The 60,948-nt window shown below is 46.2% G+C and overlaps 2 protein-coding genes across 3 annotated transcripts in view; one reads left to right on the forward strand and one right to left on the reverse strand.

Moving 5' to 3' along the window:
* Ush2a (usherin) overlaps nucleotides 1-13,888 on the forward strand; it is a 666,448-nt gene extending 652,560 nt beyond the window's left edge. Inside the window, exons 68-71 of the mRNA NM_001302219.1 lie at nucleotides 1,404-1,487; nucleotides 4,902-5,146; nucleotides 11,763-11,984; nucleotides 13,702-13,888. Coding sequence (NP_001289148.1) covers nucleotides 1,404-1,487; nucleotides 4,902-5,146; nucleotides 11,763-11,984; nucleotides 13,702-13,791 — 641 coding nt within the window. The 3' untranslated portion in view covers nucleotides 13,792-13,888. The remainder of the gene's footprint in view (nucleotides 1-1,403; nucleotides 1,488-4,901; nucleotides 5,147-11,762; nucleotides 11,985-13,701) is intronic.
* A 6,257-nt stretch (nucleotides 13,889-20,145) lies between these two features.
* Nucleotides 20,146-58,727, reverse strand: Kctd3 (potassium channel tetramerization domain containing 3). Of its 2 annotated transcripts, NM_001107199.1 has the most exons (18): nucleotides 58,374-58,667; nucleotides 53,040-53,093; nucleotides 52,626-52,671; nucleotides 51,549-51,622; nucleotides 48,927-48,985; nucleotides 48,641-48,721; nucleotides 48,054-48,194; nucleotides 47,376-47,466; nucleotides 43,270-43,460; nucleotides 38,751-38,866; nucleotides 34,507-34,594; nucleotides 34,309-34,425; nucleotides 32,484-32,654; nucleotides 29,619-29,774; nucleotides 25,569-25,665; nucleotides 23,219-23,403; nucleotides 23,001-23,139; nucleotides 20,148-21,735 (listed from the first exon to the last, which is right to left on the reverse strand). In NM_001107199.1, the coding sequence occupies exons 1-18, from the start codon at nucleotides 58,454-58,456 to the stop codon at nucleotides 21,174-21,176; spliced, it is 2,451 nt and encodes an 816-aa protein (NP_001100669.1). In that variant the 5' UTR covers nucleotides 58,457-58,667; the 3' UTR covers nucleotides 20,148-21,173. The 2 variants fall into 2 exon arrangements, with proteins under 2 accessions (XP_038946754.1, NP_001100669.1); XM_039090826.2 differs by lacking the exons at nucleotides 34,507-34,594; nucleotides 43,270-43,460 and having other exon boundaries at nucleotides 20,146-21,735; nucleotides 58,374-58,727.
* Between the last annotated feature and the right edge of the window lie 2,221 nt (nucleotides 58,728-60,948).

Here is a 60,948-nt window from a genome sequence, read left to right on the forward strand (position 1 = left end):
CCCTACCAGAACCTTCCTTGCCTTCCAGGACTACCCATCCTCCTTTCTAGCTGTATTTATTCCTCTGTCTTGGTTTTCATTTGGAAACAAGACTCCACAAGGTACTCCAGGTTTTCAAGTCACCTGCATGGTCACAGGGCCAGAGGAGACTAAACCGTCTGAAACATGCATTGGATTTAGACCGTAAATCAACCCTGGAGTGTTTGGGTCCTTGAATGGCCTCTTTGTTGAAGCTGAAGGATGACTCCCTTGCTGCATTTGTAGAGTTTTAGCCCAAGTGAGATACACACACACACACACACACACACACACACACACACACACACACTGTCACGGCTGTTGGTCACCCAGGGCAGCTTGCTGTAGAGGGAAGATGGCCTGACAGTTGGCGGATCTGGGTTCTACCTGAGTGAGCCTCCAACCATCTGTGTGACCTTGCAAGAGGCACAGGGTCCTGGCAAAAGAAAAATCGAAATGGGAATTTGGATCACATGGTTTGGATCAGTCTCCTTCTGAGCTCTCTCCAGTCAAGAATGGAATTCCTGAAAGTCTTAAAAGGAAAAGGTGTTGATCCAGTGCAGAGCAGGCTCTGCTTCCGTGTGGTCCAGGTCCTCTGCCAGCATTGCCCTGCCACTCTGGGTAGACGCTCTGGTCTCTCCCCACCCTTATGGAAATGCTACCATCAGCCCCTCTGCTGACTGACTCTTTAATTAGAACTTTGCAAATTAGATGTCAGTCAGCTTTTCCTCGCCATGCCTAAGACAAGCTTACGAAGAGAAGAGATTTATTCTGACTCACAAGGGCTCTCGTTTGTGATCCGCTGGCCACAGCTTTGGGCCTGTGGTGTGGTAACACATGGTAGAGCTTCTTCAAGGTCTCCCTCCCTCCCAGCAACATCACTTCAGGGAAAAAAGAATCACTACCGTGACATAGTTTGCCTTTGCAGAACCTTTTGCATCTAAACCGTCTTAGTTTCCCTTCTGGTGCGTCCCTGACACAGGGAGTTAAAGGGGAGAGGGATTGTGTTAGCTCACAATTCCAGGTTACAGTCCGTCGCTGTGGGAAAGTCAAGGCGGCAGAAACATGAAATGGCTGGTCCCATTCAGCCAGTCGAGAGCAGAGAGAAGGAATGAATGTGTGCACGGATGGCACACGGGACCCACTCTACTGTCCAGTAAGGTCCAGGAACCCCAAACCAGGAAAAGGAAATGGTACCACCCACTTTTAGGCTGGGGTCACCCACATCAACTAACAGTCATGACAACCCCTCACAGAACTGACCACCACGGGTAACGCTAACAGTCAGTTCGCTCTGGGGTGTTAGTTTCATGGCTCTTTCCAGACGACGCCCCTGTTAGCTGGTGGTAAACACTGGACACTTACCCGGTCTTTCTTTTGTCTAGCTTTCTTCTTCCAGGTCACCTGCACGACAGACATTGGAAGTGTTAAGACTCCATTGGTCCAGTATGATGCCACTACTGGATTTGGTAAATGTCTCTCTTGTCTCATGTTTAATGTCGCAGCTACTCACTGTCCTCAAGAGTCAGGCAAATGTCTGTGCCTAAACACTGCTAATACATAACTGGTAGACTTTATGGAAGAAAATGGTGTGTCACAAACAGAGAATGAAGGAAGGAAAGAAGGAAACAAACTTTACGGGTCCTAATGAGACGTCTGCTAGCTAAGGAATTAGGGTTACTCTCAAAAGCCAAGTCACTGAATTGTCAGTATGGCCAACACCAGAGAGACCTGATTAAACTTCCCTTCTGAACAAATATTTTATCTAAATAATTTTATAACTTCCTCTACAGAATGGTGGCAGTGAGAGTCCAGGGAAGGTAAGAAGGTGGGAGACAGTAGGTGGCCAATTCAGTTCCCGATGGGCCAAATGATGTTCTGGGGTCAGAGCCTAAAGTGAACTGGGGACCTTTCTATCCGTATCCTTCATGGGTGCTGATGGCTTACAGGCTAGGGAGATGGCTCAGCGAGGGAAACCCTCACCACACATTCATGAAGACCTGAGTCTGAATCCCCAGGACCCACTTAAAGGCAGGGATGGCGTCACAGTCTGTAATGGCAGTGCTTCTGAAGCAAAATGGGAAGTGGGGACAGGAGAGTCCCTAGACGCTCAGAGGCCAGCTAGCCTAGCACACCGTTAGCAACAGGAGCCCACGTATCAAATAAGGAGGAAGGCAAGGACTGTCACCCAAGGTTGGCCTCTGAATGTTTCTCCCCAACCCTCCTCCCCTCTTGTTTCAGTCAGCAGATATTCTTTCCCCATACTGTGCATATTTGGGCATGCTGTAGATCCCAGAGCTAACATGGCCCTTCCCATGTAACTAATCCCATTGTACTCAGAGCTGTGAGACAGAGAAGTCTTCATTGGATAAACTTCAAGAAATCCAGGTTCCCAGTTGGGTAGTCCAGGAATCCTCTGCAAACCTGTGTAGATGCTCAGTCACTCAAACGTGGTCTTCTACCCATGCCTGGCCGGGACGTTTCCTTCAGTGTGTTTCTCTGCTTTACGTGCGAATAAGAACCAGCTCTGAGTGCTCCTTAGTTACATAGATCCTCAGGTCCCTGACATATATACGTGTGGGAGGGGACAGAGGACTGTGGTCTTTGAAGTAAGTCCTGTCCCCTGATTCTGATGCTGGGCCCCAGCACCCCGTGGGGACTGATTCGTATTCCACATCAGTTCAGAGTCAGACTCCTTTGACTGTGGTTAGTCAGCGTTTTCTTTGTAGCCAGCTTCCAAACACAGGAATTCACCCCAACTCTGATCCTGGCATTTGATCAACAAGGCTAGGCCCCCAAACTAAAATTAAACTCTGAAAGGAAAATGGAAGGCTAGACAGAGTCCCGTTTCAGCCTTTATCACGGGGCAGGGACTTTCCAGTCAGCTCTTGAGACAAATGGAGCTTCTCACAGTAGGGAAAGCAGGGCTGAAGGTAGCCCTTGTGTCTGGAGGAGGTCTCTTGGCAGAGCAGAGAGGGGAATTCAGTGGACTGCTGGTTCTGAGATGCGCTGCCCAGCATACAACTCTAGTCACTTTTAATTTTCATGCTGTAATTTCTAAAGAGTCCCTGTTCTGTTGCCTGAAGGCAGCCTCCAAGCGGGAAAGAAACAGACAGAGTCTCCCGCTGCTGAGTTTTCCCCTTTGGAGGCTCCCTCCAGGCACCCTGCCCTTCCTTCCCTGTGTACCCCTGAGCAAAGAGCACATGGAGCCAATTGGATGTCCCTGGGGTCCCAGCCCTGTGCCACGCACACGGAAAAACTTAACTCCTTTCTCCTGCAAAGCCAAGGTTCAGTTTTCAAACACCGTACGGTTTCTCACCGTGAAAGCGCTTCCAGCCTGCTGGAGATTTGTCTTCAACCCTTTGTTTCAGAAGAGAGGAAGAAGAGGCCCAGGGCATCAGTGACTTTTCAAACCATGTCACCCTTGGGTTCACAAAGGTGTACCCTCCACTCGGGGTGTGAACTTCGTTTAAGTCCCCTCCTAGCATTCTCCCTGAGGACGTGTATGCAAAGCCCTGGCACAGCTTCCCTGCCCTCTGACTCTGACCTGCTCAAAGCTGGGAGGAGTCCAGAGAGCAGAGAGCACAGGGCTTTCAGTGCCATCAGCTTCTCCTCTGCCTCTGGTCTTTGGCTTTCATTAGGCAGGGCTTTGGTTCTCGGCTTCAGGCCAGCCCAGGCAGTGGCTGCACCATAGTTATGAATCTCTGAAGCTATTCTCAGCGAAAGAACGACAGCTGATGTAAGACCCTCCTCACCAGTTAGCCAACCAATGGCATGATTCTATTCATATACTGACATATACTGTTCTTTAGGGAGCCCATGGCCCCTTCCCCCAACCCCGTGTCGCTCTTCTCTCCCCACATATAAGGTAATTCTACCCATCATATCTAGAAAGTCTCAGAGCTCACTGTGTTATCCAGCTTTTCTTCACTGTCACAAAAGATCTGAGAAAAACAACATAAGGAGAGGTTTATGTAGGCTCAGGGCTCCAGAGATTCAGTCCAAAGTACACCCTTCATGTCATGTCCTCAGTGACTTACTTCCTCCAACCAGGCTTCACTGTGTCTCAACAGCCCATCAAGGCACAACCTTGCCAGTGGATTTGCCCATTGGTGAGGTGAGAACCTTAATGATATAGTCATTGACCCGTCCCCAAACACTGCTGTCCTAGGGACCAAGCATCCCGCACAGATGCAACCTGGAACACTCACTGAACTTCGTTGAATGTTCATGTGAACTTTGTCTGCCCTACGCTTAGAGGATAACATCAACGTTAGCACACAGATCTAGGAGAGAGGCATAACTGGTCTTTTCCTCTATAGGAGCTCCCCCAGTATATACGAGATGACTTTTAGAACGTTGGCTAATTAACAGAGGCCAAGCGACAAGCCATGGGAAAACTAGTAGGAACATACTGTTGATATTCTCAATGGAAAAGATCTGATATCTCAAAATCCAGTCTGCACATACCCTCCGAGGAGTAGAGCTGTTGCCTGAGGTGAGGGAGCCTTGGGTCCCCTCAGTATGTCTTGGTGACTTGTGAGAGCTCACTGCTCAGGAAACACCATTGGTATACTTGGGTATACTCAGCACATGTCTTGGTGATTTGCTAGAGCCCACTCACCGCTCAGGACGTACCGCCAGGACGGGGAGGCCCTCTTCTAAAGATGGCTCTCTCCTGTCTACCAACCACTCTTTCTAAGGTCATGGTGGTCTGCAGTACTGAGAGCTGCTAACTGTCTCCCTGCAGCACCCCCAAGCCAGCACTCTTGCTCACATGCAATGATTAGATTGGAATCAATCACAGATTCTGCTTCTCAAATAACAGCACCCAAAACCACAAGGTTGCCTTCTGAAAGACTTTGTTTCCCTGGGTTTTGCAGGCCTGGTGCTGACAACTCCTGGAGGAAAGAAGGGAGCAGGCACCAAAAGCACAGAGTTCTACAGTGAGCTGTGGTTCATTATGGTAATGGCCATACTGGGCCTGATCTTGCTGGCCATTTTCCTGTCCTTAATTCTACAAAGAAAAATCCACAAGGAGCCATGTATCAGAGAGAGACCTCCCTTGGTACCTCTTCAGAAACGAATGGCTCCACTGAGCGTCCACCCACCAGGGGAAACCCATGTGGTATGTATGGAAAGACAGACTTTTCCTGGTGTGGCCAGGAAATGCTTTTATTCTTATGAATCCACTTATCACTCTCACGGCTGTTTGGAGAAGTATTTGTGCATAAAGTCATACTAGCAAACAGGTGATTTAACTTCCTTTCCAGTTTAGATATCCTTTAAACCTCTTTCTTGCCTAACTGCTCTTGCAAAGACTCTGGTACTGTGTTAACAGCAGTAAGGATGGGTAGGCATTACTGTCTTCTTTCAAAAAAGAGAAATACCTTTTCCTTTTGTGATTGCTTTTATTGCCTTTATTCTGCAGAGGCAGAATGTTCTTCTATTGATACAGTGTATCACATTTCTTGAGTTGTATATATTGAACCACCCTTGCATGCCTGGGACCATTTCCATTGATCATCACACATGTGTGTGAAGGAAAATACTATTTGAGGAGTCCATTTCTGATGATGACTTGGAAAGCAGTTAAAAATAAGTGTCTTGTGCACATCTGCACTTGCACGTAGGCTGGTTCAGGTCTCTGGTATATAAGCATCAACTTGAACTTCAATTACTAATATGTAATGAGAATGTTTGCTCCTGTGTTTATTGGGGATGAGTCTATAGCTGTGCTCTGTGTGTGTGTGTGTGTGTGTGTGTGTGTGTGTGTGTGTTAGTACTGTATGCTTTATTGTATTGGTTTCTATATTTGTCTGGTTTAGTATCAAGGTAATGTAAGCTTCATAAAGAGTTTGAAAGAATTCTGGTTATCTTGGATTTTGGAATAGTTTTTCAGTGTATAGAAACAGTTATCCCTTAAAAAGTTTCCAGTAAAGCCATCAAATCCCGGACATCTTTAGAGGGAAGATTAATGTTTTAAAGATTTTATCCTATTTTTAATTATGTTTCTGTATCTGTGTATAAATATATGTGTGTGAGTGCAGGTACCTGCAGAGGCCAGAAGGCATCAGATTCCCCTGGAGCTTGAGTTACAGGCAGTTGGGAGATGCTCTATATGAGAGCTAAGAACAAAACTTGGGTCCCCTTCAGGAGCTATGAACATTCTCAACAGCTGAGTCATCTTCCCAGCCCTGAGATGAAAGAATCTTAATTGTTTCAACACTATTTGCTGACTACTAGTCAGATTTTCTGTTCACTTTGATTCACCTTGGGGTATATTGTGTATGTTCAAAACTTACTGATTTCTTCTAGTTTTTCCAGCTTTTCATAGTTGTTCATAGCAGATTTTATGACTGAATTTCTCTGGGGGACCATTATTACCTCTTGGTTATTAGGAGTGTATTACTCAACTTATACATATTTGTTCACTTTCCTTTCCCCTTGTTCTTAGATTGCAGTTTGAAAATGTCATAGTTTAGAGTAGAATTCTGATATAGCAATCTTATTTCAATTGATTGAGTCTTTATTTGTTGCTTAATCGCTCTGTCCTCAAGACCCTGATGAGGGGAATCTGTGTGCTGCCGGTGGATGAGCTGTCCAGTACCTGTTGGGAATGTTAGCTTTGAAGTACGTTTCTGTGCAGGTGTCTTTGATGGTTTGTGTTTGCAAGATGTGCTCAGTGAGGAGATCTGGAAGTTGAAATACCCAGCTCCTACTGAATTAGTCTGTCCTTTACGTAAGAGCTAAATTTGCTTTGTATTGAGAAGCCATGTTAGGCACTGTCTGATATTGCTGTGAAGAAATACCATGACTAAGCTAACATATAAAATTTAAAGGTACTAAACTGGGGGCACAGTTAACAGTTTCAGAGGGTGTGTTAATGATCAGCATGTCAGGGAGCACAGCAGCAGACAGGAATAGCACCGGAACAATAGAAGAGACCTTATAAACTGAGACAACCATGGTGGTGGAGGGAGTAAACCTGGAATGGCTCAACCTTTTGAAACTTCAAAACCTCCATTAGCAAATCTCCTAATCCTTTCCCAAGAGTTCTACCAACTGGGAACCAAACATTCAAACATGAGGACCATTTTCATTCAGACCAGAACATGGACATATCTTTACAATTAGTGTGTCACTTCTTGAGCAGGTACTTTTCTATGATTATCTCTTTGTAAATACTTTATTTAAGATTTATTTTATCTGAAATGAATGTAGCTATTCCTGTCCCATTTTTTTTTTTAGCACCAGAGACTGAACCCAAGATCTTGCATATACCAGGAAAACACTCTGTCACTGAGCTACATATATCCTCCCCACCCCATTTTTTGGTTTTGAGATCAGATTTCCCTTAGTTGCTTAGGCTGGCCTTGAACTTATGATCCTCTTGCATCAACCTCCCCACTTACAGGAATTACAGACCTAAACTACTAAGCTCAGATAATTTTCTGTTCCCATTTGTGTGATATATATTTTTCCAAACTTTTATTTTAGTATACATGGTGTATCTTTATAGTGAAGCAATGAAGTGAATTTCTTGTAGGCAGCATATAGTTGTGTCTTAGAATTTTTGTTTGTGCTCTTGCTTTATGTACCCTGGGAGGCTAGAATGCCTTGCAACTCATAATCCTTCTGTCTCTGGTTCTTATCTACTTAAATTATAGTTGTATACCACTATATCTGACTTGAAATTAATTATTAATTTTACCAATCTATCATCTCTTGATTGGTGACTTTAATCCATTTATAGGCAAAGGTATTCTAACATCTTCTGTCATTTTGTATGCATTTATTTTTTTTTTGGTACTTTTTTTTTTTTTTTTTTGGAGCTGGGGACCGAACCCAGGGCCTTGCGCTTCCTAGGCAAGCGCTCTACCACTGAGCTAAATCTCCAACCCCCATCTTCTGTCATTTTGATAGCTGTATTTTGCTTTCCTCATATTTGTTTGATTTGGCAGCATCTAGTTTTAAATCTCTTTGGGGTGCTGTTCCTATGAGTCTTACACATTTGTGTTTTCACAACAGCAGTTACCATCCCCTCATTTCTAGGTAGAATGCCTCTGTTTCTTACTATTGGCAAATTCCTAAGTTCCTTTTTAGATAAGACAGGAAAGACTTTATTTTAAATATGCAATACCATTCTCTTCTAGTTATAAATTTTCTGTGAGCCCCTTAATGTTTTAAGAGTTCTTTGTCATACACACAATATTTACTAAAATATACTGTGGTTGAGAGCTATTCTGGATGAAGCTAGTTTGGGTTCTTTCATTGATATCCTTATCTTTTAAGATTTTGGTTTTTTAAAATGTATTATTATGTTCATATATTTATACAATATGTATTGATCATATCCATTTACCATTATCTCCCTCTAATTCCCCCACCATTATCCATCTTCTTCCAAACTCAAAATGCTTTTTAACAATTTGTTATTAATACCAATCTCCCAGTACAACTGAGACTGCTCATATGTTCATGGGTGTGCAGGGCTACCCCCTGGAGCATGGGAAACCTATCAGTGGCTACATCCCCAAAGAAAACCATGTTTCCCTCTCTTAGCAGCCACCAACTGCCAATAGCTCTTCTGACAGGAGTGGCACATGCTGGAATGTTGACTGGCTTAGTCTTGTGTGTATAGCCATAGCTGTTGTAAGTTGGTCTCTGCAACAGCCATGCCCAATCCATAGGTTACATACAGCTCTCCTTCCCACCCACCAGCCCTTGGGGAATTTTCAGCCATTATTTTATGAGAGAGTTTTGTCAGCACCTTTTTCTTCACTTTCTGTAATTCTCAAGATGCAAATATTAGGTCACTAAAGAGCCTTGTAAGTTTCATTGGCCCATTTTCATCCTCATGTGCTAGTATCAGTAACCTGTCTCCCAAGTTCTGAATTCTTTCTTTAGTTTGGTGTATGGTATTGTGGAAATTTTCCTTCAAAAATTTTTTTTCATTTCATCCATGAAAGGCTCTTGATTCTTTTCCTGACTTTTCTCAGTGAATCCCTCGCTCACCTTCCACACTATCCCATCATCCTTTGCACTGTTTGCCTGTATTTATATCTTAGTTTCCATAGGATCATGTTTATTGTTTCAGGAACTTTGCAGATTTCCTTCAAATTTGGATGTGTTCTTGGGGAATTCTTAATATGTCTACAGTAACATTTCTTCTTCTATTTCTATAAAGTCTTTTTTATAGGAAAAAGGTTGTTGTCTATATGAGACAACCAGATGACAGCTTAAAACAGTGTCTCTTCATCTTTGGCTCGTTATCAGGTGTGTCTGAAGTCCTAACAGTCTAGACTGCAGCAGTTCGTGGTGGTACTGATTTGTTTTGAGGTAGACATGGGCTTAGAAGGCCTGTGTCTGTAGGCCCAACAGACTCAGCTCCAGTAGCACTAGGGCAGTGAGCAGCTGCCAGTCTAGGTAGCATGGGTACAGAGAGAGGCATATTCTTTGGGGCAAGCACAGGAGATGTGGAGCATTGTGGCCCAGCAGTGATAGTTCTTGAGCCCACTTAGGATGGGCCTCTTTTCAGGTACCACGGATGTTAGCATCATGGGCCAATCAATTGTGGACCTTCCTCAGCCCTGTAGGCAAGGACGATGCAGAAGACAGGGAATAAGCACACATGGCACCATCAGATATGGCTCCAAGTCCATGGGCTGCGCTGTCCCTTCCCTAAGTTATCTAGAACACAGAGTTTCATTTAGGCTTGTGCTCTGCCATACCGACTCCTAGGGAGGACATGCAGACAACTTTCTCTTGGTCTCACAAGTCAAGTATGGGTGGTGCTAAGGCTTGTGGCTCTGTTCTCTAATGGCCCTACTGCTTCAGAGCCTGGATGGAGATGTCCCTAAAGGAAGAGCTGTTGCGGGGTAACACTTGTGAGGCTGATAGTTACCTTTCTGAATTTGATATACACAGACTCTTTCCCTGAACCCCAGAGCCAAGCTTGAGTGATCACCCTTTTCCACCTGTAGCCAGTCTTTAAATTACCAGCTAGGAGGGAGAGCTCCTATAGATCCTCTTATGCAGAGTTGACAAGGTTAGAGCCACTGGTTACTGTGTTCTGAAGCCAAAGGAGTTGCTCCCAAAGCACAGGTGAAACTGGTATGCTCCTACAATGGCTGCAGTCTCAAAGTTGCTAGATGGGAAAAAGTTGCTAGGGGAGCCCCCTAGATCACACGCAGTGGAAGGTAAGTGTTGGTGGGGGCCTGGGCCACTTGTGTTTCTGGACCTACTGGGTTTTCCTGGTACTTTCTGTCTGCTGTATCTATGGAGACATGAATAAAACCAGGGATTTTCAGCAGTGGCTACAGTCTGACTGCAGTGTAGAAAGACCCTTCCCACCCCACTCAATTTGTGAGCTTGTGGCCAACGCAGCTGCTGGACCCTGTGAGAACAATCGTCTGTCCAGAAAGGTAAAGACACATACTGGCCCAAGTATACATACTACCACTTGGATGAGGCCTATTGTTTGGCTTCTATGCCAAGATGTCATCAAGAGGGGGCTGTTAGGGCCTGGGTATGGTCTTGGGGAAGGTTTAAAGTAAGTGTCTTCCTTGGTTCATGGGAATCACTTCTCTGTTTTATTTTAATTTGTGCTGAGACTGAATGCAGCACCTTGCACATGCTAGGGAAGTATTCTGTCATTAAGCCACAGCCCTACCTAGGAGTTGCTTTTACAACAATCATCTCCCCACACCAGAGTTTGTGCTTCTAAGTTCTGTGAATGCCTCAGATTGCCTGTTTGATGGCAGCAGCATCTGGTCCCATCCCTGACAGGACCCCAGTGACAATGCTGTGCACTGCTCCCCTCTATGCTGTAGGTCACTTTCTGCTGACTGTTCCTCTTCGGGGTTCCTATCACTTCTGATGTCCAGAGTTCATCCTCTCGGCTCAAACTCTCTTCTGTCATAGAGCAGTGTGAAGGGTATTCCTCAGCCATCTTGGCTCTGAACCCCTGAACCAATGCTAAGCGAAGACTGATGCACCTGTTTGTTTTTCCTTCTCAGTTTGATTCTGTGGCTGATATATCTGATGTGTCCAGCAGTGTCACCCTAAAAAGTTACACCATGCATTTTGAGGTACCTCTGTGTGCTGCACGGATGCCAGCTTATCTCTTGCATGTTGTGTTGAGTGTCCAGTGAGAAGCAGAGGTGTTTTACTGATGGAACCATTAAATCAGAGACTCCGGATGTCTCAGTCAGCTGGGATTTACTGTAAGAGCACATCTTAGATTATAATTAAGGAGACACCGTGCCTTGCCGGTGATAATGACTGAGCTGGTGAGTACAGACCCTAGGTTCCTATAAGAAGGTAGATGCATGAATAAGAAGGGAGGGACCACTCCCCACACATATCGAGAACTCTGAAAATGAAATACGTACTGTTCATAGTGGACAGCCATGAACCAATACAGTTCACTTTAGATGAAGTGGAAGAGAAGCTCCATATCAAGGTAGAGGGTGAGAGCACCTTAATCCAGACCAACCCCTGGTTTCACTGCTTGGCAGGTCTGGTCCCATAGGAAGAAACAGCCACCAAGGCAGGACATGAATGCCCTAGAGACCGATAGCATTGCCACAAACACGGGAATCAAGGACACAGTATTCCAGGTGTTCAGTTGTAGAGTTGAAGTTCTATTTAGGAGGCTTGAGAAAGTCATCCCTGTATGAATCCCAGTTCCCAACCACACACCATCACCTGCCCATCTCTAACAGCGACTTCCTTTTCAGGGATTAGCCGACACCAGACTCCCTAGGTCTGGGACGCCTGTGAGTATTCGGAGCAGCCAAAGTGTGTCAGTACTGCGGATTCCAAGTCAAAGCCAACTGAGCCACGCCTACTCCCAGGGTTCTCTCCACCGCAGCGTCAGCCAGCTCATGGATAGTCCAGACAAGAAGGCCTTGACGGAGGACTCACTGTGGGAAACTATTATGGGCCACAGCAGTGGACTGGTGAGTGTGTCTGCCTCTTGTACACACACCTCTGCAGTGCACACCAACTGTGTTGTAAACTGGTTTAACAGTGTTGCTGTGTGGTATCAGGGTAGGAACTGCTGTTGACCTGTTGTGTGATAAAGAACTCAGCAAATACAGGGAAAAAAAAAAACAAAATTAGACCTAAACAAGGCATAAAACACACTTGATTTACTTTAAACCTCCAGAAAAACAAGATAAACATGTTACTATAGTCATTCATCCATTAGACAAGGATGCCAGTCTCAATGACAAGTTTCTTCTGTCTCAGCCTCCTACATGCTAGAATTGCAGGCATGTAGTACCATGTCCCTGCTTTAAAAAACAAACAGGACTGTAACCCAGGGTTGTGTGTGCTAGATAGGCACGTGACCACCTGAGACGTGTCACCAGCTCTCTGTCACCGTGAATCTAGTCCAGAGGTTCAGACTCTGGCTTGGAGGGGGTCACCTGTCACCAGCTTCAAGCTTTCCAGTGCCTGAGAAAATGGACCTGGTAGGATTTTTACCAATTACACTGCTTTTCATCCTAGACATCCGCTGGGCCGTGGGCTGGTAAGAGAAGACACTGAGGACAGGGCTTAGCTCTCTAGTGCCCGTTGCTTCAAGCACACGCACAGGACCCTCACCTTCCCCACGATTCGTGCACTTTCCCTTCACTGCCAAGTAGGCAACTCCATGACTTCCTTTGTGACTGAGGGCAAACAGTGCGGGTAAAGGGATCAGATCCCCTCTGCTGCCACCACTTGAGCTTTTTGTGCTTGCTCTGAAAGACTAAATATATAATGAAGCTAAAAATTATCTTCAGGGGCCCGGGTTGCAGCTCAGTTGGTAGAGTGCCCACCTAGCATGCATGAAACTCAATCCAGTCCCTACAACCTCACTACAGTGGCACTGTAGGGACACCTATAATACCAGCACCAGAAGGCGGAAACAGGAGACCTTGCCCAACACACCAGAAAACCCTTTGTGAAAATCGTGCTTGAACTTATTAAAGCTCACTCGATTATATACTCATTCCAGAGTTAATTAGGCTGAAACAAACAATTGCTAGATTATCTTTTTCAATCAAAACAAACTTATTTGATGTAACACATGAAGACTTACATTTCCCATAATCTTCATGCAGTCTAGGAAGGGCTGTTGGCATCGCTGCAGAACAAGCCTAGGGTCGGAGGTGTCTGGAACCTACCTGAGAACACACTAGTCATCTTTTTGTGGAATTGAGGTCATTGGCTTTACCTAACGGGTGTAGACAATGGCCATGTGTTTCTGCCTGGTGTTCAGAAGGGGTCAGTGGAAGCCTGTGGAGGTGCCAACACCTGGCAAGTTCCCGGCTCATTATGAAATCCTAACAGGGACCCTGCGGATAAACATAGTGCAGTGGAGGAAGCAACAGGGTGAACAGCATGTACTGCCTTTTATTCTTTCTTACCTAAATCTTTTAAGTGAAAAACCACCTATACATAGACTCAGGTTTTCCCAGTCTACAGATAACGGAGACTCATGGAGGCTAAGATATTAGCTGTGAGCTGGATTAGCACACGATCCCTTCAGTGATGGGAATTTAAAGGAAGAGCTGCCTTAAAGCACATCCTAGTGTTGACCCTGTCTTATATCACAGTGATGGCCTATGAATGAGGAGCAGAGGCTAATGACAGTTCTGTATCTAATGCAGTGGCTGGCTTGCTTTTCAGTGTGTGGATGAAGAGGAGCTTATGAACGCCATCAAGGGTTTCAGCTCCGTGACCAAGGAGCACACCGCCTTTACTGACACCCACCTGTAAACAACTGAGGTTAGAACATGGAACCCTGGGGTGCATGTTCTATACCCTCCTTTTTTGCCCAGTTATCACATGTGATAAAAGCTGAAAAACACTGAAACCAAGTGTTTAATTCTTCCTAATAGAGACCTAAAAATATTACTTTTCTGCTTGTCTCAGATAAGGAAATTGTATCCATGCTTGCACTGCCTTGCTGATTTTGTGGAAAGCAAAGTGTGCACTTTGCTGGGCTCTGCCTGTGACTCTGTTAAAGGAACATTCTTGTTCAAATCCAAGCAAGTCTGCTAAGAGGCTAGTCTTGCTCTTTCCAACCTGCTAGTTCTACCAGAGACGAGGAACTCTATAAGCAACAGCGACAGCGGCACTAGTGATCGCAGCTCGGCAAGCGCACAGGTTCTAGAGCTGTGGCGTCCACCACACCGGCGGGGTTCAGCTGTGCACAGCTCTCATAGCTGTCCCTAAGGACTAAGCAGCTCACACACTCACTGAAGTCAGTCGGTTATTACTGCTTGAACTGAGATCTTGTTTTAAAATGAAAACTTGTGAAATCATCGATTAGTACTTTTCATAAAATGTAAATGTGTTATTACTAGAAAACAAGAAAGCCCTCCTTCAGTCTTAAAGGTTCTAGGAAATTATTCTAAGTTTATGTGACAATATCTTGTGGACTGATGCCAAGTGACAGGTGGAAACTGCGTTAAGCGGGAGTAGTAACTCAGTTATTTGGCTGGAGATCCAATTCTTTACTCCCATGATCCAACTGTCTAAGGCTGGACTTTGGGGATGCTGGACTGTCGCCCAAATCTGTGACAGGACAGCTCATAGACACTCGCTGTTCTTAAATGTCACAGCACAGACCTGGATTAAACATATGTAAAGTAGCGGGTGTTCATAGTGCCTGTACAAATCATAGCACCACTTAACTGTCTTGCCAAAAGATGTACACCTTTGAATTGGAAGAGAACTGACCAGTCCAGTAGGTCTTATCTCACATCATCTTTAGGCCATAGCATCAGTGGGTCTGCCTCTCAAGACTACAGCTTTGAATTAAAGCGAGATCATGAGGTCCCACACCTGGGCAGCATTCTTCTGGTCAAGAACAGAATCATCAGTGAGAAACAGTTGTCTCAACAACAACTCTTAAGGACTTAGGCCCAGTCTAGGGAGCGTGATCCCGTGGGGTGCAAAGGAAACATTCCAATGATTTTATTCTTTGCTGAGAGTTCCCTGCTGTGTGTCTAGAGCCATGCAGGTGGCCAATATTAGTCACTCCTTTGTAATTGTCAAGGCAAGTTGAGGACCTGGTCCTCAGGGGTCACTGGGGCTTGACAGGAGCCTGCAGCTTCCTCTGGCCTTTCGTTTATATCTATGTACAGCTAAGACAAAGCCCTTGCTTGACCAAGGCTTCACATGAAGTATGGAGGAAATTTCCCTCTGTTGACACTCCTTTCTGTACACTGAACACTGGTTAGAGATGACTGGACACCCTCCCTGAACAAGAGACAGGTGATTCTGGGACCCAGTTGATCTTGAGGGGAAAGGGGGGGAATATTCTCCATTAACCCCTCAGAGCAAGTCAGTCTCCCAAGCATGGCTCCCAAACACTTAAAACTAGCAGTGATGTGACTGCTCTTCTAACACAGGGTAATGGACACATGAAGCCTGGAGTGGGTGGGGCGTATCAAACACTTGAACTTTGTTAGACCTGTGTTTCTGTCTTTAACCCAGTCCTTGTAATTGCTACCAAGTAGATCAGTAACTCTGGTTTAAGCAGATTGACCTTTATGTACCTTATACAGCTTGCCCCTGTAACTTACCTGTGTTTTCCAGCTTTCTTTCCCATTCTGGAAAAACACCCACCTTTCTTATGGAACTTAACAGTAGCAGGCTGACAGTCTGAACAAACCTACCTGAGGTCTTTCCAGGTCAGCGTGACTAACGTCACGGCTTATGTTAGGCATAGCGGATTGGCTTCAAAGCTCGTGTTGTGTAAAAACACTGCAATAAAAGAAAGTTGAATCCACACTGGCGCTGAGTTTCCTCTGAGAGTTTACTCCTCATTGGTTGCTTTATTTTCCTCACTATGTAAGTCAGTCATGAAGCTGCTACTCTGTTGCTGTAAAATTATAAAAAGTTGCTGTCTTTTATCCCACACTGGACCGGGCACTGGATCTGGCACCACAGTGCCCCAGGACATCTGTTTGATCTCTTCATCTCAGTCAGCAAAGCCTCTCACCCGCTTTGCTGCATCCCCTATCACACCACCGATGGCCTCTCTCTGAGCCTGGCAACAATCTCTCTCCACATCCAGTTCCCAAGGCAGGCTGACACCAGACAAACATGTCTCCAGCCACCACAGACTCTCTTGAATTCAATTAAATCGCCACATGAAAGAACACACAACACAATAACCTCGGATCCATCTGAAAATATCTAATTGCCCACCTAGACATACAAAGCCATCCCTTAAGAATATTCCTAACAACCTGTGAATGTGCAGAGAGGAATCTTAACGTCCGCCTCCATGTTCTCTCCACTGCTTCTCTCTCTCATCTCTCTCATTCCTGTCTCTTCCCCCGTCTCTAAGACTTTTCTCCCGCCCATCCTCCCTTCTCGTCCAACGACAGGCCTCGTTCTATCCTGTACCTGCCTTCACCTGTATAATGACATCGCCCTACACTACTCTTTGATTCTGTGGCCAGCCAGAGGGCCAGCCTGACTCAGGAATTGGGGCTGTGGAGAGCGATTGGAGACAAACACACTTGCATCTGAAACTCCAGAGCCAGCTCCTCAGGGCACTCAATGGCACAGGACAATCTGATGCCTGCCAGGCACTCGTGTTCTTCTATAAAACTGAAACCTGGTTTACAACAAGCAGACCTGCTCTTGAGTCCACTGACAACTGGCATGACCCAAAACACCTGTTGTTCTAACTAGTAAAGGCTGGTCCAGACGAGTCTCACCAGCCACTGGGTCATGCACTAGGGACAGGGATAGACAGACACAGAAAACAGGTTTCTTCCATTTTGGGGCTTTAAATTTTATACAACCCCAGTTAGTGCTGGAGTACCCATAATCAGGGAGGGTCAAGCTGATAGAAGTATCTGCCTTTCCCAGTGGTCTAACCTGAGACCCCTTCTGGTTAGTCTTGGGGGCCAACTGCTCGTAAGCCTGTACCCACCATCAGTTCTGGGTATTTGCAAATGGAGGCAGAAGAATTGAGAAACTCAATATCCTGTTTCTCTGTTGATTCTTCTAAAGACTAGGCTCCCTGAATAAAGGTGGGTGTGACTTCTCCATCGTCTCAGGCAAGGGACACATGCCAGGGTAAATTGGGGATAACTGGGGATATACCCAGCAAAAGATAGAGGATTTTGAGTGTCTTTAGAGTCTAGTCATGCCCAGTGCTAAAGCAGCTGAGTGCTGACAGTGGGGAACCAATTTGTCCCATCTGCACTGAGGCAGAGGGACAAAGACAGAGAGTCTTGGGTCAGGGTGGCCTTTTCTCTGCCCAAATCTCCCAGTCTGCACAGATGGGAGTCACTGGGCACAGACTGGGCCAAGAGTGAATCTCAGCACCTACCTGTGGCTTGGTCCCCTGCAGATCCCAGTTCCTCTTCAGCTCAGGTACTCAGTTCCATTTGCTCCCAAGGTATCTGATGCCTGATGGCACCATCCCTCAGAACACTTGGCTTGCCCTAAGACTTACTCTCCGTGTCTCAACGAGACACTTAAGCCACACACGTCCATGTGCACTGCTCTGCTCCTGTGGACATGATCCGGAAGCCCAAGGTCATTTCCAGTGACTAGTAGTTCACCTAAGAGCAGACCTGGGGGTGGAACCAGTGCAGGACAGAAAGAACAGGCAGGAAGACCAACGGAGCCTTCACCTCCCACCCGAGCACGATGGTCGTCTTCACCTCTGTTGCTAGCAGCAGCTTGTCCTGCACCAGGCCCTGCACTACAGCAAACTCATAGGAACTTCCCACCTACCTCCTGCCATCTTAGTCCCAGGGGCACATGACTGGGAAGGCTCTAAGAGAGCTTCCTTCAGGAACCAGGAAGTTCATAGAGCTATGCTGCTGAGATAGGGCCCACTCCGTTTCTTCCACAGACTGACTGTTGCTGGAAGCAAGCCCGGCGCCTTAAGTATATGCAATCCTACTACTGACGGATCCAGCTACTGATGCACCCTGCTACTGACGGATCCTGCTACTGACGAATCCAGCTACCGAAGCGCCCTGCTACTGACGCGTCCCAGCTACAGCCTCACAGCCTGCGCTCTTCCATTTGGGGAACCTCGAGAGCCCATTGTTTCTCAAGGACAGAAGGGAGGCTGGTCTGGAAAAGGTGTGTGTGTGCAGGGAGCATCTGTAAGGTTGCAGCTGTTACTGGCTAGATGGTGCAGCCACAGCAGGCAGACCCTGTTCCTGCCACCCCAGCCTTCTCCCACAGAGAACAGAGCGCAAGCTTAGCCACAGTGTCCAGGATGAACACTAAAGCCTACCTGGGGTATCAGCGTGCAATGAAGCTTTCTACAGAGACAGGCCGTCCCCTCCTTGTAACCTTGATTCACAGTTCAGGCCATCTCTACCTCAAACCCAAAGCAGGCGTGGCACCACTTCCTCAGCTCTGTGTCTAACACTCACGACTAAGTACTAGTGGCTCGAGAAGCAGGGAGCTGAACAAGTTTTTCCTTGCCCACATCCAGATGCCCGCACTCAGCTTAAGGTCTGAGGATGATCCCGAGTGACTTTCTCCACGCATACCCAGTGAGGACCCTGCCTTCTCCTGACACTCTGCATCAGGAATATGGTCAGGGATTGTCCCCTTGGGGTCCAGCGTGCTGTGCTTCTAAGCTAAGGCACGACAGCAGGCCCCGTCCCAGGTAAAGGTGCACACACTACCCGTTGCACCCCTGCTGGGTGGAGGTGAGAGCTAACATGGCTTCTGACCTTGCTAGTAGTGTTGCTGAGGGTCTCACTGCTGGGAGAGGGCCTTCTGAGTCGTCCAGGTTTTCAGTCAGGTAGTTTGCATAAACGCCATCTCAAAGCCTGGATAAGCCCCAGGAGATATAACAGGATGCTGGTCCTTGATTGGGTGGTGGGCACTGAGCTCCTCCCCAGGACTAGACAAGGAATTCAACATCTGGCCAAAACAGAAGAGCCTGAAAGCAAGAAGCCAAGAAAGCAAAAGGACCAGCTCGATCCCTAAGTCTGCGAGTCTGCTGACCGACTCCTCTTCTCCATCTGCGCTGTATACACAGCCATCCTATGCCTTCCCGTCGTTTTTCCGGTCAGTGTCTTCCGGAAACAAGAAGCCACTGTCTTGGGAAGACTCTTGTCTTTGGGACTGCCTGTGTTCCCCTAACTCTTCCTCAACACGCACTGCATAAAGACCTGCGTGCACAGGTCTGCCAGTGTGTGCTGTGCTACTGGAGCACTCATGCTGGCATCCACAGAAATACTGCAGCTGCTGAGAGAGGCGTAGGCGGGGCATGCATGAAAAGACGGGCGGGTACTTTAACGTGAGCTAGGTTTAATATGCTTAGAGAATATTCCAGCGTTCTTGAGTCATAAAGCGACAGCAGCTACTTAGGGAACCGGAATGTGATAAGTGTGGCCTGATCCAACACACACTAAAACCCACTGGGATACCCTTTCCAAATGACTCACTCAAACCAGGCCAGTTTAGAATGGGGCTGGGACAACTAGATTTAATGCCAGGCAATCATGATGAGAAAGCCAAGAAGGAAATTATACGTTTTTCAACCAGAAGATGTCAGTTCCTAAGCTGGCTGAGCCCCTGGCTAAGTTTTACCCTCTGCTCTCACCGCACTGAGATGAGACCAACACTTACCCCACTCAGTGTACAGAACACTGACAACCGAGTGCTTGGACCATTCCCATGAAATGGCCTCTCCCTCTCTGCAACAGTCACGGAGCGCACAGGTCTGTCACGGAGTGCACAGGTCTGTCACGGAGTGCACAGGTCTGTCACTACTGTTGCCTCACAACTTTGGCAATGTAGGCACAGCAACCAGAGAGAGACAAGTGGGATCCAGCTCTGCTGCAGACAGAAGACCCGAGGCTAGACCTGCAGAGGCTGCGGTCTGTGCTTTGGAAGTTACTCTTCCTGTGATGTGAGACACTGGCTCATGACACAGCCGAGGCTGGCCTTCGCCTGCCAGGGTGAGGCTAAGGTTCACACTACCTTTCTATAAAATTTTAGTGCCAACCAACTTTTCCTCTCATCCCTAGTGGTCTTCTGACGTAAGTAAGATGCTTCTTTTCACAAACACGTGCGGGTGGAGCTAACACAGGATAAGGTTGCCAAATAACTGAAAACACACTGCCCTAACCTTTCTCACTTGATTTAATCGACAAATAAATACAAGGGAATTTGTGTGAAACCACTGGCAATATAGTAAACTTTAAAGAATTTATTCTACTTTCATTATACTTCTGAGAATGGGGAATATACATCATCCACTTAGTAAATGCTCATGGGTTTAAACCTACATTTTCTCCATTTGCAGAAATATGTAAACCATTCTGATTAAATGAAAATTCTTTTGCTCCCAGAATTCAAAATAAAGCTAAACCAACATTTTTACATATATTACTTAACTCCAAATCCAGAATTCGAATCCTGTGAGACACTGCACACACAGTGGCTCCCAAAGTAGCTGAAGTAGCAAATGGGGAGATTCCCTGTGAACACCCAGACTTCCCCTCTGTCGTTATTATATTTACCAATCAAACACAGACGCTGTTCCCACTGGAAGGACTTCAGGGACCAAACACTGGGGACGCATGCTATATTGACTCCAACAACAAGAAGCAGAAAATGACCCACAATGAAATAAACCACCCGGAAGACGTAGTGCATAGTGGAGCCCGCGGACCAATGATAGTGTTCTGAGCTACTGAGACTTTTCACAGCATAGCACCTCATCATGTGGCTAGTAAACACTGCAATCACAAGGGCTGGAGCCCATGTTCCAAGACTATGAGATTAACCTTAGGGTACCACTGCAAGACAGGCCTGGGCAACGGCATCAGGAATACGGCCGCTGCCTCACATGCTCTAAGGTACTACTGTGGTGCTGGGACCAAACACCAGCAGGGAGGGCGGCAGGGCAAGACTCCTGCTCACACACTGCTGTCACACGTGCCTGCAGGACTAGAGCCACTTCCGAGCTGTGAGGACGGCATCACTGCACCGGGGAGTGGGCTCTGCTCCTGCTTCTACAGGCTCGGCCCAGAAAACACTAAACAGCCAACTGTGCCCTGTAGAGTTTTTGATGTAAAAGCCAATGACTGAAACCCAGGGAATGTTGTTTTTCACGTAGATTTAGAAGAACTGCCATGCACTGGGTGAGCTCACAAGCTGTACTCCTGGCCAGAGGAGTCGCTCTTTCTGTGCCGAGGTGACGGAGTGGTCTTAGTTGGAGACGGGGATGCTGTACCAGGGGAGTCGGTCCCTCCATCAGAGGTACTTGGTGAGGATGCCAGATAGGGAACTTTCTTTCTTCCAAGGAATCCCCCTGCTTCGAATCCTTTCTTCCGGAACTCCACTTTGGGCTCATTTTCATCCTCTGTTGACCTTTTCTTGGGCTCTGACAAACCTTCCGCTGGTCTGTGCACGTCTAAGCCCACATCGGGCTCCCTCACACATCTTCCCTCTGTCCCCGGGGACTTCCTCTCACACACAGCACACTCCCCTGCTGCTGCCCCTTTTGCCTCAGCCTGGGCTGGGCCCGTGTGACCATTCTCAGGGACAGCTCTCTCTACAGTTCGGTTGAGATTGAGAGTCTGCAAGTCCCTGTAGCTGTGGAAGCTCTCAGTCCTCCTTGCTCTGGCTAACAAAGGGCTCTCTCGGTAAGGCCGCGTGGCACCATAGGTTGCTGCTTCATGGATGGTTTCGTGGTGCTGGAGCTGAAGGCTGAAGGACAGATTTAAAAACGTCAGTTACGATTTCACTCCACGGTCTCAGGAGCCTATCTCAGCAGTTAAGCTGCCAACTAAAACGTACAAGGCACATGTTACTGTCCACACCTCTCTGTACACAAACGTACTTGTCAAGTAGATCATATCACACCAGTTACGAACCGAAGTAATAGCACACACATTCACAATCAAGCAAAGATCTGAATAGTAGGAAAGGAAGTCTCTAAAACCAATAAGGAATCAATGTACTTCAATATTTGGTCCTTGGATTCACAGAATTGGACATTTTTGTCATGATGGTTGGAAAAGGCCGAGTATCTCACTGTATATGAAACCAGATAGATGATTTAAGCACTTTTGGTTAGCGCTGCACCTGAATGGTAAGAACGAAAACTCCACAAAGTATACAACTGGTACCTGACCTGTGACCTTCCTAACTCAGGGCGGGCTACTGACCACCCAGCGGCACTGCAGTGCCTGGAATGCTGTGTCCCCAGTTGGTGAAGCAGTGTGTGAAGGTGTAGGCGGTGTGTTGTGCTGAGGGAAGCATGTCCCTGGGGCAGGCCTGGGGAATTTAAGGCCTGTACATTTCTAGTTCCTTCCGCTTCGGGCTTGTGGTTCAGGATGTGAGCCCTCAGCAGCCTGCTCCAGCTGCCATGCCCACCCCCATGTCCCTCTGTGAAGGACGCTTTGCCCTCTGGAAGCTTAAGCTCAAATAAATGTCTCTAAGTTACCATGGTTGTTGTGTTTTATCACAATAGAAAAATAACTAATGAATTTCTGAAATAAGTCAAAAGGCAGGGGTTGGGGATTTAGCTCAGTGATAGAGCGCTTGCCTAGCAAGCGCAAGGCCCTGGGTTTGGTCCCCAGCTCCGAAAAAAAAAAAAAGAAAAAAAAAAAAAAGGCAAAGGCAAAGGCAGGGGGTTACGAGGGTCAGACTCAGTGGTGAAAAGCACATGTGACATGTGTGAAATCTAGGTATCAACCACAGTACAGGCCAGACACACAAAATACCACAACACTTTTTTCCTTGCATATCACATATGTATGAAACTGTCAAAGAATAAACTCAATAAAAGTTTAGAATGTTTTCCTATGAAAAGATGTGCTATGCATATAGATAAAAATGTATATTTGAACAATTCAATGTCTACATATATGGTCCAGACTGTATTTGAAATCATGGCTTTCGCAACTGCGTGCTTGCAGCATGTATGTCAGCCAAATCTCCCAAGCGCAACCCATCTCCTCAGGACCCACCTGGAGCTGGACTCACGAAGGCGGCTGTGCTGGAGCACAGAGGTGGCAGGGCTGATGTTGGGCGTGGCGCAGCGGGACGTGCTCAGATCACACTGGTCCAGCAGCTTGAGCAGCTCTTCCTCAGTGGGGCCGCCTGCGTCTTAGAGAGAAACACCCATTCAAATGGGCAGGCAAAGGGTGGCTGTGTGGAACGCCGCTGCCGTCACCTGGTCACCTACCCTTGTCCTCGCTCTTGTTGACCATGTCCATGGCTGTGGTCAGGTCCCACATCTGGATGCTGCCGTTGGTGTGGCCAGTGAACAGGTAGCGCCTTGGCCGGGAGCCCATCCGGCTGGAGCCCTCGCACTCTCTCACAGTGAACGAGGAGATTGTAGTGCAGTCCACAGCCTGGATCTCACATATCCTGAAAGGAGGAGTGGTGCAGATCAAAGAAAACAATTACACACTCCACACAACTGAAACACTTCCATTTTCAAAGTCACACAAACAAAGAATATGCATCTAAAATGTTTAAAAATGGTCAAAGAAAGTTGACAGAAAAGTCAAGTCTTATTTCTCTGAATGAGAAAAACTTCTCACACATTAGTTTGTCCTCAACCGAAACAGAGAGGTGCTTTAGTCACAAAAGTCCTCTTGGGAATAATCAAGTCTTCAGAACGAAGATGTGAGAAAACAGAAAGGGAAAAGAGAGGGAGGGAGTTAAGATGAAAACAAAACACACCAATGTTAAAAAGAATCTCTATAGTAGTTTATGCGCAATATTTCCCAATGTCAATCCACAAAGGCTCCACATCCCTGAGTCAGAAGTAAAGCAGCAAGCAGGATAAGAGGTGTGACCAGAGTGAGAGGCCCAGCAGCGGGGAGGGGGAGGGGAAGGAGGAGGGGTAAGAGGGGCAGGGAAGGGAACAGAGGAAGCAGCCCAGTGGACAAGGCTGTGAAGCATCCTGTTAGCCACACAGACCACACATGCTGGGGTCATCTGATCTGGAATAAACTTACGATTTCACCACATGTGAGGTCTAAGTCTTTCTCCTACATTTCAGTTGTTATAACTTAAAAAAGATGTATTTGTATGTATGTGTGAATGCCTGTGTGTGCCTGGTGCCTCAGGAAGCCAGAGGTGGGTGTGAGCGCTGGGGTGAACCCTGGCTTTCTGCAGAAGCGGCAGCAACCTCCCCAGCACCCAGTCTGAACCAACAACTGTTCCTGTTCATTCTTTTTCATTATTATTCATATAAGAATTAATATTTCTTTATATTTGTAAGGTGACTTAGTTTTTTAAAAAACTATTACTTCTGATTTATTTGTAAAATAAATCAACTGAATTCTACAAAGCAACTTCTGCGTGTTTCTTTTGTTACTGCAGTTTCCCTCTAGATCATAAAACCCATCACATGCAGAAAGCTTTCTGAAATACACAAAAGGGGATATTAATGAGGAACACTTCTGACACATGGCACGTCAAACAGAGAACAAGTCCAGCTTAATAAACCTTCTGCTTTCAGTAAAACTAATCATGGTACAAAGTCTAAATTCATTTTCTTAAAAAACATACAAACAAGTCTGTGGACACATTAGCCATTTTCTAGAATTCATTCATGAATTACTAATGACTATATGCTATCTCTGAAGGAAATAAAACCTATCATCACTCAGTTTATTCATTAAAACACCATGTACCCAGAGACATGCCAAACAGTTAAACAGGTAGCTTTAAACACCTCAAAAGCACGAGCGGCGTTTAAAAGGAAGCCTTCAGTTCAACAGCTGCTTCTAGAGATTTTACCGCTCGTTTGCCTGGCATGCAGAAAAAACAAAGCAAAAAACAAAAACAGTAAAACTGGAGAAAATTGTCTTCAAAGTTAAATAAAATGACAAAAAAGCTCATGTTTACAAGTGTTTTCTTCACGTTACCAGAGGATGGATGTTCCAGACAGTGGACCCCTATTCTGTCAGACAATTGGCGAGTTCACGTAAGTTGAATTTACATAGCTAATAGAGGATACTCTCAGAATTTAGTGCATCTGTCTGCCATGAAGTCCACTGTGACCACCATTAAAATTAAGACAAAACCAAAAAGACCCTGAAGACAATAGCAGAAAAGAAGGTGCCAGCAGCACTTGGGACCAGTGTAGACGCCTGCTCTGCGAGTGCAGGAACAGCAAGACGGCCGTGACCCGGGAGAAGGTGGCAGCTGCTGAGAGGGAGCTGTGGCCGAGTTGGGCAGGTTACATTACCATCAGCTGAGGATGGCTGGCTTCCTTCCTCCTGTTCTACAGAGGTGGTCGGCAGTCTGCACTGTCCCATCTGAGAGACACACTTAATGGACACACACCTGTGCGTGCGAGGAACGCTCAAATCCCAGGGCTCCTGGGCTTTGTTTCTCTATGCTGCTCTCAGTCTGTTCCGTCCAGTCATTATGACTCTAACTGCTCAGTCCCTGTTTCTATAAGCAACCAGCTTGGGGACGCCACCCTCACGTGTCCAGTGTCTCCCACCTCTAACAGTGCCTGCATTCTGGGAGACAAAGGCAACTTCTGAATATACATGTCTCCTGTGAAGTGTCACCTTTTTCCAGTCGATGACAGCCTGACAAACAGCTTGTTGGTGATGGGAACAACCTTCTGGATAAACACTTGTTGATCATCTCGTTCTCCAAAAGGCCCTGTGTCAGAAAAGAAAAGGACAAGAGTGAGGAATGGTTTCATCTTATAAAAGCACATTAATACAAACACTTCTCTCCCGAAAAACTGTCATGTCTGATGTGGCACAAGCCTTACGTCAAAGCCATACACAAGCTCTAGGCAAAAGTATGTCAACATGCAGTAAACTTCACAACAGAAATCACATTTCTTTCTTTGTGTATGCATGTCTATGTCCGTGTGTATATCTCTCTCTGTGTGTGAGTCAGTCTCTCTCTCTCTCTCTCTCTCTCTCTCTCTCTCTCTCTCTCTCTCTCTCTCTCTCTCTGTGTGTGTGTGTGTGTGTGTGTGTGTGTGTGTGTGTGTGTCACTGTTCCCACAATTGGTTGTAAGGTTTATATGTTACAAAATAAAACAGCAAGAGGGCAGCCCTGACAAAACTCACCCTTGGGGAAACTGAATGACGGGCTGTCCCAGCTCCCTGCCTGGCCCTGCCAGAGCTAATACTGTTTCCAGAGACTTGCTTCGAAACAGCTTCAGAAAAGACTGCTGATCCTCAGTGACCTCGGTCCATCCAGCCTTTCAGATGGTTCTAGTCAGAATGTCAGTCACATCCTGAGTGTTCTCAGCACATGAAGACGGGGTAACACATAATGCCAACCAGCTCTGACTTAACTGCTTTCCCAATTTTGTTTTGGACCCCAAACAAGAGCTCTTCATCCCAACTCAGAAGGAAGCAATTACAAGAGACCGTTGTCCCAATTTCTTAAGTTGGGGTGGATGATTTTAGATATTTTATAAATTATAGCTATGTTGTCATTTTAAGGGATAATTTATACATACTTATAGTTTTGACAGGGAGGAAACTAAATACAGAGCTTAGACTCAGGAATTCCTATTTTTCCTTCCCTCTTCTCTATCTTTCCTTCTTAACTAAAGGGAAGGGAGTTGAAAAGAAAAATAGGGATATAGTAGTAGTATTAAGAATTAGATAAATAGGGATGGATTACTGAATCTACCATTAAAAGCACACTATAGCTATAGTATTACATAGGTAGAGATCTTTACATTTTGATGCAGATTTGCAGTTATATTTTGTTATACCGATATAAAATTTTGTATATCAATATAGATTTAAGGTTTTTGTTAGTATAAAACTTTGTATATTGATCCAGAATTTAAGATTAATTTTGTTGCTGTGTCACACCATCCTTTGGGCCCTCCGCTGGAAAAGTAGAATCAAGTCTCAATGCCTTTTAAATTGTATCCTCTAGTATTATAGATGTAGGACAGTACTGTATCATACCTCTGTGGATGTAAAATAGCTTGTACCTGCTTTATGATACGTAGTAATGACCGTGCTTTATCAGAGCTGTTTTTAATGATGTTGCTCAGAATGTTTCCTTTCCAGATGATGATTGAGAAGCTAATTTAAAAAAAAAAATGGTGCCAGGTACCACAAGAGTAACAGAACTGTGCTGTTTTCTCGGGTTTTATTTTTTTACTTTTTTTTTTTAATGGAGTGTGCTTGATGTCTCTACAGTTTTGTTCAGATGACTGCAGAACCTGGAAAAGCTGTTGCTGCTGTTGATGCATAACACACTGCTATTATTGGTCTTTTTATATAAATATAAATATATATATACAGATATATAATTTGAATTTTTTGAAACTTTACCTGTGCTGTCAACTTTCGAAAAAAGTATCCCCGTTTACTGTGTTGAGTTGGCACTGTACAGAAATTAACAGCCATATTGGTCTAGAAATGTTGAACTTAAGTTTTTTCCATTTGTACAGGGGTAACACACTGTATTAAATATGTAAGGTCTTAAATACGTGGGTTTGATTACAAAAACTAATAAAGTATTCTCTAAATTAAAAAAAAAAGATTAATTTTGTTATTCTTAAATAGGCATTGTGCCTACGCAAATCATTTAAAATCCAAGGTTTAATCTAGTCCTTTCAATAGCTGGTATTACAAAGTATTTTAATGCAAGTTGACAGTCAGTCGAACTCAGTCATGCTAGAGACTAGTCTAGATTATCACAAAAATATGCTCCCTGAGTTGTATAGATAATATGTGGCTGGAGAGAGGCAATGTTTGCTTGTTCAGAAATGCTATGACTAGAGAGATGGTCTTCAAAAGCATAGAGATCCACAGAATACAGTATTTAAAAATCATTTCATTATGAAAAGGTCTTTTGACTACGAGTTCTGCTCCTAACAGTATCCCCATTCCACCTTCAAGGATGAGGAAGAGCATCAATGCCTTCAACTGTGGCCGCAATATCCCAGCTATATCTGGGACAAAATGCTGTCCCAGAGGACAAATGGATGCAGGATAACCATCTGCTAAGCTCTGCCAAGACAGGGTAAGCCAGTCCTTCATAATTCCTGCTTCATTAAGGTCGTCAGATGTCCTGGGCCAGAAGGCTGAAGTCAGATGCCCCAATGTTATAAGGAATACTGGGGACTGTCCACGCAGTAAGATGTCTCTGTCACTTCTATGATTTTTGGACGCTGTGTCCCTGTGCTTCCTGCATGCTCAAATAATATTTATTCTTTCTCAGATGTCTGATGAGGATGAATACTGGGATAATTATAGTCTCACAAGAAACTTAAGTTGTTTAGGATTTAAGAAGATGCTTCCCAGGTCTGATAAGATGGTTTTTGGATGGTAATACAAGTTAAAACAGAGGATGATCAGGTATAAACCATCTATATAATGGATAGGATGTTATAAATTTATATCATGTCTTACAATTTTCATAATTGTTATAATTGTATTCAACTTGTAAGCTAGATAAAAGGAGCCCTTTATTGGACTAAAAGGGGAATTGTTGGGGTTTGGGTCTTTTGTAAGTGCGGCCCAGGAACTGGTCACCCAGAGACAAGAGTCTGTACAGAGACCCAAGTGAGCGATGTGACCTTGCCCCAAGTTATTTCTGACTAGTGACTATAGATGCTGACAGCCAATAGCTTGGCAGAAGAGATATAGGCAGATTTAGGGTTCCTAGGCTTGGGGGTTTAGAGAACGATGAGAGAGAGAAGGAGAAGGAAGAAGGAGAAGCAGCCATGGGTTAGGTGAGTCCATGAAATGTGTACTGGAGGGCTGGCCAGCTGGGGTTAAGAGCAGCCCGGGTGGAACACAGGGAGTAACGGCTCAGGGCTGTGATAGGAAAGTAGACTCTAACAGCACAGAGCACAGGTGTCTGCCTGGCTCTTTGGCTGAGTACGGCTTATTGGAAATATAAAGGTTGTGTGTGCCTTTTATCCTGGAACTAAATGGTCAAAGGTGGGGTAGAAACCCCAGATTGGGATTAAAAGTTTCTACAACAGAGGCAGTTAGAGGGCACTGGATCCCAAAGAGCTGCCCTATGTGCCCTTCAGGAATAAAACTCGGGTCTTCTATCTCTTCATTCCCACAAATACTTCAAAGCTGTATTTTATCACTAAGGACTTCAAAGCTGAGGGTAAAAGGTCCTTAGGATCTGCATTATCAGCACTGGAAGGACCCTCTGAGGAGACGCTTAAACTCTGGTGACTTAAAGGAGCCTTGGGAGTATGGATCCTAGCAACAAAAGGGGTGAGAGCAGATATGAGCCCACTTTGTATACTCCTATCACCGCTTTGAAAGCCTACATGCAAACTGTAACATCTTCCGAAGATAAACTATAGCAGAGTGCAGTTGGGCAGCTAAGGTGCCTCAGCAGCTCAGGGCACTTGTCACTACTAGTATCTGTGTCTGATCCCCAGCATCCTCACAGCAGAAGAGACCTGACTCCAGGAAGTTATCCTCTGACCTCCAATGTATGTGCTCAGCAAGAGTGCATGCACGCATGGCATTTGCACACACACACACACACACACACACACACACACACACACACACACTTGTTCAAATGACTTTTGAAATTAAAACATAGAACTCCCACGTCAACCCTGTTCCTAGGTTTCCATCCTTGAAGATGCCTACCGATGTCATTTCCAGAGGAATAGCTGCCGTGGCTCTCTGTCTCTTCCAAGGACAGGATCTTGAACGATGCTAAAGGAGTGGAGCCTGGCTGCGTAGAGATCATCCCTCTGAACCGTGTCACCGTCCAGGTGCGCACATGGTTGTTGTCAGCACACACTAGGAAAGAAAGGACACAGTAAGTCACCTCCGCACTCTGAAACATGTCTCTTCTTCTACATCAGTCAGATCAGAGTACATATGAAAAGGCAGACCGCAGATTTACCTTAAAATTGATTTACAGATAGTGAGCCAATGTGAGAGAAGTGGGTCTGCGAAGGGGACTGAGGGAAGACCCTGCTACCTCAAGACCCAAGTTCCGCGTCTGGACTCACATGGTGAAAGGTGGGAACTGACTCCTATAGCATGGAGAGACCTCCCTGGTCAGGAATGCTTGTTTCTCTTCACAGGACTGAGTGTGTCCCAGCACCCATCTCAGAGGACTCACAACTGCCTACAATTCCAATCCAGGGAATCTCATGACCCCTCCTGGTCTCTGAGGGTAGCCACACATGACATGACATTCACACTGAAAACACTTAGCCAGATGTCATGGCACACACCTTTAATCCCAGAACTTGGGAGGCAGACCCAATCAGATTTCTATGAGTTCTAGGCCAGACTGGTCTACAAGGTGAGTTCCAGGACAGCCAGGACTACATAAAAAGACCCTGTCGCATAAGCCCCCACAAAGGTGAATAATAATAATAATAATAATAATAATAATAATAATAATAATAACAATAACAACAACAACAACAACGTTTGATTTTAAAAAATCTAACCAGGATGTTTCTTTACTGCATACTTTTTGTTTTTTTAGAAACCTTGCCCAGCTCTAATAAAGACGCTAATGTGACGATGATTGAGTACACATGATTATCCTATAAGATGCGTGCAAAGTGCTAGTTTACAGTTACTCCTGGCTTAGGCTATTTAGGGTCTGAGTAACAGAAAACACCTCTCTCTCAAGCTTGAAAAACTGTTCTACGTTTACATCTTACAGGACCTTGCCCTGGTTGTATTGTTGCTAATTTCTGAGTAGGAATGCTATTAAATGACCATATAGTGCATTGCTTCCTAAACTCTCCCCACATTTCTGCTCTCAATGAGCATGCTTATAAAGAGATAGACCCTAAGATATTAAGTCACACAGGCAAGCATGCTTATAGAGAGATATGCCCTAAATATTAAGTCACACCGGCAAGAAGCATGCTTTTTGCTTGCTTTAACAGGGGAATTAACTTGCCATTTGTGATCATGTTAGAAATGCCTGTGACTGCTAGGAAAGTAAGACTTTTATACAAACATCACCGTTCCTACGTCATACAGTACCAGTTTTCTATTTTAAAGCAAACTTTAGAAAGAGACTTGGAGAATATGGAGGAATAATTCCTGTGCACGTTTTAGCAGTGCATAATGAAATCCTCAGTTCTCAGGCCGGCAGTGAAGTGCGGGCGATTCAGGTAGGGCATTTAACCAGTCTTGTGGGAAATGGCCCTCTGGTTTCACTAAGCTCAGTAGGACTGAGAAGACAAAGAACTTAAGCGATCCTGGATGATTCAAGTGCTGAGATTCAAGTGTTCATACTCCTCCTACACAGCCCCATTTCAGATTCCAGGATGCGTACCACAGAAAAAGCACATGGTTGCATTTACGCCAATAGCCACCAGGGGGCAGCAGGGCTGAGAACACAGAACACTTCCAGACTTGTGCTTTAAACTGAGCATTTAAATCCAGACCTACAACATACAGCATTTCCAGCATCTTTCGGAGAACACACAACTACTGTTGTGGAATGCCTCTTCTAGGAGGAGGCCAATGACAGGCAAATAAATAACCAGGCACATGGTAAGCCTGGGAAGAGCACACAGGCGATGCTAGCAGACAAGGTTACTTTTACACAGACTCCTTACTGAGGAGAGTGTGAGAGGAAGGGTAGGGCAACCAAACAAATCCATGGGAAGCCAAGCATGGCAACAAGACAAGACAAAGAGTCTGAGGCAGCTTCACTAACTAGAAACGCTAATAGCTTAGAGTCTCATGATCCAAAGAAAGTAGGCTGGCACTAGACAAGATCAGTATGTAATGTCATATCTACGTCATTATCTAAATATTTAAAGTTTTGTGACTACAGGGAACTATAAACCCACAAAATGTTACTTTCTTCACATCTTCACATCATGTTATACTGTTATGAACTTTAAACATAAGGCAACTATTATGGTTTGTATGAGCTCCACTCAGGGAGTGGCACTTTTAGGAAGTGTGGCCCTGTTGGAGTGGGTGTGCCACTGTGGGCGTGGGCTTAAGACCCTCACTCTAGCTGCCTTCAGCTCCTCCTGCACCACGCCTGCCTGGATGCTGCCATGCTCACACCTTGATGATAATGGACTGAATCTCTGAACCTGTAAGCCAGCCCCAATTAAATGTTGTCCTATAAGAGTTGCCTTGGTCATGGTGTCTGCTCACAGCAGTGAACCCTAAGACAATAATCAACTATCAATACTCATCTAAGTCTACAGCTTTAGCTTAAAACTGAAGATAACGAAATAAATGTATATTAAGTTTCAACTTGGAAAATTTGAGACAGAAAAATCTTCTCAGCAGTGATCTGTTTCTGGAAATGAAATATGCCTCAAGAAGGAACTACCAGAGGATTAACAGAAGATACAATATTTCCTAAGTTTATGTATAGTACATCCAAGCCAAGTCAAAGCCACACTCCCTCAGTTTTTCAGAATGCAGCATAAACCACTCCACTTCTTCTCTATCTATGAAAAGACAGGCAATTCCAGGCGTCACAGGAGACTGGAGGGAGTTCCGTACCTGACACCAGGTGCTTCTCTGACAGCATGATCTTCGTCACAGGGCTCCGGTGAACCGTGAATGTCTGGAAGAGCTGTGGCCCCGAGCCGACTGTCTCTGGATGCTGCACAATCACTCGCACTGCTCCAGAGCTTGTACCGTAGGCGATCTCGATCCAGTTCCCGCTGACACCTAGGAGCCACAGTTCAAAGGAAATGTGCTACATAACACTCTCTCGAAAGAGAGCCTGACTGAGAGCCGCCATGACGACAGAGGCCCAGAAGAAATCAGAGCTTGTGACCAAAAGACTCAGCAAACACAGCTCAGGACTGCTTGGGCAGCAGAAAGTCTGTGCTTCCCTTACACATCTTTCTTGACCCCTCACCCTACAATGAAATGCTCCAGCCTCCCGCACTGTCTTAGGTTTAGCTGTGGTAATTACATAATTCTGTGAACTCTCATGCCTACCTACCTCTGTTCCTTACTGACAGAAACTGAATCACCTTTCAGAGTGCCTGAGACATGGTACCAACTCAATATCAATTTAGAGAATAACCCTGCTGTACCAGATCCACCAGAAGGATGCTATCCCAGAGATTACTCTGCTGAAGCATGCTGGGAGTGGCCTCAGCTTTCTGCTAAGGTACTGAGCCCTCCTTCACTTACGAAGTGTCACATCCGCTAAGAGTGTCAAACCCATGCAGTGGGACAGGCACACTTCTCACAACTCTCACACCACACCAATGAGTACCCTGTCCCTTCCAATCTACCCTGCTCCACTGTGGCTTCACATTTCTTTTTTTCCCTCCCTATTTTCAAAGGTTTATTTATATTTTATGTGTATGACTGTGCCACTTGAATGAGTGTCTGTGCACCAGCTACAAGCCTGGCACCCTTAGAGCGGGAGCCAGCAGAGAGCACGGGAGCTCCTGGATCTGGAGCTATGGGCAGCTGAGACCTGCCATGTGGTTCTAGGGACAGAGCCTGAGTCCTCTGGAAGAGCAGCAAGTGCTGAAGCTAAGCCACCATGCCAGCCATGGTGCCCCATCCCATCCCAAGTCACAAGACAGGCAGACACTGCACTCCAGCAGGCTTCACAGGTAAAAACTGTGGGCTTTGCTTCCCGATCACCTGAGAACCCACCAGTCAAAGGGAAGAGCAGACCCTCCAGCCAATCAGGAAGACCCACCTTCACGCTTCCTAAGTCTTGCCAACGTGAGGAAGGGCTTTTCTCTTTTGGGTAGTTTGATTTCTAAAACTTTCCCAGTTTTACCTCTAATTATAAGTAGATTGGGGGGAAATCCACACTTCATTACACACATTCTAGAGTGGAGCTCAGCAAGCTTTCTCTAAGAAACAAGTAGTAATTAAGTGTTTTAAATTCTGCTTTCCACACAGTGTGTCACAACCTCTTAGCTCTGTCACTGAAAGCAGCCAAGGATAATGCAATGAACAAATTAAAGAGAGAGAGAGAGAGAGGGAGGAGGGAGGGGGGAGGGAGAGAGAGAGAGAGAAAAAGGGAGGGAGGGGGGAAGGAGAGAGAGAGAGAGAGAGAGAGAGAGAGAGAGAGTAGGAGAGGGAGAGTGTGTGTGTGTGTCTGTGTGAGGATTGGCAGGAGTGTGGTCCCGAGTCCCAGTCACTTCAGCAGCACTGCACTTCTTGGTCTGATGAATCCAGTCAAGTGATGCCGTGAACGAGCAACACATCCGAGCACACGGCCTGTCCGCAGGCACACGTGAGCATGCTAATGTCTCTCAGCACATTTCAGGGCATCGTCAAGATCAGTGAGCTCACAAACACACAAACACATGCAGTCTCAGAACCCCCAAGGCTGGCGGGTACTGACTGGTTTTGGGGGTGAGGTAAACACTCAGCGCAGTGATGGCGTCGTTGGAAGGGTCGTGGTAGAGCTCAGTGACAAGGAGGTCATTATCCTTCATCCGCAACGGGAACTTCTGCATGTCTGTGGACAAGAACACATGCGGTCACAACTCCAGAGGGTTAGGTCCCCGTGCCCTGTGTATAAAGCATGCTCGGTGCTCACCTATGTAATATATTGACCCATTGTTACATCCCAGGAGGAGGAAGGAGCCTGCAGTGTCGTAGCTGGTTATCGGGACAACGTCCTGCACCTGATGCCATGAAATTGTTAGTGTTAGGAAGAGAGCATCATTCCTACTTTTCGTTCCAACTCCCTTAGGGCTTTGATTCTTTTGGGTATCCCAATACCCAATTTTAGGAAGCTTAGACAACGAGCTGTCTTTACGCCCCATGCAGCTTTGAAGACATATTCTGGTCGTATCCCACATCAGCCCGTGCTCTCTGAAGTCAGATGTGTCACCTCTTCTTGCTGCATGTGGTAACTACACCACAGCCTCTGGAACTGAAAGGCCAAGACAGACCCCCTCCCTGTGTCACTCATATAAGAGTGCTGAAGCCACACAGTGAATAATTAGACCAGCACAAGTGATTTCAGACACAGTGCAGCTGCCTAACAACCTGCTACAACTTCTTCAAGTGGACAGTGCCCTGTCTTACTGTCCTTAGCAAAGATTCTTCTAGGAAATAGCAGAGGCAAAGCTCCAGTGTCTTGTTTTCCAGGCACTGGAATTAAATAGCATCTCTTCAAAACAATCAGCCTGGTTTGCAAACAGGTAACCATGTAAATCCAAAGGACTAAAGTTACCACAATAAATAAATAAACCCAAGAAACACCACAAAGTGGCAGCACAGGAAACAGAGCGAACAACTCTCTACCATCCTGCCATAGAGACTGTAAAAATCCCTAATGATTCAACATTGTGTAGCCTCCAAGGAACTAGCTAGCACCTCTCAGGCTTCTTTTCCAGCAAGGATAAGAACTACATGTAATCTGCTTCATGTGTGTCTGCTTTATGCACTACAATCTACCTAATAAAACATCTGCTGAACTCTCAAGGCGCCTGTCCACCTCCCACAGAGGGCTCGGGAACCCAACACCGAGAAGAGAAGAGCAAGGCAGAGCCTGGGTCCACTCCAGCTACACCACAGGCACCTGGGATGAAAGATCTCCCTAAGCTGCTCACACGCAGGATGCTCTGCTGTGTGCACACTGCAGCTTCTGTCTCGAGCTGCACTAGGGCATCTCTGCGGGACCCTGGTCAGGGCTCTCAGAGAACAGGCAGCAACTCATGTGGCATGCCTCTGCCCACACTTCCGAGCTGGAGGTAAAACTCAGAGTGAAAGCACTGTGCCTGCCACTCACCCATGCCTTGTTACCCCCAGCACTGCAAGACAAGTCCCACTCCTACCCAAGGGTCTCCACAGCAGGAAGCAGAATAAACGCTGAGCCCTCTGGAGCCACATTTTCCTATAAGACTGAGCTTCTGAGCCTATGTCAGGAGAACGCTATTACCTGCTCTGCAGGAAGATGGGTTCTGTGGTAACCCTCCCCTGCTCAGCCCAGACTACTCTAAGGCCACAGTGCTTACACTGGATCCTTGGGCAGGGCCAGGAGCTCCTCCTCAAACTCAGACCCCACTGTTAGACACAGGACAGGTTCTCACTGAACCACTTAGCTGCAAGGTCTCCGAGCCCTCACAGTGAGGCAAACATTCTCTGATTCTTTGAGAGGCAAAGCACGTGTGTCGCAATGTGGCTTTCAGGGCTAACGTCCACATACTCTCCATATTCTGATAGGAGAAAAACTTGTAATCAATCTGTGTTCAGCCCCATCTTCATGAACTTGAGACATGATGCTCACACAACAGTGCTATTTCTGCCGTGTTACTCAGGCTGAGCTTCCTACTTGACAACACTGAAGAATGCTTTCTGACTGACACTGTGTGTGTGTGTGTGTGTGTGTGTGTGTGTGTGTGTGTGTGTGTGTGTGAGAGAGAGAGAGAGAGAGAGAGAGAGAGAGAGAGAGAGAAAGAGAGAGAGAGAGAGAGAGAGAGTAAATAAAGCCCTATTTTTTTTTATCTCCATAGATTGGTCTTTACAACATTCCATCAACATTCCACTAAGGTAGAGTTGAGAAGCTGACAGAAAAATCTCAATTTTTCAGGTTTTAAGGTTGAATGCAATGAATGGCTAATGATTCACTGGACTCGAATGCTCAAATGCATCCCGACTGCATCTGAGGTGAAGAGCTCAGGGGCTGCCATGTGCACTTCTGCTATTTGTGGCTAGAAGTTGCTAAAGGCCAAGTCAGAAGCCAGTCAGTCAGTGCTGCAGCAGCCTAGGAGGCAGCCTCCAGTCAGAGCTGTCTGTGGAGATCCACAGACAAGGCTGAGGCTGCACATTAGTCTCATCTCCACAGAGCACTAGGAGAAACGCAGCTGTGCTAGGAGGCCAGTGTGCTGCGCAGATGCAAACTTTCCCAGGTCTTTCTGAAATGTGCAACAAATCCACATGTCAGACGTGGTCTTCAGCCACGTATGTCCAGGCTGAAGAGTCAGCTAACACACAGACAAAACTCCCAAGGCTATGATCCACAACATGGTCACTGGAATGACTCTCTGGATCTCAAAGCCATTCAAACCAACAGTGAAAGGCCATCAGGACAGTTAAGATCCTCTCAAGGTCACAGAACAGCACATCCCTGTGTGAACAGCACAGCCCCCCTGTAACACAGCCGGCCCAGAGCAGAACTCACATAACTCAGTCCTCCCTGCAGGGGCACCAGCAGCAGAACAATCCTGACGATGCTCTGCTATGTTGGAGCCTCTCCACTGACCACTGCTGCACTGTCTCTGCCTTTTATGCAGACCCGACCTCTGCATCTTCACTGATATTCAAACACTTTCCCCAATACAATCCCTAACCTGAGATCTATCCAGTGTTATCAGCTCCCCTGCTCCTCAGTCCTAAGTCCCAGGACTGTTCCTCCTCCAGAACCTCATGGGTGTCAGTCGTGACAGCCCCCACAGCCTGTCGATTTCAAACCAACCCTTCACTCTGCTGCACATCTTGTCATCTGGCTCTACCCTGTTTTCTAGTCCTGATGTCTATATGCTCAGACAACGCCCCTAGGGCTCCCCTTCACCAGTATATCTGCTGGGTTATTCCAAGACCTCAGCATATCAAAACCTTGGATGTACAAATACAAGACGTAGTGTCTGCAGGTCACCTCTGTGTACATCACCATCTCTAGACTACCCAGCATTATCTGATGTGAACGTCATGAGATTAACTGGGATCTGTGTTGTTTAGAACAACAGAAAAGATGTCAATTCTGTTTTGTAACATTCTTAATCCAGCTGGTGAGTCTCCACTGTGAAACCAGGGGTATGGAAAGCTGGCCACACTTGCAAGTGAGCACAAGGATCAAACAGGCCACCAGGGAGAGCTGCTCCAATGCTAAGTCCTCAACCTTCACTGCCACTGCTTTCTTCCCAGTTCCATTCAAGCTGTCAATCTGCTCAAGTTCCTTCCAGCTCCGAGATCCTTGCATCTCCCCTGCCTTCCCAAGTGCTTCTGTGTTGTCTTGGTCTCAATGACCTTGCCAGCATTGTACTTTCTCAGTCACTGGTTCACTGCATTCACCTACATGAAACTCACCCTCCATCAGACCAACGCTAGATTTTCTTTCCCTGCCTTCCTGTCCACTCCATTCCTGTCCCCCATCTCAGTGCTAACGGATCACCAAGCCGTGGAAAGTACATGATTCACAGAGGTAGCACACGTCCATGTCCACGTGCACATATGTCTATCGTCCCCGCCACCTGTCCATCACCCTCTCCTCTGTGCTCTACAGGCCACACCCTCCTCATTCCTGGAGAACACGCCCCTCCATCCCTCTGGCCTCCAGAGCGTTCTCTGCAATTCCCTTCGCTGCCCACAGCATGCTCGAGCTTCTCCGGCCTTAGGGAAAACACAGTGCCTCAGTGTGGTTAGCATAGGAGACAAACAAAGCAAAAACACTGTCTTCAAATTATGACTTCAGGAGCCCTTAATTTTTTCCCCATTTCTTTAGTCTGTCTCGGTCTCTCTAAGCCCTGGAAGGTGTTTAGCAGACTACTACTGTCTATATACATAGTCTATGGTCAGACTCATCTGCATTTCCTTCCACTCAATAAATGAAGTTTACCTCAATTCCTATGCACACAGCATGGCTCTTAAAAATCTCAGAGGTGGGGAGAAATGCCAAGACTATCATTATAAAAGTAAAACAAACAGTGAACTGTCTGTGAGGAACAAGTCTCCAATGTGATGTACTCACGGTTGGCAGGAACTTTATAGGAAGGGACATTGTCGGCGGGCATGAAAGTGCTTTCACTTGTGGAAGGAGAACTGAGTGAGACTAACCTGCCAGTGCTGTGTGACAGCATTCCACACGCCCACTTTGCCTGTGTGACTCGTGGCCACCAGCTGATTCCCAATGAAGAAGAGGGCGTCTACAGGAACCCCGAGGCTGAACACACCTTAACCAGCAAAGCAAACAGACACAGAGGTCGGTCAGTGCAGCACATCTTCAGGTCAGTGCAGCACATCTTCAGGTCAGTCATCACAGCCTAGTTAAACATCTGACTCCAGGGTACCATGGCCTACTGACTGTGTGCTGTGATCAATGGTGGACAGAAGTCAGGCAGCACCGAGCAGGGTCAGCTGGGCAAGCTCACATAGCTGGCCAGTGTTGGCTCATGCTGTGGCTCTCAGCCTACTTCACCATAGCCACCACCTCACAGGTAGGAGAAAGGTCTGGGACCCAGTAAAACTTGCTGGGAATTCAGAGGTAGCCTGCTCATGGACTAGACCTCAGGGAACCACTGACTGAAGGCATACACTTGGCAGCCTAACTATCTGGAAGGTATCTAAAAAATGCAGAAATAAGGTAACAGAAGACCAAACCATCACACTGTATTCAAAACAAGCATTTAAGTCTTTAATTAAAAGCTTATTTTAACCCTGCTTCCCAGTATTTACATTTCAATCCAACTAACTGAAAAGGAATATAAACTGTATAAAGCAAGACGCCTTCTGAAAGAACACAGATTCATTTGAACTCATCCCCAGTTTAGTAGAGGAAGGAGCACCCACTCTACTACAACACTCGGACAACAGGAGGGAGTGCAGTGAGGATGGCGGTCAGGGATAAAGGAGCCAGGGAAGGGCTGAGGGAAGAAAATCAAAGGAGCTGGGTTTTCCAAAGGTCTATAGGCATCGCTGAGCTGGAGAATCAGAAAGGGTAAGCTAATAAAACTGTAGGAAAGGGGAGTGTGGCAAAGGGACACCCACACTAAGGAGGGTCCGCCTATCGCTGGCCCGTCTCAAGCCATGTCCCACAGGCTCTCAGAGACCATCACCGCTTGCACTTCCTGCTCCTCGGACATCATCTATGAAGAGCTCCAGCCATGACCCACTCATTCTCACTGCAACGATGGTATGATCAAAAACATCTTATTTGAGAAACATTTTCCGGAAATGTCTTTTAATCTAGTAACTCGTGAATCTGAGTCCAATCTCTAAATCCTGCTCTATTTGAATCATTATTAAAGAAGTGCCTGTGAGCCAATGTTAACATTTATTTATTTATTTATTTTAACACTTAGCTACCAAAACAAAGACTCAGGAGACCTTAAAGAACTCAGGGGCAAAACAAAGTATGCTTTAAAACCACAGCCTGAGAAGATGACTGTTTCCCCTGGGCGTCAAAGCCGAATGGACTGTCTTCTTGGTGCTCACGTCTACACTGTGTGAAGACCTTCAGTGTTCTACAGCCGTCCTGAAGCCAGCCACATGGCCAGTGAGGTGGCAGAGAGGACATCCAGGCAGTGCAGGCCTAACAACCTGAGTTGGAGCCACAAAGCCTGCGGTGGAGAGAGAAAACCCACGCCCACAGACCTGCCCTGATGCTACCTCACACCATTCTTACTCACGCCCACATCTTGTCTTTAATGTCAGAGACAAAGCAATAAGAAAGATGGCAGAGATAGACAAAGCCAAAACTCAGAAGAGAACTCAGTAGTCCTGCGGGGAACACCACCTCCTACACATTTAAGTGTCTGCATTTAAATACATACTTACATAACCAAGACAGAGCAAAGTAAGCTATCAGACACACACACCCTGCCCTTAACAAAAACAGGTAAAGGAATAAACTGCCCTTCCAAGCAGAAGGTAGTAATTCTGTGTCACACACAATTATTTACAGAGCAGCACTACGATTTTGAGGCAGGATGACTTTTAAAAACTGGGGCTAACTCCATTCAGCCCTGCTGCAGAAATGAAAGCGAGCTGACTTTCCTCCTGATCAGGGTGAGGTTTGGAGATTCAAGGAGGATACCGTGCATGGTCTCCAGGACTGAGTGTCACTCCAGCTTAGGCTGGAGGATCCTGAGCACTGTGGGCAGACAAGGCAGTAGCACGAATGTGAGCAGCTCTGCCCCGGCCGCTCTGAAGCCATCTGCTGTCTTGTCTGAGTCACAGGGCAGGGGTCCAGCCTTGGGAGAGCCTATCATGCATCCGCCAGCCCAACAATGATCTCTGGATGGTGAAATTCCAAAGAACAGCACCAAAAGATGTTCCCTTTACAGGCCTGAGCAAAACGCTACGGGACCAGCTCCTCCAGTGGCTCCTACCATGCTACCCTCTGCAAATCGAGGAATAAAATCTCCACCCAAGAGCACCTGAAAGGCGAGGTGCATAGGTAACTTGCTTTCTGTTTGTTTACCAGCTTGCTCATTCAGATCTCTACTGCTGAAACCAACGCCACGACCAAAGCACCCTGGGGAGGAAATGTTCTACTTCACCTACAGCTCCCAGTCCAACATCCTCAGAGGTGGGGCAGGAACCTGGAGACAGAGCTGATACAGAGGCCATGGTGGAACATTGCTTCCTGGCTTGGTCCTCATAGCTTGCTCAGCTGCGTCTTGCATATCCCAGATACCCTGCCCAGGGGTGGCACTGCCTAGATCCTTCATATCAATTAACAATCAAGAAAATGCGCCAAGGCTTGCCCATAGACCAACCTGGTGGGGGATTTCCCAATTGAGGTTCTCTCTTCCCAAGTGACTCCTGGTTGTGTCAAGTTGATATAAACTAGCCAGCACAGCAGTATGTCTTTAATGTTAAAATCTGTTTTCTAACAAACCAAAGGGGGAAGGTTATGCCATTAAACATGATAAATGGCATTCACTTATTCCACACTTTAAAACAATAACAGCAAAACTGGACAAAATACAGATGGCACTTTTAGGCAACGTACAAAAGGCAGCCAAGGACTCAAGATCCTGGCAACTGTGTCTTCTGCTGTGGGCACTCCCATCACCATACAGAGGTGAACACTGCGAGCAGGGGTGGGTCTGACTAAGGACAGCCCAGGTACACATGAAAGAGGGTGCTGTAGAATGGTGGGAAGTCCCAGCGGTCACAGTAAATGAGGTGCTTTCACCTCAGAGTGGTGTGCTTGGCTGACGACCTCACACACTGAGAGCAAACGAGGAAGGAAGGGAGGGAGAAGGTGGACAAAGACAGATTTGGTATCTGGCATATTTGCTCCCCAACAAACAGAACAAGCCTAATTCAAGGCAGGCGTCAGTGGTTGGTAATTGTTGCCAGCTACAGACATTCAGTTTCAAGTGAAATGAGTGTTCTGAAGATCTCAGCTGACAGGAGCATGATTCCCTAACACTGTCACATGTGTGACTGCACTGAGTGCCAGGACACATTACAGCTGGGGAGTGAATGGCACCAGCATTTATAAAATCTGCCTAACTCGGCAAGCCGACATTTCCCAACTACTCAGCACAGGAGTTACAAACCACTCAGAGAACAAATCACACTGGGGGTCTCAATTTAGCTGACTTAGAAAAGTTTCCATGGTTCTGGGGCAGGATTCAAGTGAAAGAGACACAGCTTTTTGAAAATAATATTTAAAAAAATGTATTAATAACTGTTTGTTAGGCTACCCTGTCTTTTGTCTATGTTTCACATAGATCAATAAAAACAATGTATCACAGAAAACTAAATACAGAAGAAGACTTAGAATTACAAAAGATCACCACAGGCTGTGGAGAAGGTCAACCTAGTAACAGTGCCTACTGCACACGCATGAGGACCTGAGTTCAGATCGCGGCATACACCTGAGGAGAGAAAAAGTCCTGCCTGCCAGTGTCCTCGCTCTCATGGTAGGGAGCAGAGACAGGACTCACTGTGCTTGTTTGTCAGTCCAGGCAAACCCAGCAAACTCCAAGTCAATGGAGGGCTACCTCAAGGAAACGAGGTGGAAAATGAGGGAGCGAGACATCTTTCTGTGACTCAATAGACAGGCAGACAGGCATGTGCACTCACACACAGATGTGCGTGCACTCATACGCCAGGCACATGTACTCGCACACACAAAAATAAAAGTTTAAAAAAGCTACACACGTAATATCACTTTGTCTCAAAATTTTTCTTTTTGGAAAACATCTCTTTTCATTAACGTGTTTTACGTCACCATGCAATGAGTTTAGTGCTGCTAATTTTTATACCAGTAAGTACTAAATTTCCAAGTCTAATTTCTAGTAATGTGAATGCAACAGACGAAGACCTATACAATTCCTTCTGGTCTTGACTAACTTAACAGAGCTTTGGTTCTGAAACCAAACAGTCTGAAAAACTTGGCTATAGAGGCCAGACAGCATGAGCCATTTCCCAATCTTCAGAGAGTGCGAGAGGGGGAACCATGTGCTGGATGGCAGCTCGCCAGGCTCTACCTCAGTGCTTCCTCTAACACAGCCTTCTCACAGGAGTGCTGTGACCACCCCAGCCAGCCCTCACACGGATGGCCGATCGCTCCTCTGCTCCTAAACTCCACAGCCAAGCACAGTAAGTGCCTTCCTACCAATTTCACTTCCGCTTCCTCCGTCCTGAACACTCCACAGGATGATGCTGCTCTCTGAGGCCACAGCCACCATTTTGTCCTTGTCTCCATGAGGACCTCCAACCACTTTTGCATTCAAAGCCACCCGTTCAATGGTCCAGTCCAGATATGGGCTTGTAAACACTTGCTGCCACCCTGAAGACTCTTTGATTCTGTTGAGAATAGACATGTAGAGTGAACTTAGTAGTGGATGAGAAAAAGAACAGAAATCAACATGGCAAACAGACAGTAACATCCTTCACCTAGACAGCCTGAATATAATTTTTGATAGATCTACAAAGACATTACTCTTGATCTTACATTTACATATATAGGACATGTGACCACAAAAAGAACTAGAATACTGTTATTTCTCCAAAAAACTAAAATTTTATAAAACACTTTAAAAATTCAAAGAAAAAATTTAAGATGGTTGAGGTTTGGTCTGTTGCTATGCAAACCTTGTTCTTTAATTTAAAACCACTGGTTAAATAAAAATGGTAGCCAATTACTGAGGGGATTAGAGGTAGGCAGGTTTTGGGTTACCTGTTACCTGACTGAGGGTTGTGGGGGCAGGGGGTGTTTGAGGGGGAGGGAAGGACATGGTGAGAGGAGGAAGCCACTGTGAAAGGAGATGAACCATGAACACATGACCAAGAGAAACGGCAAGTATTTGGGGTACATAACTGGGGAAGTAGTCAGGCCAGCGGCTAGAAAGGTAAATTGGGGATACCCAACCCCTGCCACCAAGTAACTGTCAAAGCAAATAAAATAGCCATAATCTGAGTCTCAAACATTTGTAGACAAGGATAAGTTCACACTGGTTTATCTACACAAGATGTTAAGTCTCTCACCTTTTCCCACAAAGCTACTGCTATGTTCTGTATGATCCATGACGGCCAATAGCAGTCAGCATTTGAGAAGAGCTTGGGTTCGTCCCTCTTAGCAATCGTATGATGTCACTGATGTGACATGGCAAGAACTGAAGTCCCTGCTCCTTAGAGGATATTACATTATAACCTAAACACCTCAGTCTCTGAAGACTGCTCTATACAGGCCAACAGGACACTGTACATCCATGCCCCTTTTGTTCTCCTCCCCTCCCCGTCTCTCCAAGACATGGTCTTTCTCTGTACCCGAGGCTGGCTCTCTCTAAGACAGGGTCTTTCTCTGTACCCGAGGCTGGCTCTCCCTAAGACAGGGTCTTTCTATGTACCTGAGGCTGACCCACAGTAGGACTTACCATGTAGCCCAAGCTGGTCTCCAACTCAATCTTCCTGCCCCAGATTCTTGAGAGCTGAGATTATAGACTGTATCTCCATGCCTGACTGCCATTTTTAATAGATTCCTCTGTCTTCTATGAACTAGGGTCTTCTAGACTGGGCTTCCGTATGAATGAATGGCAAACCCCCAGGGTTAGAGCCTGATTATAGATAGCGTCACGATGAACAAGTGCGCAAAAGTGCCACCCTGGTTCTGCCTAGCAGGAGAAAGGACAAAGCTGCCCTTACACTATGGCACATGGAGAAAGCTAAGCTGGCTGGCCATTGGTACAACATGTACTACTTAATTAGGACATGCACAGGCATGGCCACTGTTGTCATTTAAATATGTATGCTCAAGTAATACAAGTACAACTCACAAAGTACATAGGCCTTAAATGAGAATTAATGGTTTCCTTATGGAAGCTTCAAAGCTTTAATAAAGGGTAAAATTTACCACTTTTCCCCCCACACATTGGGAAGGGCTGTAATTGCCCGTTTCAGCCACCAGATGGGAGTGGTGTGTTAAGACAAATATGAGACTACGCATCCAATACACTCAAACTCACGACTGAGGAATAAAATGTGGACTTTTAGGCCCTCTCAGACTGAGCACAAAGTAGGGACTGTCAACACTTCCAGATAAGGACACGTGCACTCAGCACACATGCTGGTGGCTGCAATCTGAAAGGACATTGATCCTGTGGGCAAAGATGCAGGAACACAGACCACACTCTTCCAGACGGCACAGGCCTTAGTTTCAAGGGTACAGCCATGAGGACGGTAGAGGAAGAAGCATTTACAATCTGGAGAGCGTGACTGCATTGTTTCAGAACTTAACTCAGGGAGGCAGGCAAACCTGTGTTTGCAAACTGAAATGAATGCAAAGCAGTCTACAGCTGTGTAATCTTCCAGGGACGCAGTGAAGCTTCGAGTACATCAGAGACAAAGACACCGACACTGCACCCAGCTCTTCCCTGCGGACTCTGCAGTTAGCACAGCATGCAGGGGCGCCTGCCTCCCGGAGTGAAGCCTTATGAGGTCTGGTAAATGTGAAGCACACCGTGAGCAAGCTCTTTCCCAAATGAGCTGTTAAGCTTGATTAGCGTTTAAGAGTTCAAGATACCTGAATACACAGAGACACACGACATATGCACAAGAACACGCTTACACACGTGAAGGGGAGCGTCACACTCAGCAGGAAGCCGACTCACTTGATGAATGATGTAAACATAATTAGTTACTCACTTGGAAGAAAGTAAAACACATTCTTAAATTTCATATCACCTATACAAAGGAAATTCCTCTGAGATTAACATCTAAAATGGAGTCCAGATGCAAGAGGGCAGCAACCTATACAAGTTCTCCATTAATTCAGTGACCACTGTCAAACACAGGAAGGAATGGGACGTAAACCACACAGGTCAGTGGCCTATGGGAAAGCACATGTGACTACCACACCACTTTCTGTTTTAATCCTTGTAGAAAAGACTATGATCTTCAAAAATACTGTGAAATTTCTTTTCGAACCGTTTGCCAGTCTGCTTCTTGGTTTGAGTTTGTAAGGAAAGCCAGCACACGTGCCCTTGTCCCTTCCCACCCGAGGCGCCAGCTCCAGTCGTAGGCTAACTGTGCCAGTCTACAATGTCACAAGCAGTCGCTCTTCCTTCTCCAGCCCTCCTGTGGGGGATTCAACACTCTCTGGCAAGTGACAACCTGCAGTGCTGTGACAAGGGCAGACCTGCCACATCCCATAACAGTCACTGCAAGTTCCTGGAACCCTTGTCAACAATCAACTGTGCACCCCATGCTGAACAACTGAGAGACTGGCCTCTCAGGGCCTTTTCACGTGGGGGTGAGTCTAGAACAACTCCATAAAATCCCATACTGAATGTCTTATGATACATAAGAGCATTAGAACCAATCACCTGAAAGCCCATTCCTGTACGGTCTAGTGATTAAGTTAAAAACCTGCACAGCACTCAGAACGAAGTCTCATCTGTTCACCACTATAACCAAAGCCCAGCCCCAGCAAGTGGCCAACAGCACCCTCCAGAGGCAAACCTGCACCACACTTTGGTACTTACAGGGGACAGTAAAGTCCTGAGGCCTTTCAAATCTGTAACCAGCTTCAGCTATTTTTATTCCTTATCCAAGGTACAAAACAAAGTGACAAAAATTCTAACGTCTTTGACTTGCCAGTAACAATCAAACAGGCGCATGCTGAAGGAGTCAATCCTGCCCCTCCCTGCTTCAGGGAGCAACAGCACTGCCTGAGGCCCACAGTACAGCCTTGAAGAGTCTAACTCACCCTGTTAGACGCCCCCTGCTCTAACTCACCCTGTTAGACACCTGCTCGCTCTGGACTCTGCACTCCTCCTCACTGCCTTCCGCTCCAATCCAGTACTGAAAAGCTCAGTGCACTGCAGACACTGAGCTGTCCACACATCCGACCTCACTGTGTTACTCCCAACATTTGAACAGGACAGAGCTCTTCCCACCTCTGCTGCACAAGACAACGGACGAACAGACGGATTCATGAAAAAGTTATAGACTCAACCCTGCCTAAGGCTTCCACATAAGCGACATGAGTCAGAAGGAGTGAAGTATCTAAGACTGAGTCGCACGTCCACCATCTGGGAAACAAACACTAAGGCTGTCAGCAGTATAAAGTAGATATCAAGTAAAAAACAAACTGAATTATAACCCAGTGCAGTGGATGACACATGCAGGGGAAAACTGAAGGCTAAAAGGAACAGATGTTCAACCCAAATATAAAATATAATTATTTAAAATAAAACCAAATGATGATTAAGGACACAGTACCTGTAACACACAGCAAAGTGAGCATAGGCAGCTACAATCCAGTTGTGGTGGCCAGCAACTATTAGCACCTTTCTTGGGTCCACTGGGACTCCTGTCAGGTTTAAAGAGAAGCATCTACATCTTACACAGAGTTGGGAAGTTCTGGCTCAGAGGCCATTTCGCACTTCTGCCAGTTTGTGTTAAAGTGGTAGGAGCAGAGCACGCACAGCTTATTAGACTGTGGATCACGCCTTCCCCAGACCGGCAGGTTAGTACCAGCAAATGCCGTAGGCCCCAGGAGCCTAAACTGGGAACCCACTGGCCAGCTCTCAACAGAGAGTTTGTCAACTGTTGTGAGGACAGAAACAACAGAAAGAAAACAAAAACAGAGGATCATATTACACATCAAAACAATGTGTGGTAGATGAGATTTTCTAATATATAAAACAATTATAAAGGACTGGGGCATAGCTCAGTACAACAGCACTCAGCACCACTGCCATATATTCAATGCAAAACCATAAGACTAGAGAGGGAAGGAGGGAGAGAAGGAGAGAGAGAGAGGAGGGAGAGAGGGAAGGAGGGAGAGAGAGGGGAAGGAGGGAAAGATAGGAGCAAAAACGTAATATTAAAAATTCATAGCCTGTGTCCCTGCGAGTTAAGTGTGTGCCCTCCTCCTCTGTGTCCTGTGTCACTCACCCAGCCTAATAGTGTCTTCTCCATTCCCAGCAAGCACAGGCTGCGTCCCGCTTCCCCGGGCTTCGCCTTCCATAGAACTCAGTCCATTCCTAGCGTCCACAGAGGACCTAGCTGTGTTAGTTCCTTTACGACTGGGGATGCCTACAAAGCAGAACACATTTCATCTGTTACGTCTGAATTTCCTCACACTTTCAGACAGGGTCTTCTCAAAACAACACCTCTCCCAGAAGCACAGGCAAAGCCCCAACTCTAGGTAACTGAGGCAACAGTGACCTAAGCCTGCAGAGAGGGGACAGTGACCTAAGCCTGCAGAGGGGACAGTGACCAAGGCTGCAGAGCTCCAGGTTCGGGAGCTCGGCTAAGGGCCAGTGGTGTACAGGGCAGTCAGTGTAGCCACGGAGCTCCTGCGTCCTTCGGAAGGGCCGACCCCTGCTCTACATGTGCTGTGACCTCACTGTCACGCAAGGGCAGTCTGATGAGGACCAGACTTACCGAAACTCAAATAACAAAGCAGTTGTTCTTATTTTATGCTTATGTTAGTGACAAAAAGAGCTTTTTAGAGATTGACCAAACGTGAGCCGCAGTACCTGGCGGGGGCAAGTAGCCGTGGAACAGGACACTGCCGCAGGACGACCTCTCCAGCTCCTCACACAGCAGCAGCCTTCGCACTGCAATAGTCAATGAAGCTTGTCAGGGGCCATGCACACACAGCTGCTCCACACTCACTCTCAGTTAAGGGCGTGAGGAGAGAAAGGGATGTTTAAACAGCTCACAGCTGAGACGTTTGTAGAGCTGCTCTCCAGAGGACCTAAGTGAAGACACTCTGCTCTGGGCAGCTTTAGCACAGGGTCAGTCCCAGGAGATCACACATACCTAGTGGAGTGATCCCATAAAATTCTGCCTCGTGTCTGAGAACGTTGATGCTGACTCCCCTGTAAGGAAGCAAACAAAGTCTGTGAGCTCTCTAACACCAGTGACCTAGGCCACCATGGCGACCACGGAGAACACAGCAGACCCTCAAGGGGATGAGGCCACCAAGCCTAAATTTTGTTTTTTTCTCACATTCTCTTTCCAACACCATTAATCACCTGGAAGTGGTTAAGAATTTGTGCTCTCTCCCAGAGGCACAGATGCAGTTGCCAGCACCCAAAGGGCAGCTCATATCAACTGAAACTCCAGTCCCAGGGCTCCAGCTTCCTTTTCTGACCTCCAAGAACACATGCAAGTACTTGTGCACAGTCATGTGGGTGGCAAAACACTCCACACAGGACAAAATAGATATTTAAGATGCACTGCTACCACTTAAAATGGTTACATATTTGATGATTTGTATGAGTAAGAGAGATTTGAGGAATAATACAATGAATTATCAAGAAAAATTCAACCAAAAAAAGAAAGGCAGAAACCGTTCTTGTAGAGGACTTTTTAACTCAAGTCTCTCTATAAATGCGTTCGCCTTCCCCATTATACTGGAAGCTTCCTCCTCTTCTGACTGCTCTGTGTCTTCCACAGGGCCTGGTGCAGTGCTCATTTACACACCTTGCAGCATTCTGTGTGCAATGAGGACGGCCCTGCCCAGCAGGAGAGCTGGGTAACGATCTGTAACTGACAGGAAGAGGGTGAGCCCCCAAGTCCACAGCACTGAGGCTCACGGTCGCCCGCTCTGCCTTTGAGAACATGGCCAGGCCTCAGCACATATAATTAATTGTGAGTTAACGGTTTCATTTGTGACTAGTTTAACAGAAGAAGGTATGGGCTAGGAAGGGTTTGAGTAAAGCAACGTCCCAAAGATGAGGACCCAAGGGTAAGAATTCAGATCCATCCACATCACAAGAACGCCAGACAGGCGTGGCAGCCCACTTGTACAGAAGTGGGACCCAAATGGCCCCAGAGCAAGCTGGCTGACCATGGGACGGCTAGATCTAGGTCAACTGAGAGACCCTGCCTCATGTAGAAGGCAGAGATCTAAGATGCTGACACCAACCTTGGCACACTCACACTCACAAAAAACGAAGAACGCTGGAAACGTCCAAACTCCACTTTAGAGTCAAATGCTAAGGATACAGTGGCAAAGGCCCAAGACAAGGAAGGGCTCAGGGCAAACATGGTCTCAGAAGCTCGAGGAGCTGCAATGCAGACAAGTCACCAGCACAGGCTGGCAAACATAATTTGTGGTACCAGCAATACAAAATGTTATGCAAAACACACGGTTAAGGGGTTGGGGATTTAGCTCAGTGGTAGAGCATTTGCCTAGCAAGCACAAGGCCCTGGGTTCGGTCCCCAGCTCCAAAAAAAATCACAGTTAAAACAGTGTTTTAAAAACTTCCTTCTTTTGAAAAGTAACCAAAGTTTACATTTGCTGGGCCCCTGCGAAGGCAGGAGAGTAAGAAAGAGTGGGCCTCTCCTGGACCTAAGTCACAAACAAACAGACCTTTGCATGGAATGAGGTGCCTGAAAACCCCTCACTGTGGAGGCTGAGTGCTCTCCTCTCACCCAGCACAGCCCACCTCCCACTGGCTTCAGGGACTGTGCACCTAAACTAAGTCAAGAAGCAGCTAAAGGGCACCCAAGAGTCCTCAAAGTTGGATCTACAAAAAAAATCAGAGCCTTAGTGAAGGTCGGACAGAAATAATGAAAATTTAAAAAGAAATACTAATAAAGCTTTCTGTAAGAATGCAAACTAATTCAAGATGGCAAACTGAAAGGTAAGAAAGGTTAGGGTTAGGTGATCGTTCAGTCATCCATAAACTACTACCCACCCATCAGAGGCTGGGTGTATAGTGAAGAGCGGGTGCCCTTCTAGAGTGGAGACCTGTTTAAGGATTACTAGCATGTTAGTGCATACAGCAGGAGCTGACAAGCTGACAGACAAGTGCAAACACAGCCGTAGACAGACACAGCAGAAGCAAGCCCCAGAGAGGGACAGGATTATAAGAGAAATTAGGTATGGGCAAGAGACAGACAAGCGAGAGGAAACCCAAACCATCAGCCGTGCGTCACAATCACCTCTGTTTCCAGCAGAGCAGAGCGCGCTCAGACCACAACACTGGCTGCAGGACTGAAAGAATACAGGGATGCAAAGCAGGGACTGGCCAGAGAGCTGCCAGATCGACCTGGAGGGAAAGGCAGAGTGGCCCCGACCCACCCAACTCAGCTGAGGATGCTGTTAGCCACGGGGCCCATCAGAGCCCCTTAGAGGCTGGAAGTGTGAGGGGGCAAAAGAGAAAGAAAGAAACCAGCAACAAAACTCAGGCCGGGAGTCCGCTCCCTACACAGCACAGCTGCACTGAGGTCTATAACCAGCTACACAGGATCCCCGACTCAGGAAACAGAATCACCCGAGGAGCTGTAAGAAGTGACTGCTGCCGTGACTGTGGCTCACTGTAAGCTCCTAAGGCTGTGCCCAGGTGGACATGGATACAACTGAACCGCAGTCCTTCCTGAACAGCCAGACACTGGCGGCCAGCAAGGCCTCAGAAAGGGTGAATCTCTTACCTTAAGTCGAGTTCTTTTGTCCGAAGAAAATTTAGAATGGGGGCGAATGCTGCCGGGTCCCTATCAATAAATATCTGCAAGTGAAGAACTGTGTCACAGTCAAGTCAACATCAACGTCCCCTTTCCACATCTGAGGCACACAGACTCCCTGGGCTCTAATGTCCCTGACCCTGAACGCTCCAGCTGTGCTCCCAGGTGCTTTCATTCTAAAGGCTAGGAAGCTGGGGGAGGGGAGGAGACACCCGGGGAAACACTCCCATCTAAACACTCCGGACTCAACCAACACTTTGAAAATAACACAAGTGTCCTGAGGCTGCTGTGGCAGTCCCCAAGGTGGCAGCTGCCATAACTCCTGTGACGTAAGAAGAGAGCACCGTGTGCTCCAGTGCAGACGGTCGGTGTTAACACAGCCGTCATCAGGAGCAGGGCAGGATATCCATGGGCTTAACTGACAATCTCGCCATCTCTGCTGCAAGGACTTGGGAGGACTACAGCAGAGGACCGTAGCGTACGCAGAACAAAGACGGAGACCGATGAGCTGGCTTTGACTCCATCTTTAAGATAACTTCATGCAGACACATCTGTTTTGCTGCCTTAGTTGACCTACAATTTTCGCCAAATTAACTTCAAACTGCTTCTGAGAGCTGTCAACTCTCTTTGAACACTAGTTATCTGAACACAATTGCGCCTATGACAATGTTGTAAGTACAGAAAGCCACCTCTTGGTCTACACCTTACTCCACACTGTAGTCTCACGGGTTCACAAGAACCTGCAAGGCTCTACTCACTCTAACACCAGGCTTACTGGTGTTTCTTACTCAGGCTTACTGACGGTTACAGTTTCAGCTACTCACTAAGGCAATACAAGTTACACCCTACACTCTCTCTAATCACAACATCTCAGACGCCACAGACAGTAGATATTGCTTAGGGCTCTCTTTCCAGTTTACAAACACTGCATGTGACGGTTTTGAAAATGCCACACTAAATTTGTGCTTACTAAAACATGAGCTTTCCTGTCACTAAAACTCATAAGCGTTTGTTGACTGAATTTAGAAACATAACATTTATACTCACAGCACCAGTTTCATCTCGAAGTGTTGAAATCCTTCCACTCAGCAAACTAGGAATCATTAAAGTAAGCAAGCGTTAGTTATAAAAATCTGAAAATAAACAAATTCCTTACCAGATGTCAAAGCCAATACAAGCTAATTTTCTGTTTCCAACTTTTAAAAAGATCTCAGTTTTAATCAGGTGTGGAGTGTTTGCTATAACTCCTTAGAAGGCTGAGGAAGGAAGAAGAGTTCAAGGCCAGACTGGACCACATGGCAAAACCCTTCTCAGCAGTACAAAGACAATAACATTTCCAACTTAAAAGACAACATTTAAATTCAAAATATTTTTAAAAAAAGTCTTAAATTAACTAATGAGGACAGTTTTCATATTTGGCAAGTAATCACATATAATCACACAAAGAATTACATAAGTTACCTGGAAAAAAAAGAATCTGGAATCCACATAAGAGTCTGCCTTGAGGTACTGAACCTGCAATGAGAATCATCTTGCATTATGAATGAGAACGCACTGAGATGGGCAGCAATGGTCGTCCTGGGCTGAGGATGACTACCCCCTCCATTATGTTTGTCCTGCTTACTACGGATAAGCTTTACCAGTCTGCGTCAGAGTTAAGATGCAGCAAAATCAAATGCAACACTTCTAAAACCCAAGCTTCTATCCATCACCGCAAATCCCACCCTCCACGCCGTGAGGAGCGGCTTGTCGCCGCCCTCTCTCAGCTTTATGCCTCTGGTGTCTCTGTCCCAGCTCAATCACCTTCTCCATGTCCAATATTCCAAGTCGCACCCGTGTCTCCTGACACAACTAGGTTTCCAATCCACAATGGCTTCTTTCTCCAGACATTCTGCCCTGCATGACCTCCTTCTGATCAACTTGAGACTCATGTACACTCTCTGTACTTGTCCTGGGCATTGCCAAAGGATGAGGAAAACAGGTACTATCTGCTCCCTGTTCATCATGGTCTAGCACCCAAACTTTCCTCCGTTTCCTTTCACATCTGCCAAGTGGCACAGCAAATGTCAGTGGATGGCAGACCAAACTGAGAGCTGCAGAGGTCAATCCACACCTAAGCCTAAGACAGCAAGGGCTTAAGACAGCTCATCTCCTGATAAACGATAACTCCTTAAAAACCTGTGCAACTTTCAGGAGTGTCACACACACACACACACACACACACACACACACACACTCACACACTCACACTCGAAAGAAAACAATGTTTTGTTTTTTAAGGGTGGGTAGCAGTGCTTGGAGAATGACCTGTAATCCCATGGCCTAGCACTAGCACAAACCCACAGCTACACTGGAGCAGAGTGTGACCGTCAGAGATGCACTCTATCCAGTTCAGAGTTCTGTGGCCTTTATATGGTTACAACAGAGCATTTACATATAAAGGAAGTATTGGTAAACATGTAACCAGGCTGTCCACATGGCCATTGGCAGGATGGGCCTTATGCCACCTAATGTTGGTGACAGCAGAAAACAGTACAAGTCCCCTTCTACAGAATGTCTGCTACAGCCTGATTCTCTCACACACTCTCTGTAGTTATCAAAGTACACTTGTTAATCAGAGGGAAAACGTTAGCTGTCCCCCATCCACACCTCTATATTCTAATCTGTAAGGAAAAGTGACCTGCAAAGGGAAAGAGCTGGTGTTTAAAAGATGTATTTACTGGAGGCTGGAGAGATGGCTCAGTGGTTAGGTGCACTGACTGCTCTTCTAGAGGTCCTGAGTTCAAATCCCAGCAACCATATGGTGGCTCAGAACCATCTGTCATGGGATCTGATGCCCTCTTCTGAAGACAGACACAGTGAACTTCTAGATAATAAATAAATAAATACATCTTAAAAAAAGATGTATTTATTTTATTGTCTTATGTATACGAATATTTGCCTACATGTATGTACGTGCATCACGTGGTACCCACAGAGGTCAACAGAGGCCATCAGAGTCCTCTGGGACTGGAGTTACAGACGGTTGAACTACTATGTAGGTGCTGAGATTTAAAATCAGGGCTTTTGCCAGAGCAGCAAGTGTTCCTAACCATAAATAAATAAATAAATCTATAATTTATTTCTTATAGATTATGTCTCTATAGAGATACAGATATTTTCCATTGAGAGATCTTAGAGAGATACAAGGATGCTAACTCACAACTAACTTCACAGTTTATAAATAATCCAAGTTGTCAAGCACTCCCATGCTCATTAATCTAAGAAAGGAGCTAAAACCAAGTTAGGTAGTCTATTTCTGTACTCCCACTGCTCCAGAAGCTGAGACAGGAGAGTGAGCTCCATGCTAGCCTCGAATGCACAGCAAATCTGAGGCCAGTGGATTGTGAACGCCTCAAGAACATACACACATACACACACTGATATGAAGACGTAAATAAATAGGAAGGAATTCAACAAACACATACTCAAAAAACATGGCAGCTTTTCCTAAGGCATTTCTTAGCAAACTCTCAAGTAATTCTATAGGTTCAAGGTTCATAGTTCATAGGTTACTACTGGTCACAGAAACCTCAAGTCAATGGTAAATGGAAGCACGCACAGAAAGACTCACGTGCAGAAGGCATTAGATAATGTCAAAAATAATGGTAGAAAGGTTCATTTTGATTGTCTGGGACCTCCATGGACACAAACCGTTGGAGTTTGTATGAAGGCGTCCCTACAATTAAACAAAGAGAGAAGATCTACCTTTGCCCTAGGTTGTTTTCTGTTGCTATGATAAACACTGACAAAAATCAACCCGGGGAGAAAGGGCTTGTTAGGCTTAGAGGCTCAGTCTGTCACTGAAGGAGAGGCCAAGGCAGAAGTGAAGACAGGAACTGAGGCTGAGACAAAGGAGCAGTGCGGATACTGCTCTGGACCAAAGTGGACAGAAGGAGCTGAACGCCACCACCACTGGGTCCGAAGAACCCGGCACCTTAACTTTCAGTGGCTTTGTCGGGCACTTTGTCACCACAACCCAGCAAACACAGACACATGTTCATCACCTTCAGGAAACCATTTTAAAGTGCATAGGTCTGCTTACAATCACAATGTCACACTAGCATGAAGGACACAGCTGTAGTCACAGCATTCAGGAGGTGGGGCAGGCAGTCACAGACAGTAGGAGGGAAACCTTCATTACACAGCCAATCATTATCAAGCACACCTGAAAAACAATATGTAACTTCTGGACAGAGATTGGACAAGATATATATGATTAACAAGTGTGCCAAAGACGGACAGATGGTGGTAAACACAGCAAACAGAAGACTAAAGAAATTAGCATATCTGGTTATGTAGCACACCCACTCTAGTGGCTTGCCACAAAATTCATCTGCAAATATGAAGCTAAATATGAAAATGTGAAGTAAAGTGATTTGCTATGAAATACTACTATGACAAAACCTCTAAGTCTCAGTTCATGATCACTCCCTCCAGGTCTTCTAGGGATGCATGAGACTGGCACTATAGTAACTTTCAGGAAACTAACCAATACAAAGTAACTTGCTCAAGGCTGCTAACCTAGAGGGGAGGCCTGCTATATGCATAAGAAACCAGTTTGTTTCCAACACTTTCCATCAGCCAGCCCCTCTCCTTTCTGCACTGATACCTGAGTAAACAACGACTCTTCACTGATGCTATTAATAACACTCACTACCAGTTTTTAAAGTCCCCATAGAGTGCCACACCAGAGGACATGCCAGCAGCATGCTGCCTACTGTCCCCACAACCCAGCAGCATGTTCTGTGACTTTCTTCCATTTCTGAACAAGCGCTTTCTACACCTTAGGCAGTGACTCCAGAGCTTCAAACTGTGCCACAGGTTGTCTTCTAAAACATTCAAACCAGGAATAAATTTATTGTCTTTTTTTTATTAAATGCTAACTAGCACTTTGAAAAATTCAGAACCCAGTAAGAACCAAGTTCACCTCTAAGACATCCACTTTTTATTATTACTTTGTTTTTAATCTTGATGCACTGGTGGGAATGCACAAGGGAGTGCGCATGTGGAGCCAGTCTGCTCCTTTCATCTTAAGGATGGCCCGGGAGGGCACTCAGGTGGCCAGCCTTGCTAAGAAGTGCCTTTTTAGCCTAGCTGTCTAGCCACATCCATCTCCAATACACAATAAACAAGGCAGGGGCTGAAGAAATGGCTCAGTGATTAAGAACACTTGCCAATCTTGCTGAAGGCCAGAGTGCAGTTCCCAGCACCCACATCAGGTGGTTCTCAACAAGACTCACCACATCTGTAACCCCAGCTCTAAGGGCTCCGTTAGCCTCCACATGCAGCTGCATTCACAACACAATTAAGACAGAACAATCTTTTTTAAAGTGATAATATAACGTAGTTTTTTGTCATAAAGCTATATTCTTTTGAATGCCTGGGAGGAAAATACGTGAGATATCCACGGATGCTCAAAAGTGGTGTGAAGATCTGGCATGAACACAATCCTGCTTCTATGTAGTAACACACACTACTCACGCCTCCTGCGGAACATTTCACTTGTGCATACTAAGTTACCTGCAATAGTTTCACGTAGTTCTAGGTGGGCAGGGAAAACACACTATTTACATTAGATGAGGTCATCTGCACTTGACCTAGTATGCATGGAATGCAGCGGAGGTCATTTTCATGTGACTTGCTATGTCTGGAATGCAGTAGAAGAGGTGCAGCTTCTCCAACTGTTCAAACTTTGCTTTGTAAGTAACAAGAGAGTGACAGACCAAGTTCTCCACCGCCTGGAAAGCCGGTACCTTCACTGCTGTTAATTTGTAATTTTTAAGTAGCAAAAGTGTTACTTGTTTAAAATCTTCAACACTGAAACTAGTCTTCCCAGGACAACAAAATAGCCTGTTCTCCAGAGCATTCCTCTCCCTGTATGTATTTTTACTATGCCTTAAAGTCAAGCTTCTCTCAACTAGCACTGACAATAATACCCTTTTCTCAGATGAGTAATGGGTAAGTCATGGCAAATCCACAAAAATGGGGTTTTGGTTTTTTTGCTTGTTTGGATTGTTTACTTTGCCAACAAACGTAATAAAAAGCACAGAATGAGAGTGGAAGGCCTAAGAGTCTAAAGAAGACAATTCACCCGGTTTTCTCCTTGCAGATACCTAAGCTGCCCACAGGTCAGTATTTAGTCACACCCCTCTACATGTGGAAAAAATCCTTCCTGTCCGTGCACCGAGAGAAACTCTGGAAATGAACAACGATGTTGATCTACCCCGTTCCCGCACTGACATCTGTATCAGAGTACAAAGACGCACTCCTGTCCCTTGCAGAAGCTAAGCCCACAGCTAGGTAAACCTGCAGAAAGAGAGGCTCGCTCCTATGCAACAGTGCAAGCCTTAGCACCGGAGACTACAACTAGCTGGAACGCTGACAGCTCGGTGTCAGGACGCCTCGGGAGGCCCCAGTCACTTGGTCAGGGACGTCCACCATGCCAACTGTGCTCCTGTGGACTGACACCATAGGAACCAGGAGGAATAAAGACTGAATTTTAACAGTCTTTGCACTCGACCTGGGACCAGACTCTGAAGGATGCACAGGGATCCTTGGATCCTGCAAAACTGTCCCTGCCTGTCGCGGGTACCCTACCGCGCCGTGCAGACGCCACCCTGCCCTGCAGCCCGTACGCCACCTGGCCGTGCAGACGCCGCCCCGGATGCAGCACCTTTATCACCTGGGCTTGCACATGTCACTCCTGCAGCAGCGGTCGTCCCACCCACTGTCCCCGCGTGGACGCGGGCTCACCTGGTCCCCCCAACATTCAGCTGCACGATCTCCCCGCTGCTGGCCGCCGCCGCAGCGAAGCTGCCGCAGTGCCCGCCCGCCATGTCTGCGGTCGGAGCCGAGGCTGGAGCCAGGAGCGGCGGCTCGGCGGCCAGAGCGCACTCGGAACGCCGAGCCTCTCGCAGCGTCCCGGCTCGAGCCTGCCTCTCCCGCTGAGTGCTCGCGGCCTCCGCCTCTCGTGGCTGCAGGCCGCCGGCCCAGCCCGGCCTCTCCTCAGGGCCCACTCGCCTCCATGGCGGCCGCCACAACCGTCTGGAGGACGGGTCGCGGAGAGGGACAAAAAACCAAACCGCACCGCTGGCGCTTCACGCTTACGGAGTGGGAGTAGACGGGGCGGGTGAGAGGGAGGAGCTCCTGACAATGGGCGGGGCTGCCACTGATGCCCTTCTTGGGATTTGCCTCTTGCCTGTTCACCAGCACACAGATTCCCTAAAGAAAGAAAACTTCGCAGTTGTTCAGACTGATGCCTAAATACACGTGTTTACACTCAATGAAAAGAAAGTGAACACCTTACAGGCTATTACCTGTAAACTGCATAACTTTCACGCCACTACTGTTCAGGGCAGGAAAAGGCAAAAGGACTGCTGGGGTGTGCAATGCCCAGCAACGAGTTTCTAGAATGTACATACACTCACTTTTATTTGTTTACTGATTGTTCTCTTTTTTCACTCAGCATTATGCAGTGGAGCACCAAACCTTAACGATTTCATTCATGTGTGTGTGTGTGTGTGTGTGTGTGTGTGTGTGTGTCCTCCTGGGGATAGAATATGAGGCCTTATGCTTGCTAGGCATCACTGACCTAAATGCCCAGCCTCTAAACCACACTTTTAAAGAATACTATGGCAATATGATGTATCTCAGCTAACAAAGACAGCCCACCATATTTCAAAGGTTATTTAATTCATCAAGCTAAACTGTAAGCATTAAATGTCCAATAGTTTTCTCAGAAAATTTAAAACTGATGGACTATAAGAGGATTAAAAAAACATTTTACTTTCATTAAACATTGCTTAATTTTGCTGCCAAATATGCCACTGAAATGATACACTTTTTCCAGATTTGATTTTTGAAAAGGACAGCTGTACCAGATGTGGTATCCTGTAATCCCACCATTTCAAGGGTGGGGGAACCAAGGAAAGAGAATAGGGAAGGGACTAGAGACCTCCTCAACTACATAGAATTTGAGGTCAGCCTGAGATATAGACACCCTGTCTCAAAAAGAGAAGGGAAAGGAAAAGAGGGTGGGAGGGAGGGAGAGAGGGAGAGTATGAGGTGAGGAAGGAGAAGAGGGAGGTGAGGAGGGGAGAGAGACAAAGACAAACAGAGAGACAGAAGAGATTATTTACCCTAGCCAATGGTGCTAAGACTGAAAAACAGCTAAACGCTGGCTCATTGTGAGCTTACCATGTGAGTGGCTTATAGTTCTTTCACACTGTTTTACTGGAGGTACTGGTGATTGAGTCCAGAACTTCACCCATGCAGAACACTCTACCACTCTCTTCAAAAAAAGAGAAAGTTGAGGTTTATAATCACCCCAAAACTTGTTCAAAATTACCCAGCAGGCTAGGGAAAGGGGCGAATGTATCCATGTATGAAATTCACAAAGAACCATGCTGTGATGCTGAAGAGGGACAGTGCTCTGGAGTAGATGTGGAAGGGCAGGATAAGCTACTAGACGTGTGTGTGTGTGTGTGTGTGTGTGTGTGTGTGTGTGTGCGTGCGTGTGTATATATAGGTGAACGTATATGTGTGTGTGTATATATATAAATGTGTGTATATGTGTGTATGTATATGTGTATATATAGGTGTATGTATATGTGTGTATATATATGTGTGTGTGTGTATGTGTGTATATATAGGTAGATGTGTGTGTGTGTGTGTGTGTGTGTGTGTGTGTGTGTGTGTAGCTTATCCACCTTCCCATGGTGGGAAAGAAGGCTGCCTATTGTAGTCAGGTTAACTATTGCTGAAACACAACGACCAAAAGCAAGTTGAGGAGGAAAGGACTTGTTTGGATTACACTTCCATAGCACAGCTCAGCACTGAAGGAAGCCAGGACAGGAACCTGGAGGTAGGAGCTGGTGCAGAGGCCACAGAGGAGTGCTGCTTCCTGGCTCGCTCATCCTGCTTTCTCACAGAACTCAGGACCACCAGTCCAGGGGTGGCACCACCCACAATGGGCTGCCCCTCACCCCATCGATCACTAATGAAGAAAATGCTCTGTAGACCTACCTAAAATCTGACCTTTTAGAGATATTTTCTCAGTTGAGAGCTCCTCCTCTCAGGTGACTGTAGCCAGTGTCAAGTTGACACAAAACCAGCCAGGGCACTGCCTGCAATTGAAAGAGAAATATGGGGAGGACTGTCTGTGTGGAGAGACAGCTTTCAATATTCAGAACTAGAAATAGTCAGAAAGGGAGGAGCAGATGAGGGCATTGACACTGTGGTTTAATCTCCTACTGGAAAGAAATAGCGGTCTATAAACTTTAATTTTTCAGAGCCTACTTTTAATGATGGTTCTTAAATATGTTAACCT

This window comes from Rattus norvegicus, chromosome 13, assembly GCF_036323735.1.
Source record: "Rattus norvegicus strain BN/NHsdMcwi chromosome 13, GRCr8, whole genome shotgun sequence".
In the NCBI taxonomy this organism is placed as follows: Eukaryota; Metazoa; Chordata; class Mammalia; order Rodentia; family Muridae; genus Rattus; species Rattus norvegicus.

What these genes read in the sequence shown, in the direction of transcription:
- Kctd3 (NM_001107199.1), bottom strand. Translation starts at nt 58,456, where the DNA reads ATGGCGGGCGGGCACTGCGGCAGCTTCGCTGCGGCGGCGGCCAGCAGC. An exon ending in ACAAAAGAACTCGACTTAAG is followed by an intron (nt 48,986 to 51,548) that starts GTAAGAGATTCA and finishes GCTTCCTTACAG; the next exon opens with GGGAGTCAGCATCAACGTTC. An exon ending in CTGTCACACAGCACTGGCAG is followed by an intron (nt 34,595 to 38,750) that starts GTTAGTCTCACT and finishes TCATGGCATCAG; the next exon opens with GTGCAGGACGTTGTCCCGAT.